The sequence below is a fragment of the Lycium barbarum genome, chromosome 3 (genome assembly GCF_019175385.1).
Source record: "Lycium barbarum isolate Lr01 chromosome 3, ASM1917538v2, whole genome shotgun sequence".
In the NCBI taxonomy this organism is placed as follows: Eukaryota; Viridiplantae; Streptophyta; class Magnoliopsida; order Solanales; family Solanaceae; genus Lycium; species Lycium barbarum.
In genome coordinates this window covers 6,497,250-6,569,338 of record NC_083339.1, presented here as the reverse complement: position 1 = coordinate 6,569,338, position 72,089 = coordinate 6,497,250, and the positions used below count along the sequence as shown (strand labels likewise).

General features: G+C 34.9%; 2 protein-coding genes, 1 long non-coding RNA gene and 1 pseudogene across 4 annotated transcripts; 2 read left to right on the top strand and 2 right to left on the bottom strand.

Annotated features, from left to right (window-relative positions):
- Window positions 1-20,810: 20,810 nt before the first annotated feature.
- On the bottom strand, window positions 20,811-24,994 carry LOC132630064 (uncharacterized). Its single transcript, XR_009578474.1, has 3 exons — window positions 22,689-24,994; window positions 21,296-21,360; window positions 20,811-21,168 (listed from the first exon to the last, which is right to left on the bottom strand). It is a non-coding gene; the product is annotated as an uncharacterized LOC132630064 (long non-coding RNA).
- A 2,315-nt stretch (window positions 24,995-27,309) lies between these two features.
- On the top strand, window positions 27,310-33,477 carry LOC132630063 (disease resistance protein RPV1-like). Of its 2 annotated transcripts, XM_060345585.1 has the most exons (6): window positions 27,310-28,027; window positions 29,202-30,306; window positions 30,800-31,078; window positions 31,193-32,053; window positions 32,427-32,714; window positions 32,786-33,015. In XM_060345585.1, the coding sequence occupies exons 1-6, from the start codon at window positions 27,552-27,554 to the stop codon at window positions 32,876-32,878; spliced, it is 3,102 nt and encodes a 1,033-aa protein (XP_060201568.1). In that variant the 5' UTR covers window positions 27,310-27,551; the 3' UTR covers window positions 32,879-33,015. The 2 variants fall into 2 exon arrangements, with proteins under 2 accessions (XP_060201568.1, XP_060201567.1); XM_060345584.1 differs by having other exon boundaries at window positions 27,313-28,027; window positions 32,427-33,477.
- Window positions 33,478-50,079: 16,602 nt separating this feature from the next.
- On the top strand, window positions 50,080-52,640 carry LOC132633686 (putative serine/threonine-protein kinase; annotated as a pseudogene).
- An 8,452-nt stretch (window positions 52,641-61,092) lies between these two features.
- Window positions 61,093-64,156, bottom strand: LOC132630062 (serine/threonine-protein kinase-like protein CCR1). The gene has a single exon (XM_060345582.1). The coding sequence runs from the start codon at window positions 63,652-63,654 to the stop codon at window positions 61,351-61,353; it is 2,304 nt and encodes a 767-aa protein (XP_060201565.1). The 5' UTR covers window positions 63,655-64,156; the 3' UTR covers window positions 61,093-61,350.
- Between the last annotated feature and the right edge of the window lie 7,933 nt (window positions 64,157-72,089).

Sequence of the window (72,089 nt, the reverse complement as noted above, 5' to 3'; positions counted from 1 at the left end):
AAAAGGAAAAGGTCACAAATTCTTCATTAAACACTAAGGGCTCATTTGGTTGGGGAACAAGTTATCCCTGGATTAGTTATTCCGAAATTGTTATTCCACCCTCTATGTGAGATAAAATAACACTACAGTACCGGGATAACTAATCCCGGGATTAGTCATCCCGTAATTTTATCCCAACCAAACGTGAAATAAGATGGTACTTAATTTTTATTCCAGGACTATTTTAGCTTATCCATCATACCAAACGACCCCTAAGAGCTTATGAAAATGTGTTACCAGCCAACCAAATCAAAGAAGCAGACCTCAAAAGAGCCACGCATTAATACTTAGTTCAGGACAAAAAAAAAAACTCCTTAAAGTTTGAACAAGGTAAAACTTCAACCAAACATGTAATGCGCTAGTTCAACGACCATATCAGAGTTGGACAGAACACATAACGAGCTAGAGATAAATTTAGTTAAACATACTATTGATACAACGGGTAAATGATCCTATCTCGACTCATAACAAAGTACTCAACCGACTATTAAAAGATGGAAAAGGAAATGACTTGTTTAGCTCGTACTGACCAATGAAAGAAAAAGGAGAAATCAGTGTATTACCGTTTGAATCTGAGAAGAAAACAAAAGCATTTAAAACTTTGCTCAAAATGAGCGTGCAATGTCTGGAGAGGAAAAAAAAAAAACGTGTTAGCTCAAGGAAAATGAGAAATGACTGGTATTTAGGAAGTGGGCCGGGTCGCTGTATTTTTTGGGCTGGATATTGGGCTGAAGAATGATTAAGGTGTGGTCAATTGAGTTCAAAATATAACCACTTTCTTGTTATAATTATAGCCAATTCTTTATTGAATGGCCAAATTAAAGACCAATTTGAATCGAATTATTAATCGACTAATCAATGAAGCTTCTTATCTTGACAAAGTAAGAATACCTATTTTGCAAAATACGGATTAATTTTAGCAAATAAATCGCAAATGATTTTAATTTGACAATTTGATATAAGTACTAAATTAAACACTTATTCTTTAACATAATTAATACTTAAATTTATACGTAAAATATATACGATATATATTAGGATATATTTTTGCCAAATGAAACGACAAAAATAACACCAAAACTAGTTAAGGAAATATTTTTGACTTTACGAATGCGTATTTCACTCTGTTTGTAATTCAAAAAGCTTGATCAGTTAATTTAAAATGTGAAGGGCCAAAATTGAGTGTCAACAGTTGTTTCCCGTGGTTCATTAATGTGTTGTTTCCTATGAAACCATGTTTGTTTCCATTGCTCTTAAAATTATGTTGTATGGTGTTGTAAACCCGTTGTATAACAATGAAAAAACCCAGATTTTATAACCACGGATTTGGTGGTTTTTGCGTGGTTACGTATTTTATTTCCCCATTATACCCCCACCCACCTCCATCACACCAAAACCCACTCCACCCCAACCCGCACCAACCCCTGCGCCTAGAAAAGGCTTACGACAAAGTCCCAAGAGAGATCCTATGGAGATGCTTGGAGGCTAAAGGTGTACCTGTGGCGTACATTAGGGTCATCAAGGACATGTATGAGGGAGCCAAAACCAGGGTAAGGACAGTAGGAGGAGACTCAGAGCACTTTCCAGTTGTGATGGGGTTGCATTAAGGATCAGCTCTTAGTCCGTTTTTATTTGCCTTGGTGATGGATGGATTGACGCGGCAAATTCAAGGTGAGGTGCCATGGTGTATGCTTTTCGCGGATGACATAGTCCTGATCGACGAGACTCGTAGCGGAGTTAACGCTAAGCTAGAGGATTGGAGACAAACTCTAGAGTCTAAAGGGTTTAAGCTGAGTAGGACCAAGACAGAGTACTTAGAGTGTAAGTTTAGTGAAGCACCTCAGGAGGCTAGCTTGGAAGTGAGGCTTGGTACCCAAGCCATCCAGAAGAAAAGTAGTTGTTGACACCCAATTTTGTCCCGCCTCTCCTCCGAAACACCTATTTATACTTCTGGCATGTTAAAAAAATAATAATAATAAAATAATAAATAAATAAATAAATAAATAAAATAAAATAAAAAATATGTTTTTATAATTATTAGTCTTTCATTAACACCCACGTTGTATTATTCCACTGCAGCTATTGTTATTATTATTATTATTATCATTATTATCGTTTTTATTATTATTATTAATTATTACTATTATCCTTAAAATATTATTATTACTAATTCTCATTGTTATTATTATTGTTATTTATTTATTATTATTATTATTATTATTATTATTATTATTATTAATTACTAATCATTATTATCATCGTTATTTTTTTATTATTAATTATTATCATTGTTTTATCAATAATTGTTATTTATTATTATTATTATCATCATTATTTCTCTTATTATTATCATCATTATTATATTATTATTACCCCTATTATTGTTATTATTATTAATTCATTATCATTTTGTTATTTACAATAATTGTTATTTATCGTTTATTATTAATTACTATCATCTTTATTAGCTTTATTAATTATTATCATTTTTTAATTATCAATATTTGTTGTTTACTATTATTATTTATTGTTTTTATCACCATTTATCATCAACGTTATCATTATTACCATTATCATTATTGTTATTAACAGTATCACTACCGCTATTTATTTGCTGTTATTATTTAGTATTATTGAAACTTGCATTTTCTCGACGTTTCTACCAACTTCCGCACACACATCGCATTTATTTCGCACATTTCTTATGATAGCGTTTTGTTATTAAATATTATAGCACGGTCACTTGCGACATCATATAATTTTTACCCGGGTCTTTTTATAATTAAGTATTTCCGTATTAGATGATATTCTGGCACCTTTAGTACACCGTTAATCAAAATGTGTCTCTTATTCAAATTTAGAAGCCAAACTATTTCTTGCACTCGGTCCGTATTTTGACTTACCGGACCCCAAATCAAAGTCCAATTAACTCCTAATATTTTTTGGACTAGACCATATTTTTTATCTCAATTTTAGACCAGTCCACGTTTAAATTCACTAGTCCATCTTTTAATACCCAGTCTAAAATTTGACCCGGTCCACAAATGGACCGGGTCCGATCCATTTTTTTCGTCCAAATAAGGGAAACCCTTTTTAGGGTTTCCCCTTCATCTCCTCATTTCCACCGCCGCACCCCCTCTTTCCCATTCCCTCTTCTTCTCCTCCTTTCCCTCTCCTCCGCCGCTCCCACTTCCCCTTTTTCCTCCTTCTTCTCCGCTCCCCACTCACCCTTGTCCCCCACTCTTCTCTCTCTCCCGCTCCTCATTCCCTTTTCCAAGCAAAAACCTATAAAAGGAGAGGGGGGAACGAAGGAGAGGGGGACGAACGGGAACGAAAAAAAAAACGGGGATTTTCTGGGGGATAGGAGGATTTTCTGATTCATAGGAGTACCCCAAGGAGGATTTTTGGATTGGAAAACCCCCCAAAGAAACTAAGTTCTCAGCCGCACAAACCCCCTTGAAAAATTTGAGTCTTTTAGTCTGAAAAAGTTCCATAGAAACAAAAAGCCTTCGTTTTTGTCGCTAAAATCCCCCAAGCAAAAATTTCAATTTTATCAATCTCTTTTATGTCTGTGAATTGAGTTTTGAAGTGTTTGAGTGTGTATCGAAGGCTTCGCACCCACTTCGCTGCACCCGAAGAAGGTCAGTGAATCTTCTCTTTTAATTATTTTGAATTTTAATTGTTTCTTTTCTGCTTATATGTGTTCTAGGATGTTATTTATGGTAGTTAATTGCTTGTTTAGCCCTTTTGCTTATGGGTGTTGATAATCATTCCTGCCTAGCATGCTCATTAGTTCTTAGTTCGAAGATGTTTGCTCATATTTGAATCCTGTTTAATCAGGTTTATGGGTATTAGCTTCCTGTGTAGTGCCTTTAAGTTAATCTTAGTTCGTTTATCGAAGGTTAAATCTCAATCATATAGAACTAGAATATAGTTTAAAACTATTTCAAATTGTTGTTTGTCCTGTTTTAAATTTGCCTTATGCCATAGAGAGTTTGCATAAGTCCAAGTTACATGCATAAGATCAGTATAAGTTGTTTTCATTCATTAGTATGCTTTGTGATATTACTTCAGTTAAGTGGTTTGAGATTAGTATAAACCTTGTTAGTTGGCTAAGGATTTAGTATGACATGACTTGAGGTGATTACAGGAAATCCTTGTATAGCTTAAGATTTGCATTGAGTTCTGCCGAATATAGATTGAATAAGCATGCTTTAGCTTTTCTTGGAATCTGCATGTACTATATGTTGGTAAAAAAAAAAAAATGAAATTTATAGCTAGTAAAATGCTCTGTTCTGAAACCAACTTGTGTTCCCATGCTTATGTGAATTAGATAAGTTAACCAGTGTTTCATTTCTTTATGTGATGGCTACCTAAGTGCAGTTTAGTAAGAAGTCAAACATATGCTGAAATCCTTGTGTGTTTGTATGTTGAAGTTGTGAGGCCAATGCAATCCAGTGTTAGTTATCAACCCATCAGGCCTTAAACATGCTGTGATTTAAATCAAACCTAGTTTTCAGGGAGACTGGGCATTAACCAAGCCCTTACATACTTTGGCCATCCACAACAACCTTTCTACCCTTGCCATTACGTTGAACCCTACCAAGCTCCACTATTCCCTTACCCTGTCTATAGTACTCGACCAAATTACTACCAACCCCGAGCACCTCAATATCAAAACTTACGTCCATACCAATTTGCCCAAATTTCCACCCACCGAAACCGACCACATACCACACATAGAGCCCGTCCAAACCCTGTCATAAAAAACACCCGTGATTACACTCAGTTCGCTGAACCTTTGTCTCAGCTATTTGAAAGACTGAAAGCGGCAGGCGTGGTACAACCTATTGAAGGGAAAATTCTCAATCCTATCCCAAAATGGTTTGATAGTTCCAAGCATTGCGCATATCATTCTGGAGTTCCGGGGCATGCCACTGAGGATTGCTATGGCTTCAAAAGCAAAATCGAAGCCTTGATTAAGGAAGGAACAATCCAGCTCACTGGAGCTCAACTCGATATGGATCGCCATCCCTTTTCCTACTCACGAAAACGCCAACGTGAACATGATAATTATCGAAAAGTTAAGAATCGGAAGGAGGCTGTTACGCCAATTGGAAAAGATGGAGAGAGGCGTGTCATCAACGTTCGTTGCGCCTATGGGGATGATCCGAAAACAAGTGCCAGTGAAGATGGCTGCAACAACTACTGAGACACCAACCATCCAGGGTACAGAACCAGGAGAGACTCTGAAGAACTGGACTTGTACTCCGTCCCTGATTCGCCGGGAGCCTTGGTGGCATGAACATGTAGTGAACTTGTTTTCTTTTATTGATGCTTGAACCGTACCCAAAATTTTGCTTGTTTTGCTTCACCTTGTGGAAGCTTGAATTGCAAAACTATGAAGGCATTTCGGATTTTCCTTAATAATTTATTTTCTACTTTACTTATCAAATCTGCCAACTCTACGATTGTGACATGAACGAATAGACAAATCCTGAAAGAGTAACAAAGAAACTAGGGGACAAGACAAGATTCCACTCGAGAAATTGAAATAGCCGATAGGTGACAACATAAGCCTAAAAACTGGCAATTCAAGAAGAAATCAAAGTACGCCATTAGGTTAGACAACCTGGTTTGCAACATTTCCTTTAGTTACGAACTACGCTTGACCTAATTCCTCGGTGGATACGTAGGCAGCCCACATAGGGACTCGGTCATACTAGGTTAGAATTTTTGCCATTCACATGCGTACGAACTACGTTCTGACCTGATTCCCGAGGTGGGATACGTAGGCAACCCACATAGGGTTCGGTTGCTTTATAACAAAAATCCAAAATATTTTATGCGTCACGAACTACGTTCGGACCTGATTCCTTGGTGGATACGTAGGCAACCTATACAAGGTTCGGTCACAACATATCATAGGTTTAGTATACCCTCCAGAATCAAAACTGGGGCATATTTTGGAAGATTAGACCAGAGAAAAGTTGGACATCGACGCTATTAAGGCTACTAGACAAGAATAGTACACACAAACGACCTTTCAAAGTTCTCGGAAGTGTCGCAATCGAAAGTTAGCAGGAATATCTTACAACTTGTATACATATATTTTCATATATATCTTTCCTTACATACATACACTTACGTATATATTTTTCGAATGGAAGGCTTTCTTTCAAATTATTTCACTACTGTTCATCTACCGAGGCTTTAAACGGAGGCCGCAAGATCCAAACAAACAGGATGAATGGGGCGCCAACAAAGTCAAGCTTCGAGTCAACACGAATCAACTTTCCCCCTCCCAAACTGAGAATTTTTCTTTGAATGCAGGAACTTAAAATCGCGAGATCAACAATCAAGTCTACCAATCAGGGCCATTGTGGCCTCGCCTCAAAAGCCATGCAACTTTACTTTCAGCCTTATCTTTTAATTTATTCTTATCAATATAATTCTATAACTTTATACACCTGTTTTTGAAGGTTGACGAGATTAAAGACAGATCAAATCAGGATTACGTGCCATCAATTCAGCCTGTCACGATACCGTCAGACTACAAATTCTAGAGCTTCTTGTGTCCTTCTTTTACGGGTTATCTGGCATTGAACATTGTTTTGGCTGCGAATCTGCATTAAGGACGAGATACAATGGCAAAAATATTTGAGCCATTCAACACCGGTGTGGGGTTGGTGCAAGCGCAAAATGAGGATGGCGAGAAGAATGTAGTACAAAGAAGCGTATTGGTCAATTTGGGAAATACCCTCAGCCTTCTTCCTAACGCAAGTTCAGCTTCCAGCTCTACCCAAAACATTTCCTTCACTATTTCTCCTCACCCAGCTCCTACAAACATACCGCCAAGATACTCTATTAAACCAGAAGCTTTGCAAGTCACATTGATACCTAATGTCCAAAAGTCTGCACTTGCAGCACCCTTCATAGAAAACCAGCAAAATCAGCTAGCGGTATACCCACACAAGAGATTGAGAAATGAAATGAATACAATCAATCAGAATAACTCGAATAGAGAGCTTCACAATTTAAGGAGAATTATCGAAGAAGAGATGCAGGCAAGAAATGTCCAAAGTTTAAGATATCAAAGTTTGTGCATGCTTCCGAATGTTGATTTGCCGCCAGGATTCAAAGTGCCAAAATTCAACACCTTTAATGGCAGAGGAAATCCTGTTACGCACTTGAAGGACTATTGTAGCAGATTAATGGGAATTGGACAAGATGAAGCCATAAGAATGAAATTGTTCATTCAGAGCCTATCAGGGTTGGCGTTAGATTGGTACACGGAACAAGACTTTCGCAAATGGTACACATGGGAGGACATGGCCCGCGACTTTGTAGAACATTTCAAATTTAACATCGGGGTTAGTCCAAATCTGTATGATATGCTTGAGATAGAAAAAATGCCACATGAGTCTTTTCAGGAATATGCCATCCGGTGGAGATTGGAAGCTTCAAAAATACACCCTCCGTTGCCCGAGAATGAGCTGATTTCAACTTTCATCCAAATGCAAAAGGGCATATATTATGAAAAGTTGTTATGTGCGCGGTTACGCGACTTTTCTGATTTAATTCAAGTTGGAAAGCAAGTAGAAGCGGGCATTCGAGCAGGAAAAAATTGTTGACACTTCATCAGTACAAGAAACTTTTCAAGCCGAGACATTCAACAACTTGCAAGGCAGAAATAGAGAGACCGACTCAACTGTCAGGTCTACACGTCAGCCGCAATCACGGCAGAACTATCAATGTTCGCATGATCATGTATACCTTCATCAACGAGGCTTTCAAAATCAAACCGATCAAGCACAGTCTAGCTTACGACAGTCAGAGCACGCAAAATTCCGCACTTTTACTCCTCTTGAAGAGTCATTGACCAGCATATTTGAGAAAATGAAAGCCAAGGGACTCCTGAAGCCAAAGAAAGGATGGATCCCTAAAAGCCTACCGCCAGATTTTGATTGGTCCAAGAGTTGTGCTTACCACTCTAATATTCCAGGTCATGACACAGAAAATTGCCCGGCTCTTAAGCATAAGATCCAGAACAGGATCGAAAAAGATAAGATAAGTGTGCAACAAAATAAATTGTGCGATAATGATGGCCCTTCAGTTGCAAATGCAATTATTGTTACCGGTGATCTGTCAAAATTGGCACCGAGACATTTGAAAAGGAAGTGTAGAACTAAGTAAGACGATTGAAAGGATCTACCGTCACTAGCATTCTCCACCCATCAGCTTTCCTTCTTGTAATTTTTGCTAAAGCTTGTTATGAACTACTTTCGACCTGATTCCTTCGGGATAAGTAGGCAGTCCATTCTCGGACACGGTCTTAATATAGTGAAAATTCCATCCTCCCCATAAAGCAACACTGGGGCAGCTTTGCAAATGGCCTATCATTATTCGACAAAAAACATGAATCGAAATCTCGAACAATATATCAGCGTCACCAGATTGTTGCAATGCCATCACCTCAAGAAATGCAGATTCAACGCCAAAGCTTTGGTGTTCAATGCAAGGCAACCATGTTATTTTACACTAACAAAATTTTCTTTGAGTAATGCAGGGACATATTTTAGCTATTCTTGAAGGACATCGCACAGTATCAAATCGGCAATTGCAAGATTCAGATACAACAAAGGGCAAAGTCAACTTGATACTAATTAATTTTGAAACTTACAAATTTCTTTGAGTGCAGGAACCTTTTAGTTGCAAATTTTGGCAGGGTAGAAAGTCCCCAAATCTTCGGCATTGCATCATGAATATTTGTTGCCGCAAATTACGCACTGCGTCGAGACACGTCTCACCGTATATGAATCAAGCATCGCAAAGGCTCTTCGCTCCGCACTAATTTTGGTAACCATAAATCAAGCAGGTCATTTCGGGCTCATTCCGCCTTTATGCGTTGTATGGGCTGTGCACCGCCCTTTGAATTTTTCGCATAAGGCTGAGCACAGCCCCCTTGAAATTCCTGCATAAAGCGTTTGCACTGCACTAGCATTGCTTTATTATTTGCAAATGCCCCGCATCGCACCGCACCCGCATTACATTATCACTTTCAAATGCCCTGCAAAGGCACAACACCATTGTTCGCAAAAGCACCGCATTTTAGGCCCGTCCGCCTTTAATAGGACATTATAGGTCCGTCCACCTTTAATTGGATATTTAGGCTTGTCCGCCTTTAATTGGACATTATAGGCTCGTCCGCCTTTAATTGGACATTATAGGCTAGTCCGCCTTTAATAGGACACTTTAGGCTCGTCCGCCTTTAATTGGACATTTAGGCTCGTCCGCCTTTAATTGGACATTTTAGGCTAGTCCGCCTTTAATAGGACGTTTAAGGCTGAGCACCGCCTTTTATATGTTGCATGGGATGTGCACCGCCCCTTTGAAATTTCTGCAAAGGCTAAGCGCCGCCTTCTATCTGTCGCATGGTCTTAGCACCGCCCTCTTGATGCTTTTGCATAAAGTCGAGCGCCGCTTTCCATCTCAATTTCATTCTGCTTTGTAACCTGAACTACGCTCGACCCGATTCCCTCAGTGGGATTCGTCGTCTGCGAAAAGCTCAATATCCTTCCGTGCCAGAAACTGGGACAAATTTTAAAGGCGTCATCGCAGCCCAACATCCTCCTGCGCCAAAACTGGGACAAATTTTTTAGGGCATCATCGCAAGCGATATCGAGAAAAATGAAGGAGTATATGGCCAACAGAGTCATCAGGCAAAAGGAAACTTTGGAAAAGGACGCTCTTCACAGTGCGTCACAGTCCCAGTTAGCCAAGACTCAGAAATAGGCGGAGTTTACAAGTCCAGACAAAGTTGGAAGCATAAAGCGTCGAGAACCAAATCTTCAGAGTCAACGCGAACCAAAGCGCTGCATATGCACTAAATACCCTATGAAAGCACTGCATCATTGCCCGCATTGCACCGCACTTGCATGGCTTTATTATTTTCAAATGCCCCCGTGTATGCGCAGCCGCATCGCATCGCACCTGCATTACATTATCACCTTCAAATGCCCTGCAAAGAAGCAACATCATTGTTCGCAAAAGCACCGACATTTTAGGCTCGTCCGCCTTTAATTGGACATTTTAGGCTCGTCCGCCTTTAATTGGACATTATAGGCTTGTCCGCCTTTAATAGGACATTTAAGGCTGTGCACCGCCTTTTATATGATGCATGGGTTGTGCACCACCTTTTGCATCGCTTTCATATATTGCCCGGGCCATGCACCGCCCTTTTAAATCTCTGCATAAGGCTGTGCACCGCCTTTCATATGATGCATGGGTTGTGCACCGCCCTTTGCATCGTTTCCATATATTGCCTGTGCCATGCACCGCCCTTTTAATTTTCTGCATAAAGCCATGCACCGCCCTTTTAAATTTCTGCATAAAGATGTGCACCGCATTTCATATGATGCATGGGTTGTGCACCGCCCTTTGCATCGCTTTCATATATTGCCTAGGCCATAAACCGCCCTTTCAAACTTCCGCATAAGACTGAGCACCACCTTTAAATTTTATGCATAAAGCCGTACACCGCCCTTTGCATCGCTTTCATATATTGCTTGGGCCATGCACCGCCCTTTTAATTTTCTGCATAAAGCCGAGCACCGCCCTTGCATCTCTTTCGTATATCACGTGAGCCATGCACCGCCTTTCTAAATCTCCGCATAAAGACATTGCACCGCACCTGCCTTGTTTTATTATTATTTTGTTGATGCCCTGCATATGCTCGCACCAGTATTGCACCGCGCTTGCATCGCTGTATTTCAATATTTATTCTTACTGACTATTTTTATCTAGTTTTTAGTTTCGCAGGAGCTTTTAGCGCAACGTGGAACTATTTCTTCGGCAGCGAACTGGGGCAATACGTCGGGAAGGACAAGCAAACTTCTCGACAAGGGTCAAAGATCTACCTCGAACACTCGGCTTCAAATTCAAATTTCCCGTTCACATTCCAGCACAATCAATTTTCAGGGTTCTATCACAATACCCAGTGTCATCATAATTCGACACTGGGACAATATGTTTTTGCGAAGATCGCATCAAATCGTGAGTCGCCAGTCATAGGTGTCATAGTCTTCCCAGAACTACACACGGCCTGATTCTCGTGCAACCCGAGATATGTAGGCGATTCAGAGACCAGAGTTCGGCCGTAATTTTCTTTACCCTTAGTCCTTCATAATCCTCTAGCCGAGACAAAATAGGCTACTAAGTCAACGTCTTTGCCCGAAAATTCTTTCATCATTATCAGGCAAAGAGGGACAAGTTGTTGATACCCAATTTTGTCCCGCCTCTCCTCCGAAACACCTAATTATACTTCTGGCATGTTAAAAAAAAAAAAAATAATAATAATAATAAAATAATAAATAAAATAAAATAAAAAATATGTTTTTATAATTATTAGTCTTTCATTAACACCCACGTTGTATTATTCCACTGCAGCTATTGTTATTATTATTATTATTATTATTATTATCGTTTTTATTATTATTATTAATTATTACTATTATCCTTAAAATATTATTATTACTAATTCTCATTATTATTATTATTGTTATTTATTATTATTATTATTATTATTATTATTATTATTATTAATTACTAATCATTATTATCATCGTTATTTTTTTATTATTAATTATTATCATTGTTTTATCAATAATTGTTATTTATTATTATTATTATCATCATTATTTCTCTTATTATTATCATCATTATTATATTATTATTACCCCTATTATTGTTATTATTATTAATTCATTATCATTTTGTTATTTGCAATAATTGTTATTTATCGTTTATTATTAATTACTATCATCTTTATTAGCTTTATTAATTATTATCATTTTTTAATTATCAATATTTGTTGTTTACTATTATTATTTATTGTTTTTATCACCATTTATCATCAACGTTATCATTATTACCATTATCATTATTGTTATTAACAGTATCACTACCGCTATTTATTTGCTGTTATTATTTAGTATTATTGAAACTTGCATTTTCTCGACGTTTCTACCAACTTCCGCACACACATCGCATTTATTTCGCACATTTCTTATGATAGCGTTTTGTTATTAAATATTATAGCACGGTCACTTGCGACATCATATAATTTTTACCCGGGTCTTTTTATAATTAAGTATTTCCGTATTAGATGATATTCTGGCACCTTTAGTACACCGTTAATCAAAATGTGTCTCTTATTCAAATTTAGAAGCCAAACTATTTCTTGCACTCGGTCCGTATTTTGACTTACCGGACCCCAAATCAAAGTCCAATTAACTCCTAATATTTTTTGGACTAGACCATATTTTTTATCTCAATTTTAGACCAGTCCACGTTTAAATTCACTAGTCCATCTTTTAATACCCAGTCTAAAATTTGACCCGGTCCACAAATGGACCGGGTCCGATCCATTTTTTTCGTCCAAATAAGGGAAACCCTTTTTAGGGTTTCCCCTTCATCTCCTCATTTCCACCGCCGCACCCCCTCTTTCCCATTCCATCTTCTTCTCCTCCTTTCCCTCTCCTCCGCCGCTCCCACTTCCCCTTTTTCCTCCTTCTTCTCCGCTCCCCACTCACCCTTGTCCCCCACTCTTCTCTCTCTCCCGCTCCTCATTCCCTTTTCCAAGCAAAAACCTATAAAAGGAGAGGGGGGAACGAAGGAGAGGGGGACGAACGGGAACGAAAAAAAAACGGGGATTTTCTGGGGGATAGGAGGATTTTCTGATTCATAGGAGTACCCCAAGGAGGATTTTTGGATTGGAAAACCCCCCAAAGAAACTAAGTTCTCAGCCGCACAAACCCCCTTGAAAAATTTGAGTCTTTTAGTCTGAAAAAGTTCCATAGAAACAAAAAGCCTTCGTTTTTGTCGCTAAAATCCCCCAAGCAAAAATTTCAATTTTATCAATCTCTTTTATGTCTGTGAATTGAGTTTTGAAGTGTTTGAGTGTGTATCGAAGGCTTCGCACCCACTTCGCTGCACCCGAAGAAGGTCAGTGAATCTTCTCTTTTAATTATTTTGAATTTTAATTGTTTCTTTTCTGCTTATATGTGTTCTAGGATGTTATTTATGGTAGTTAATTGCTTGTTTAGCCCTTTTGCTTATGGGTGTTGATAATCATTCCTGCCTAGCATGCTCATTAGTTCTTAGTTCGAAGATGTTTGCTCATATTTGAATCCTGTTTAATCATGTTTATGGGTATTAGCTTCCTGTGTAGTGCCTTTAAGTTAATCTTAGTTCGTTTATCGAAGGTTAAATCTCAATCATATAGAACTAGAATATAGTTTAAAACTATTTCAAATTGTTGTTTGTCCTGTTTTAAATTTGCCTTATGCCATAGAGAGTTTGCATAAGTCCAAGTTACATGCATAAGATCAGTATAAGTTGTTTTCATTCATTAGTATGCTTTGTGATATTACTTCAGTTAAGTGGTTTGAGATTAGTATAAACCTTGTTAGTTGGCTAAGGATTTAGTATGACATGACTTGAGGTGATTACAGGAAATCCTTGTATAGCTTAAGATTTGCATTGAGTTCTGCCGAATATAGATTGAATAAGCATGCTTTAGCTTTTCTTGGAATCTGCATGTACTATATGTTGGTTAAAAAAAAATGAAATTTATAGCTAGTAAAATGCTCTGTTCTGAAACCAACTTGTGTTCCCATGCTTATGTGAATTAGATAAGTTAACAGTGTTTCATTTCTTTATGTGATGGCTACCTAAGTGCAGTTTAGTAAGAAGTCAAACATATGCTGAAATCCTTGTGTGTTTGTATGTTGAAGTTGTGAGGCCAATGCAATCCAGTGTTAGTTATCAACCCATCAGGCCTTAAACATGCTGTGATTTAAATCAAACCTAGTTTTCAGGGAGACTGGGCATTGTGATAATGTTAAATAGTTTACCTTGAATCCTAACATGTCGTCTGATTTGACTTGTGTTCTCCTAGGAATGTATGTTCTTGGAGTGAGTTTTTCCCATTATTCCCTAAGGCCTAGTTAGATTTTCCTTTCTTTTGTACCTTCGGTTCAGTTCTGTACTACAAGAAAGTGTGGCAATTAGGTTAGTCTGGTTCAGTCTTCAATTAGAGTTTTGGTTGAGATATTTAGTCTTCCCTGTTTGGTTCATGAAAAAAAAAAACAATGGTCTTTACACATTCTGTTTGTTTGTCTAAAGAATAGAGAATAAAGCTGTGTTGATGTATCAGCATGAAACAAGTTTTTTTTTTTCTTTTCTTTTTTTGAATTTTATAATGAGCCTGTGTGCTCTTGTGAACTTTGCCTAATAATCCTAAGAGACTGAACAAGTGTGCAATATGAATGCCCATCGGTGAATAAGTATGCAATGTGATCTTATGAACTGGCTTGGTAATATGCTTAAGAGTTTTTTTTAAAGGTGATTAAAATGGATTTAAGACCATCTTAGAAATTTAAGGGTTGACATGTCCCTTGTATCCCCTGCCCACTGTTGTATGCTCACCTGTGGGACTATATGATTCATTGAGTTTGTTCACAATTTGTAAACCCTTGTTGCTGCCATGATAAGCCCATTGTTATGGTTGGCTGTTGTGTTTGCTGAACTTTAAAAGGATGAACAAATCTAATAGAGATAGGATTCGAATATTAAACTTGTTGAAAGGGAATTATCTGGTCACAGGATCATTTAGAATTTTGCCTTTCGAAAACATAACTGATTTCCTGTCCTTGCCCTTTTCTTTGATTCGTAGCATGTGCAAGTTTTGAATTCATCTATGCATTCTTGAAATCTTGTTGAAACCAGCTAAGACATGATGTTATTCTGTTATCACATGCTGTTCATATGGGCGTGTGCGAAAAACACACAAGTGTATCTTCCGCTTCCTTAAAGGCTTCTCATTATGATACCTGGTCATCCCTTCTTTTTAGTCCCTTTGATATATTCTTCCAAAACCAGGGTGTCTGAATGATATGCGTGACTGCAGTGTTGTTTGGTTGTAAGAATGACTTGGTTTCCTTGTCTTTGTTTCCAGTAAGCATATGCGTGTTCTCCTTATCTAAGTTAGCATTTGGTAGCTCGTTTGTCACGTCATTTGCAGTCAGTTTGGTAGTCTTGAATGTCGAAAAATGCTTTGTTCTGTTAGTTGAATTTTTCTTAGCCTGCCATGCTTATCCAGTATTGTGTGTTTCACAACCTTAAATGGTTAAGAAATCTTGTGTCAATGTGAAAGGCAAAAGTAAATTGTGGCCTGAAGTAGAAGTGTAATAACTTAAAAGGATATGATAGTGTTGAGTTAGGTTGCTCTACATTTCCAGTTTTAAATCAGGACATGACAAATAATAAAATGCCTTATTTGAATTCTCCAAGTGGCTGGATGTTACGAATATGTTTAGTCTGGATCATATGCATTTTCATGTGAGTAAACATGTATTAGTGAATCTCGGATATAGTTTGTTATTCGTTTGGGCGTTGTATCAATTTTGTGCGCTGTTGCAAGTATATTTCAGTTGGTTATGTATATTTACATATATTACTGGTATACCTTTATTTAAAACAGCTATGAATATGTATACATGAGATATATTTCAATATACACAGTATATATACAACTTACTGATTTGTTTTGAGTTTATATTCTACATGTTTAACCTTATCTATTGGTTAGATACTAATTCTTTTTCCTTTCATTTTTTTTTATGCATGACCATCGCATACGAGTCCTTCCTTTTCCGCATTCGGTGTTGGGCTAAAGCCCAACATTGTCTCCTCCCGAGTCAGCCCACCTGCAGCAAAACATTTAATTCTGGGCCAAGGCCCATAACAGCAGCGACAACAGCAGCGTCCCAAATGGGCCAAATCCCATTCGAACTCCTTTACATTTCCGTCATTTTATTATCTTTGTGTATGTGATTGTTTGACTAACACTTCATCTTAATTTAGATTTCTTAGCTAGAATGAACCTTAGCGGAATTAGTGGGCTCGTTTAATATGATGGGTAGTTAATTTAAAGTATCTATGATATTTATTTTATTAGAACAATTGATTTTCAATAGCATATTTGGAGTAAAAGGAATCGTGTCTTGCTATCTTAGAATATTGTTTTAAGAAACGTCACTAATACGCAAATATAAACTCTAGTATATTTTATAGATAATTTTCAAGTTTGAATCAATCATGCATTTTTTTAATTAAGCATATTTAAATAAAGATAATAAAAGGGATAAAGAAAACTCGTTAGCTATCTTGTATTTCATTTATACCTCTAACACGCAAGGCCAATTAATACATCGTCGTTTAATTTTGTTTCAAATATTTATTAAAACACTATACAAGTCTGTTTTTTTTTTCTTTTTCTTCTACTTATATATTTTATGCAAATCTTATTTTAAATAGCCTTTTTTTTTAAAAGCCTTACCAATTTTTATAAGTTTTATTAAAAATGACATTTAAAATCTTCTTTTATGCAAATTATTATATTCTCTCTAAATCTTATCTTAAGCAACATTCTTATATTTTTCGTAAAAAATCTTAGCAACATTTCATAGCTCTTTTCCTCAAAATCTCAGGCATCTTATTTAGCATTAATTCATTAACCTAAGTTTGGTCGGATAACCGTAGTTAACGGATTCTAAAGGATGCCTAACCCCTTTCCTTTAGGATAATATAGAACCCTTACCTAGAATCACATTGGTTAAGCAGACTATTAACAGAGGTTTAGTTTTAACTTCACCTTAGTTAACGTTTAGGTGTCCTAATTCACCGTTAAATTAATTAGGTGGCGACTCCTTAACATAACACAAACAAAAAACAGGAATCTCCAATACGTCATACTTCTAATTTTAACCTCCGGGTAAAAATGGGGTGTGACAGTAGTTTCAAGTATCTTGGGTCTATTATGCAAGGCAGCGAGGAGATTGACGATGATGTCACACATCGTATTGGGGCAGGGTGGATGAAATGGAGACTCTCTTCCGGAGTGCTATGTGACAAGAAGGTGCCACCACAACTTAAGGGCAAGTTCTACAAAGTGGTGGTTAGACCGACTATGTTGTATGAGGCGGAGTGTTGGCCAGTTAAGATTTCTCACGTTCAAAAGATGAAAGTTGCTGAGATGAGAATGTTGAGATGGATGTGTGGCCACACCAGGAGTGACAGGATTAGGAATGAGGATATTCGGGACAAGGTGGGAGTGGCCTCGGTGGAAGACAAGATGCGGGAAGCGAGATTGAGATGGTTTGGGCAAGTGAAGAGGAGAGACACAGATGCCCCAGTGCGGAGGTGTGATAGGTTGGCCATGGATGGTTTCAGACGAGGTAGGGGTAGGCCAAAGAAGTATTGGGGAGAGGTAATTAGACACGACATGGCGCAGTTACAGCTTACAGAGGACATGACCTTAGATAGGGGGGTTTGGAGGACCCACATTAGGGTAGAAGGCTAGTAGATAGTCTCATTATCCTATCTTATTAGTAGTCGCATTATCGTAGTATAATTTCCTGTGCTCTGATTTATGCTATTATCTGTTATTTCCTGTGCTTTGATTATTCTATGTTATCTGTGCCGCTTGCGTTACTTCATTTCCATATCGCTTTGAATCTCTTAACCTTATCTGACCTCTTTTTATGTTTTTTTATTGAGCCGAGGGTCTTTCGGAAACAGCCGTCCTACCCTGGTAGGAGTAAGGTCTGCGTACACTCTACCCTCCCCAGACCCCACGTTGTGGGATTTCACTGGGTTGTTGTTGTATCTTAGTTTTATATATATATATATATAAACTAGTTTGTAATTAAGGGTTAAGGGTATTTTAGTAAAATTACATGTTACTATACAGTACCATACAGTCAAACCAAACAATAAAAATGTTGTTAAACCACAATAAACGACACACTCTATCCAAACGTTGTACTACCTCTGTCCCAATTTATGTGATACACTTTCTTTTTTAGTCTGTCCCAAAAAGAATGATACATTTCCTTATTTGGAAACAATTTAACTTTAAACTTTACGTTTTACGCTTTACGAGATGATCTATAACCACACAAATATCATTGACTTATTTTAGACCACAAGATTCAAAAGTCTTCTTTATTTCTTAAATACCGTGCCCAGTCAAACTATATCACATAAATTGGGACTGAGGGAGTATTTATTAATATAGTACAATACTTAAGGAAAATACAATCCAATCTAGAACACATAGTTCTCCCAAGATCCGTATATTTGTTTCACTAGTCGACAGTATAATCACATGTATAAAACACGAACTATACTATAAAGTTCACAATCTAAGTCGTACCTGTTATAAAACATTGTTCCAATATTCGATGAAGATCGCTTTCGTTCTTCTTAGGAATCTAGTTCTTCACAGAGAAGAAGGAGTTTTTCTGTTTTTGGAATGAAGTAAGGAAACGTTTTGTTTACCAGAATTGAGAAATTCTTCCTGCAGGACTCCTTTTATGTTTCCTGAATAGGTACAATTATTCAGAAACTTTTTTCCAACAGTTGTGTCCTTTCCTTTTAACTTAAATTAAATATCTAACAAATATATACTTATTATTTATATAGATCTGGGTTGACCCACATGGGTGACCAAAATCTAGTTCCTTCAAATACAACACAATACCATACCATACCATACCATACCGTACATTGATGAACCAGCCCCAAACAGAGGCTAAGGGGTCATTTGGTACACTGAATAGTTTATCCCGGGATTATAATCCCCCTGGGACTAATTTATACCATCTAGGAGATGACATAAAATAATCCCAAGGTTAATGAGATAAGGTGGGATATTCCATCCTTAAGGTTGAGCTTCATTTTATACCCTATTTGATAGAAGGTATAAATTTATCCTCGTACAAAATTAATCCCACCTTATACCGTGTACCAAACGACTCGTAAGGGTTAAGGCCTAAGAGGACAAAAATGTGAGGTCCAGAAGCCTTGAAGTGGCTCAGAAAGATCGAAAAGTTTTACTATGTGCCTCACATGCTAAGTCATACTTACGTGAGGCACTTCTTTACTTGACTAATGGACAATTTGGCTCCCACTCTCAAAGACTTCCTCTCCTCTCCCAAACTACTCTTTATCTTCTTCCTCTCCTCTCCCAAACTACTATTTATCTTCTTCCTACCATTCTCAATTAATATGCTCCTATTCTCTTCTACTACACTTTGCAGTTCATATGACCTACGAACTGGAACAACAATTTAAAGGCTATCTTCAACACAGTTTCATCCTCCTCTCCTTTTCCAATACCCCGACCTCCCCACCCCCCCCCAAAAAAAATCCTCCACCAGTGCCCGAATGCACTAGAAAAAAGCAAAAACAACTGATTGATATTTCCTTCAATATTGGTGAATAAAATTTGGTGGAGAGTGTCCTGTTACATCTAGAAAAGAAAGGCGGAAATTCATTGTCATTATCATTTTCAATTCTTATAACTAAAATGTTTTCATAAAAGTATAAAACTTTTAGTGCGTGAGAACACAACCAACCCATGGATTCATACTTATGGCAAGTACAAATGATAGAATTGTCAAGAGAATTGAACTGGACAGTTTCAATTTGCTCACTTTCACCTTTTAGAATTATATATTCAGTAGTAACCCCATTAGTTGCAACATTGATCACTTTTTGTTTGTCCCTTGCAAGAACTCATATTGAAAATCTTGTTTAAATTCTTCTTGTGTAAACACTAGTAGCATGCTTTAACATCCCACAATCCTCTATGGCAAGTTTAGGGTCCCCTCGAGATTTGTAATCCTCAGTTGCTTCAATATCACACATTTCAGTTGTTCGTTGCTCATAATGCTTTACAAACTCGGTTATACTCATTGTCTTGCATGACATTTCTGTGAAGACCCTATTTGTGCTCTCGCTTCTTTGAGTTGATTTAATGTCTGCTGAAAAAGTAGAACGACTAAATGCAGGACACCACTTTTCCCTCAAATCATATAACTTTTGATTTTGAAGCCAAGTATTACTCGCACAATCCCAATCACTTATCATTTTTTGCCATACTAACTCAAATTCTGATTCCAAAGTGCACCTCCATAAGAGTTTATCAAAACAGTTCTGAAATCCTGATTTAAAGTAAAGTTGTGGTATGTTCTTTTGAGCATTCCTGTCAATGTGCCATTCACATAATCGATGACACGTATCAGGAAAAACCTTTTTAATGGCAAAAGCTATGGCTTGAGCTTGATCGGTGAAAATTGTTTTTGGGGCTATTCCTCCCATTGCCTTCAAAAATGTTTGAAATAGCCAAATAAAAGAACCAATAGTTTCATCGCACAAGAATGCACATCCAAAGAAAACATTTTTCCAGTGGTTATTCACACCAACAAATGGAGCACAGATCATGTCATATCTATTAGTGCGATAAGTAGTGTCAAAAATCATCACATCCCCAAAACACTCATAGTGCAATCTAGATATACTATCTCTCCAAAAGAAATTGAACAACCTGCCATCATCATCAACTTTAAAAGAGTAGAAGAAGTTAGAGTCCTCTGATTGTAAATGCATGAGGTGATTTATCAAGTTTGAGCATCCCCACTACTAATCATGTTTCTCTTATGTGCTTGTATGAAGTTATGTGCATCTTGTTCAATAAATCCTGCATTTTTGATACCACCCGCTTCATTCTGAAGAAGTCGAACAACTTTTTTTGTACGAATTCCAACATCAACCATAGAACCAAGAATGTTTTTAGTAGCACTTGTAAGCTTGCAACCAGATTGTATGAAATGTCTCAAATTATCTTGTATCATGGGATGGTTATGCACATCACTGAACTCACATACTTCCCATATCTCATTTGAAATTTTGAATTTTATACGAGCCAAACAACCACATCTGTATTGTAATCTTTGTCGCTTCGTTTCTTGAAAAGGGGAGAGGTTATCAGATTTTCCTTCACAAGAACAAAGAATAAACACCTTGTGATCTCCTTATTTCTGTTATAAGTCTTTGCTCCTTTTCGGATACCAAAACCTTTTGCCACGGCATATGAATTATAGGCATTGTATGCTTCCTTTTCAGAATGAAATTTCATACCAATCTTAAAGACAAAGTTCTTGTTAATGTTATAAACACTATGTGCTCTTGTGGAATATTCTTGATCGTTAACATTGGAATCTACAACAATAATATTTAGATTATAAGTATCGAAACTCAAGTAATAGGTAAAATATTAATAAAAACTAGTTAATATAGGACCTCCGTAGTTGAATTAAGATAATCTCATATAAGTGAAATATACTACCTTCTTGGGCAGGAGGCCCTTTGTCAACATGTGCATCCTCCATTTTTTTTTATTTGACCCACAATCTGCATAAGAAAAAATTATACATTAAAGACTACCTATTGCCAAAAGTTACTAGTATATAAAAATATCAATATACACTTTTTGTGATGTTATAAAGACTCTACTTAAAATATATTTGAATATGTGATTCTTCCGTAGTTTTGAATGTCATTTTTTTTGGATCATTATTTGGAGAAAATTTACTTTACTTGATTTAGATGTGATCCGCAAAGATCCAAATAAAAGGAGGGAAAGTGGTGTTATACCCCATTTAAACGGGTTAACGTAGGAGTACAACATATTGGTGATTCCTGTTTTGTTTATTTTAAGGAGTCGCTATCTAATTAATTTTAAAGGCGAATTATGACACCTAATTATTAACTAAGGTAAAATTAAACTAAACCTCCATTAATGGTCTGCTTAATTAGCGTGATTCTAGGTAAGAGTTCTAGATTATCCTAAAGGGAAGGGATTAGACATCCTTTAGAATCCGTTAACTACAATTAACCGATCAAACTTAGGTTAATTAATTAAGGCTAAAGATGCAAAATATGGCATTTAAATTTTAATAAAATGGTTTGTAAATGTTGCTAAGGTTTTAAAGGAAAATATAATAAGGCTGTTTAAAATAATACTTATAAATGTTGTTAAGGCTTTAAATAGAAATATAATAATGCTATTTAAAAATAGGATTTTGGTATAAGAACATAATAATTTGTATAAAAGAAGACTTTAAATGCTCTTTAAAATAAGATTTATAAATGTTGTTAAGGCTTTCAATGAAAATATAATAATATCATTTAAAATAAGATTTGCAGGAAATATAATAACTTGCATATAAGAAAATGCAGGCTTGTGCAACATTTTTGTAAATATTTGAAATAACTCTAATGGCGAGGCATTAATTTTAACAAACTAAAAATATGTTGAATAGCCAAATAAGATAGATAAATGGCTAATGCAAAAAATAACTTTACAAACAAACCTTCCTTGATTGATTTAGGCACTTAGCAAAAATGAAGGCTTCGAAAACATTGAAAACTGATTTTCTTCCAAAATATGCATTAAAATACTTCTATGGTTATATAGAAATAATGTCCCTTTTAAAAAAAAATATATACTAAGAACACTTCGTAAGATGAATTAAAAAAAGAAGACATTTTATTATCTCAAATTACCATCCGTTTTTCCTTTTTTTTTTTTTATAGATATACTATAACATTTCGCGAAATGAACTAAATAAAAAAGACAGATTTCCATTATTATGTAACTAACGTCCCAATTAACCCCCACTAAATTAATTATTCTAAAGTAGTTAAATAATCGTCTACAAACATAATTAAATAAACACCTATACGATATGCTAAAAACGCAGCAGCCTCTCTCAATCATTTTTTAGCCAAATTTTGTGGACTAGGAACACGGAATGGAGCAATGGGATCGTTTGATCTCGCGGTGGAATCGAGTCGCATTTGAGACTCCTCGCAATCCCGGATGTCATGCAAAAGAAAAGAAAAAGAAAAGAATTAGAAAAATGATATAATTTTATAGTGTGCAAGAAAGAGAAACTTAAAGAAGTAAGGAAGCAAACCTGAACCAGTAGGCCCAAAAATAAAATGGCAGTTTCAGTTTTCAGGACTGGACAAGCTATATGTTCTACGGTTATAACATGTCACAGATTATGAGCCCAACCGAAAGCTAAGGTACGTATGTTTGAAATTTAACCACATGAATTCCAACTCTGCATTAAAGAAATACGGTTTAATAACCATACGCTATCAAATTTCAGAAACCCAATATAAAGACATTGTCTTTCACCATGGGGTTAATAAGTTGGCAAAAGGTTACGACTTATTAGGATCTCAACAGCCATTCTACTGGAGAATTATACAGCCAATTATAATGCATCCGGCAGCCAAAGCCAGAGAAGTCTAGGCCAAAACTTTACAAAATGGCCGAACACTTAATAGCCAAATTTTAACACTATATTGCTTGAAACGAATTTGTCGTAACACATGATTTATAAAATAGGGCAGCGATTAAACATATGATCTAACAAAAGCAATGTACATACAATGATGATTTAAATCGATGCTCAACTAAGGTCACACCGGATATTTATTTTTCATAATGCTTAAATATAAAAGAAATTAAAATGAAAATAACAGTACATCCATGGCATACATGAGGAATCCAAATAGGGGACAGCAAGACTAGGCAACACAGTGAATCTAACTCTACCATCTCATCTTTCTATTTCAGCAATTCGCATACTTGAAATACTAACCACTGAAGCAAATTCTACACTTAGCAAGGGCTATGGACTTCGGAAATCCAGAACAAATCAGACTTGTATTGGTGCGACATGCCACACGAACATAAAATTCATACATAATCCAAGGATTCCAAACAGAGGCAGGAACACTACTGAACTGGTGAATTCATGATCTTTTCATACCAGTCATTCAATAACTTCTCACACACAAATGTAATCAGCAGTTAAACTTGACAATTGCTAACGTTTAACAAATTAAATAAATTGATGTGATACCTATCAATAAGTTATGAATCAAACCATTTGAGATTACATTTTTAAAAGATGAATAGACCTTTCATGCAATCAAGATCAACAATCACTTAAAGAGGACTGAACTGGAAATATGCTTTTAGGAACTTAAGGGATTTGGGAGTGGGATTGCCAATTAGAATACTTTCCACATTGCTCATTTCAGTATCTTAAGCAGTACACATATCAAAACCATTTGGGAATTTCAACAGAGAACTAAATTACTCACATGGACATTTCAGCCTACATGAATCTTGCTTTAGCTACAGGGTTCAACATGCAACGAATTTTAAACTTCCCAAAGCCAAACACCACTTTGAAATACTATTTCTGTTGGATAACATACTAGCTTATATATGCTTGAAATGAGTTTATGCTACCAAATACCACACAGCCATTTACAACATCCTACAGAGATCTGGTAAGCTATCAAACATGCTACATAAGTATTTTAACATTTCTGACCAAACAAGATATCCTAGCTAGCGTAATATAATCATACTAATCGTTTACACAAGTAGACAAATTTCTAATGGAGAGTATCCTCAGGCAAGAGTAGAAACAAACATGCTCTTTTATACTTTACATGAACTCACACACATTAACATATGTAATTGTATAAACCGAACTAACTCAACAACTAAACCATTACACAAACTGATTAAGTCCAGATTAATACCAACATATAAACAGACTTATCCATTGAGCTAAACCAACCTAACTAATCGGCATGTTTTAAACTAAACACTAATTAAAGAAACATAGATAAAGCAGAAAGTAAAAAAGAGGAAGGGAGAATTACCTTCTTCGGGTGCAGCGAAGTGGGGTTCGAGCCTCCGATATACCCTCGAACACTTCAAATCTCCGAGTTTGCATAGACTCAGATGCGAAACAGTAACAGGAGCAAAAATGAGAATCAAACAAATGATTCGACGCTTCCGATATCAAGAAAGTAGTGAATTAATATTTTTAGGGGAAAATTGAGGCGGTTCCAAAGAATCTTTTTTTGAGAATTTCGGCGGCTCCCCTCCCACTCCCTAATGACTTACAAAAGCCGACTATTTATTGGAAAAACATTTAGGGTTTTGCTGGGTCCGAATTTTGGGCGGGATTTTCGTCTAGGGTTTTAAAAAATGAGTCAAAATAGATCCGTTCAAGAACTGAATATCGAAAGTATTTTTTGGGCAGATCGTAATGTGTTTTGACTTGGGTATTTAATGAAAATGGCTCGACCCTCTGGTCTTTGAAGATTAACATCTGTCTCGAAGAAAGAATGGGAAAGCCCTTTCCCTGTCAACAGCAGAACAACGCAGGTGAGCAGAAGGAAGGACGAGTTTTGTGCGAAAATAGGCTAGACAGACTGTTCAAATGGCGAGGAAGAGAGAGGGAAGGGAGGAGAGAGAGAGGAGAGAGAGAGGGCGTGCGGCGGATGGGATGATAAAAACCCTAATGGTTCATTTGTTTTAACGATTCGGGTCGGGTAGGACGATGGGTAGTGGACCGGGTATTGGGTTAAAATAATGGGCTGGACGGATTAAAATGGGCTGGTCGTTAACGGGGTAATGGGCCGGTTGCTGAATAAAAATGTGGGCTGATTTCATATAAATTAGGTTTTAACCCAAGTAATTTGGGATTGATTATGGACTTCTAAATTTAAATAAAAGACCCATTTTAATTAACTATATGCTAACGTGTGTTAAAATATTATCTGATATAAAAGTATGTATTTATTAGTAATCAGATAAAAATAAAATTATATGACGTCGTAATAGCCGTGCAATAATATTTTGAAAGTTAACAGTAAATAAATGCTATTATTTAGTTGTGCGGAAATAAATGCGATGCGTGTGCATAATACGGTAAAAATGCTGAAACGGTTATAATGCAAATTATGATAATACTGGTAATAATAATAATAATAATAACAACAACAACAACAACAACAACAACAATAATAATAATAATGATAAGGATAAGTAACAAAATAATAACAGCTAGTGACTGCAATAGAATAATGAAACGCCGGTATTAATAAAAGCTAATAATTATAGTAAAATATTAACAATTATTTTTTAAAATTGCCAAAAATATTAAAAGCGTAAATAGATATTTTGGAGGAGAAACATGACAAAATTGAGTGTCAACAAGTGTACCTTGTTCCCTCTATTTCTATTGTACGTACATTATGCCGTGTTTTCTTGTCTTTTGGTTCCGTTTGTCATTTGTAAAAGTAGAGAATGGGCCCACAAATAGCACCAATAATGTTTCATGACCACAAGAAAAATAGAAAAAAATAGCACTAAGGAGTAAGGATTAAAGGGGTAACAGAAATGGAACCCAATTGCTATTATTTTTTAATAAAAAATTACCCTTACATGCCAAGTAATATTTTTGCCTCACCCACCATAATAAAAAATTACCCTCACATGCCAAGCAATATTTTTGCCTCACCCACCATAAAACTTTTCAGAAAGATCAGGTCTAACATTGAAATCTACAACAATAATATTTAGATTATAAGTATCAAAACTCAAGGAATAGGTAAAATATTAATAAAAACTAGTTAATATAGGACCTCCTTACTTGAATTAAGATAATCTCATATAAGTGAAATATACTACCTTCTTGGGCAGGAAGCCCTTTGTCAACATGTGCATCCTCCATTTTTTTTAATTTGACCCACAATCTGCATAAGAAAAAATTATACATTAAAGACTACCTATTGCCAAAAGTTACTAGTATATGAAAATATCAATATACACTTTTTGTGATGTTATAAGGACTCTACTTAAAATATATTTGAATATGTGATTCTTCAGTAATTTTGAATGTCATTTTTTTGGATCATTATTTGGAGTTGATCTTATTTCTATTTTATAATAAGTAATGTTTATATGTACCAAAATAAGGTTAAGCTCTTCATTTTCTTATTTGAAAATTTGGCAACAGAATGTGAGTGTACAAATACAATTTATTTGAAGAGAAAAAAAGAGAAGAAATAAGTTCATAGATGTATACATTTAGAAGAGAATTTCTTGTAACTTTACTTGACTTTTGGGTATCTCTTTGAGAGTGCACTGCTCAACAATGATGTATTTTTTTTAAATGAAATTTACTTTACTTGATTTAAATGTGATCCGCAGATATCCAAATAAAAGGAGGGAAAGTGGTACCTTGTTCCCTCCATTTCTATTGTACGTACATTATGCCGTGTTTTCTTGTCGTTTGGCGTCGTTTGTCATTTGTAAAATGGTGTCGTTTGTCATTTGTAAAAGTAGAGAAAGGCCCACAAATAGCACCAATAATGTTTCATGACCTCAAGAAAAGAAAAACAAAATAGCACTAGGGATAAGGATTAAAGGAGTAATAGAAATGGAACCTAAACGCTATTATTTTTTAATAAAAAATTACCCTCACATGCGAGCCATATTTTTGCCTAACCCACCATAAAACTTTTCAGAAAGATCAGTTCTAAGTGGCTCAAAGGTACATAGGAAGGCATGTGGAAGGTCTCTGTGCTACTATATAATGCCATGTCGTGGAACCCTTTACTCACTACTCACCAGAGACTAACACTGTCTTCTATTTGGTCTAGTAATAATATCTGTGTGTAAGGCTGCTCATAGTATTATTGCCTTATCCTCCATTATGCCTCCACCATCAGCTTCATCTCATAAGTATCATGTTTTTTTGAGTTTTAGAGGGGAAGATACGCGTAAAACTTTTGTAGACCACCTCTATGAAGATTTGGTGCAAGTTGGGATTAGTACATTTAGAGACGATGAGGAGCTCAGAAGAGGCACAGAAATTAGACCTGAACTGCTTCAAGCTATTGAAGATTCCATGATCTCCATTGTTGTGTTTTCAAAAAATTATGCCTCGTCTAGCTGGTGTCTTGACGAGCTTTTGAAGATCCTCGAGTGTAGAGAGCAGCATGGTCAACTAGTTACTCCTGTTTTCTACAACGTTAATCCTTCTGAGGTACGTAGACAAGCTGGTACATTTGGTAAAGCGTTTGCGGAGCACAAAAAACGTTTTGGGAAGAAGAAGGTGGAAAGTTGGAAATCTACTGTCACAAAAGCTGCGAATTTATCGGGATGGGATTTGCCAAATATCGAGAACGGGTACTCTAACTTGCTCAAACTGTTTTTTTTTTTTTTTTTTGGATAATGTTAGTATATCATAACCAGAGGCGGATCCAAGATTTAGATTCTGTAGTTTCAATCTTAAGAATTTTAGTATTGAACTCATTATATTTTAAAAGTTATGAGATCATATCTACTATATATACAATTTTAATAATTTTTTACATATAAATTTATACTCCGTATCGACCACTTAATAGGCTAGATCCACCCTGAGTTCATAACACAAAATTTATAGTGTAGCGGGAGCTTTGCTCCTTGTAATTAGTTCAGTTTTTGTGTCCAGCACATTAAGATTACAATCCGAAATATATCTAACAAAAATAGTTTCTAGAATGTCTGGTTAATCTGTAAACTTCGGAAGAACTACCAAATTCTGAGTCTATTTAGAAAATTTTTGTCGGCACCCTCCTTCGCCAGTAGACGAACAACTTGATTTTGCTCCCTATATATGTGGTTGATTGCTGGATTTTCCAGTTAACTACATCAAAGACGTGCATTCATAGATTAATGCACAATAAGTTTGGTGTCCATTTTGTAGCATATTAATTATCTAAGAGTAATCACTACTAGAAAAAAGAAGTTTTTCCCACTGACATTTAGTGGAAAATTGTGCTATGAAACATGATTTTTCCACCTCATTCCCACTGAACCATCTCATTGGGAAAACGAATGGTGGGAAACAGGTTCCCATTAAAATGGTGAGAAACTTCCTAATTTTTCCGTGTGAAAATACTGCGTTTTCCCACTGACATTCAGTGAGAAATAGCCACTGAATATTTTTCAGTGGAAAATCAGTGGGAAAATAGAGATTTTTTAGTAGTGACTTAGACACTATTAAGTTGGGAGTAAGGTTATGTTGCACAACAATCTTTAACCCCCTGCACAACGCACACTGGTTATGCTGTTTCCGATTACTTGCTCAAACTTGACTTTTAACTTTTCTATACTGATAGTTTACAAGAAATTTTTTACACTATTCAGTAACCTAAAGTAAAACAACAGATAGCCTATAATAAGTAGAATAAGTGACTTACAAAAAAGTGTCGGACAATCTAGTAGATATACAGTATAAGATAAATTTCTATCTAATATACCTTCCTCTCATCTTGGTTAGATTTTAGACTAATTCGTCTTGGGTTTGACTTTTCAGGCATGAAGCAAAATTCAACAAGAAATTAGTAGGAGAGGTCTTAGAATTAGTAAATCCCACATGCATGCACCTCCCAGAACTCGTCATTGGGCCTAATTCTCATGCTGCGGGAGTGGTTTCTCTATGCGACTTCTACTCATCAGCTGGTGTCTGCATGTTTGGGATCTATGGGATGGCTGGCATTGGCAAAACAACCGTTGCAAAAGCTGTGTATAATCGATTCCACAGGAGGTATGAAGGTTTCTCCTTTGTGGCTCACGTAAGAGAGCGCTCGGAGAATAACATGCTTCACAGCTTACAGGAACAACTTCTTTCAGAGGTTCTAAGAAAAGAGAACTTTGAAGTCCATTATAATGTTGATAAGGGAAAATGCCTAATCAAAGAAAGATTTGGTCAGAAGAAGGTCCTCATTGTTCTTGATGATGTCGATGACATGAGCCAGATAAAAGCATTGGCGGAAAAGCGAAGCTGGTTCGGTTCGGGGAGCACAATAATTATTACAACCAGAAGCGAGCATTTGCTAGATGATGTTGGAGTAGACTATAAGTACAAGGTAACAAGGTTGGATGATTTCTCTTCCAGGCGACTCTTTTGCTTTCATGCTTTCAAGGATTCTACTGTACCCAAAAATTTGGATCATGAGTTGGTGAACGACATAGCACGTCTTGGTGGAGGGGTTCCTTTGGCACTCGAAGTTCTGGGCTCTCTTTTGCATAAAAAGGATGATCAAATATGGAGAAGTACCTTTGAAAGCTTGAAAAATCTTGTTCATCATAATAGCATTCACAAAGCACTCAAAATAAGCTACGACTCACTTGATGAGAACTCTAAGGAGATTTTCCTTGACATTGCGTGCTTTTTTATTGGAGTCCAAGAAGATTATGCTAGTCTTGTATTGACCGGCTGTGGTCGCTCTTTCAGCTTTGGAAAAGGAATTTTGACTGGAAGATGTTTACTCAAAATTGAACAGAATTATTTGTGGATGCACGATTTAGTTCGAGATATGGCCAAAGAAATTGTTCGTCAAGAGTCACTTAAAGAACCTCATATGCGCTCTAGATTGTGGTTTCATGAAGATGTTCGTTATGTGCTAGAAAAGAACAAGGTAACAAAAATACCACTCTCCCCTTTCACTCTCTCTTGCATTTGTTTGTCGGCTTGGAGCATAGAACATGTGCTGTGCATATATTGATATTCTTACACTAGAGTATGTTGTTGTTGTTTTATATATTGATATTCTTACACTGAGTATGTTGTTGTTGTTGTTTTATATATTGATATTCTCTCCATTTCAACTTATATAGTGGTGTTTGACTGTGCAAGAGAAACTTAAGAAACAATGACTTTTGAGGTTTGTGGTCTTAAACATTTCATAATAGTTCTGTGGCTATGAAATCATTCTAATAAGGGTAAAATGAAAAATTTAAAGTTAAAAGAGTGTCATTCTTATTTGGAACAAACAAAAGAGTATCACATAAAATGAAACAAATGGATTAGTGCATTATTTTTTAAGCATTTTGAATAGTAAAATAAATATACAAACAAATCACTGAATATATAGAAGAGTACCCACATATCCTGCACTGTAATGATGACAGGGTAGTGATCAGATAGAAGGCATCAGCGTCATCCATCCCAAAGTCAAAGATATAATTGTGGACACAGAGGCCTTTTCAAGAATGGATAGGCTGAAAATACTTCAAGCAAAAGGAATGAATCTTACTGGAAGCTTCAAAAATGTGTTCGAGGATCTGAGATGGCTTAGCTGGCAGAATTTCCCTTTGAAATGTTTACCGACTGATAGTCACCTAAGCAAGCTTGTGGCTCTGGACATGCAATATAGCAACATCACGGAAGCCTGGCAATCCAACATCAAGGTTTACTTGCTAAAAAACTTGTTCTTTCTAAGTTTTTCAAGGTTAAGATATAATATGATTATAGATTAAGCTAACTCTAGATACTTATGAACGTTTGTTGTTTCTATGAATCAGTCCCTGGAAAGCTTGAAACATCTAAATCTCAGTCATTGTCAACGACTAAAGCGAACTCCCGACTTTTCTAGTGCGATAAGTCTTGAGACACTATTGTTTACAGGTTGCTCCGAGTTGGTTGAGGTCGATTCATCAATAGGAAAATTGGTGAAACTTGTTCACTTAAATCTGAAAGACTGCATCAGCCTCATCTATCTACCAAGCAGCATTTGCAAGCTAAAATCACTTCAATATTTAAATATGAATGGTTGCTCAGGTCTACAGCAACTTCCTGCTGATTTGGGACTTTTGGCAAACCTAAGAAGCTTATCACTAGAAGGATGCCACAGACGTTTAAAGGCTCAATCTTGGTGGACTTCTATATTATCTTCTGTACCATGGGCAGGAAGTAGTTCATCATGTCCAGTGAGGTTGTTGCCACACTCGATTTCCAATTTATGTCACTTGACGGAGCTCAATCTGAAAGATTGTAGGCTTTCAGAAGCAGATATTCCAACCAATCTTGGGAGTTTAACCTCATTGAAATCCCTGGATTTAGGAGGAAATGATTTTTACAGTCTCCCATCATCCCTCTTTAGCGACCTATCTAAGCTACGTAGTCTTGTCCTGGATAATTGCAAGAATCTTCAAATGCTCTCACTACTTCCTCCTAATCTGCTAAATCTCCATGCAAATGATTGCTCATCCATTGAAAGCCTAGACATGTCAAACTACAAGATATTGCCCAAGCTCTATGTATCTAATTGCGACAGATTGTCCGAGATTAAGGGCATGGAAACTATCCAAAATGTTGAATATGTTTGCATGGAGAGCAGTAGTAAGGTGGCAAGCCGTTTCTGCAGTGAAAGTTTCTTCCAGCTGGTAAGTTCCTCTATATATTCCTCTCTTCACTTTTGTACTACTCGCTCCATCCCAAAATACTTGTCATGTTTCGACTTGTTGAGAGTCAAACTACATGAACTTTGACCAAATCTTCAAGATATGCTTTTTTACTATATTGACATGAGAAGTATCTCAACTTACAGTACTCTTTTCGTATAATTTTTTTAATATCTAAAATTTAATTTTAAAATTTTGAATTAATCTAATCAAATTTAGCTCCGAATATTAGTGAAATTGACTCCCGAAAAGATAAATATGACAACTATTTTGGGATAGTGGGAGTACTCCATTAGTTGGAATTAGGACATTTTAAGCTTTATTTTATGAACGCGTTCTCTGTGTATTACCGCAGACTGGAGAATGTGATGAAGATCTTCCTTCTGCGAGCAGCTACTTCATTGCAGGTAGCAAGGTTCCAGAATGGTTCAGCAAGCAAGTCGATGGATCTAAGATTACCATAACTATGCCATCAAACATAGAACATAAATTCCAGGGAATGATCCTTTGGTGTGTCTACAGTTGTAGATACAGGGGAAGTTTTGAATATGGTCCTGTCTTAGAGATCAGTGATGAAACAAATGGGATTACATGGGTCCTCTGCTTCCCAACTATTACTGTGAACCATAACAAACGTTCCTGGGTAAGCTTTGTGCCAAGACATTACTTTCGTCCTGCTTTGAAAGGCGCGGAAACAATAACATTTTCTTTCAGTATCAGAGAGCAAGGATTCACAGGGTTACAAGTGATAAAATGTGGCGTTCATCCAGTCTGTGCTGCTGCAGGAAGAGAATTGCCAAAAATTGAGGCTCGAGATCCTCGGAGTAATTTTGAGGAAAGGAGGGTCATACCCTTGTGGAGACCATCATCCGTTGTTGAGGTAGGCCAAGTTATGACATATATTCTTAATAATGGTACTGATGGCAAGCATATCCAGAAAGTCATATTCGATGGGCTTCGTGTAATTTCAAAAGATGGTGATGGACTTACTTGTTCCTTTCATGACATCATTGGCACACCTTACCATGTAGATCAAGAAAACTTCCGTCAGATTTTGCAGGAAGCTTATGACCAAAGTCGAGTGCAGAACACTACTGATTGGAGGGATTTATTTTGCAGTGTAGTAGTCGACCAAAAGAACAGGTTAAGTTTGGAAGATGGCTGTTGGAACACTTACAATAATAAAGTTGTAATTATTTGATCATTTTCGCAATTTGTACATCCTTATGTATATTTTACCCTCCCCATACTCCATTTATGGGGTTACACTGGATATATTGTTGTTGTTTTCGCGATTTGTAAGGCATCTAAGTGATTATATCTACATTTCAATTTGCCAAGTGCAACCCTATGTATGTTGAATAATGAACCTTGTATTGGAAGAAGAAAAATATTTTGATTTGGCATGAGTTAGTTCATGAATTAGAAACTTATTGTATTACTCTTAGAATGCATCTATTTTTTTGTTCTTGAGCTAGGGAAGTCAGAAAGTTTAGAATTAAATTATGAAACATGTACAAGTCTAGGTACATGTTAGAAGAATTCTTATAGATACTTAGGCATTATAGTCATTTTATGAAGCAAGTAAAGTGAAGTAAAGAAGAAGCATTTTCTCCACTAGTTTTCAAAGAGAATCTAAGAGTTTGAGAATACTGCCCCCAAAATTTATAACATTTTGTATTAGAGCCGAATTTCTTGAGGGACTTGCGAGAACTGGGAATTGTTGGAGGAGAAGAAATCTTCTTGAAACAACAACAACAACAACAACAACCCAGTGAAATCCCACATCGTGGGGTCTGGGGAGGGTAGAGTGTACGCAGACCTTACTCCTACCAAGGTAGGACGGCTGTTTTCGAAAGACCCTCGGCTCAATAAAAGCATAAAAAGAAGTCAGATAAGGTTAAGCGATTCGAATAAGAGATTAGAGATTCAAAGCGATATGGAAATGAAATAATGCAAGCGACACAGGAAATAACAGATAATAGCAGAAATCGGAAGCAGATAACATAGGATAATCAAAGCACAGGAAATAACAGATAATAGCAGAAATCGGAGCACAGAAAAGAAGAAATCTTCTTGAAAGAGAATTAAAAATCATGTCTTCATGTATTTAGAGGAGAGAACTACCACATGTGGGTTGTGAAAATGAGAGTTTTTCTCTAGGTTGCAGATTTCTAGGAGGTAATCGAGTCAGAAAGAATCCTACTTGAGTTGCCTGAGGATCCAACCGTTGCTCAGCTTCAGAATTTCAAAGCTGAGAACAAGAAAAGAGCTAAGTCTATCTAACACATATACATGTTTCTGTATTAGAAGAAAATTTTGTGAAGACTATGTCTTGCTGGGAGAATTGAAAATGGAGGAGATTGAGAGTGTGAAACAATACTCAGAAAAGTTGATGAAACTTGTGAATCAAATTTGAATCTTGGGAGAGGATCTTTCAGAAGAAAAGATTGTCGAGAAAGTCCTTGAAAGTCAGCCTGAAAATTTTGAATCGAAAATTACTTCTCTTGAGGATTCTAGAGATATTGCAAAGCTGACCTTTGCAGAACTAATTAGTGCGCTTGAAGCACAAGAACAATGAAGTACGATGAGACGTAATGAAAATGGTCTTGAGCTAACTTTGCAAGCCAAAGTTGTGATCACCTCAAGCTCTTCAAGGAGTGGCACGAAATTTAATGTAAAAGACAAAGGCTACAAGAAGAACTAGGTAGTTCAACTTTTTTGCAGTACTGCAAGAGAAATAACCACAATGAAATTGATTGCTGGTACAAGGAAAAGATTACACCAGTGTTATCAAAAGTGAAAGCGCAAAAAACCTCCAAGGTCAGCTGGGGCTTTAAGCTCAAAGCGCAAATAAAGTGTGGGCTTTAACGAAAAGAGACGCAATGGCGCAACAACACAAATATATATATGTTTAGTCCAAGACTAATAATAATAAGCATGAATAACAAATATATGGACAGAGAATTTGTAAAAACATTACGATAAAGTGAAATATCAATTATCTAGTGTCACCTCTTCAAGAGAGGCTCATTGGCAAGGAAAAGTATGTCTTAGTGCCTTGATGATGAGATTGAAGTGCACATAAAGCGAGGTGAAGCGGTCAATACGCTTTGAGCCTTGCTTCAGAGCTTAAAGGGCGCCTTTGACAACACTGGATTACACCACCTTTGAAATGAAGATATTGCAAAAAGAATGATGACATGGAGAAGTTTTGCTTGAAGAAGCAGAGGCAACAAGCATAGCAACCTCATCAAGAACAAGTAGACCTTGTCGCAAATGAAGAAGAAAAGGAGATAATTTTGTTGTCGCACTCCATGAGGACGATGTTAAATCCACATTTGAGATACTTATGTCATGTTTGCTAGAAGTTCTAGAAACTTCACGATGCCGCTGTAAGAGTCGTATATGAAATTTTAGGATTTTAGATATTTGATGTAGTCTTTTTGCCGGGCGCATTATGTATGTGTTTGGGTTGAAGACCCATCCTTAAAGTTTATTTATGTATGGATATACTATGAATGTCGAATTTTGGAAAATGCCATTATGAATCTCTAGGTGGATGGTGGATGATAGGTGTTAACGTAAATGGCTTCGCTCAGTGCAAGTTAAGGCATCAGGTGCCAGATCGAACCCTCCTGTTTTGGGCCGTGAGACAATGTAGGAGGGCTTTGCTCATATAGTGATTGTTGATGTGCTTCCTTTCGGTTTGTTAAAAAGGAAAGTTATATATAAAAGTTGCACAACCTTATTTTAGAATTTCTTCCCATACTATTGTGACTTGGGCTTGTGTTGATCTTTTTAATGACGAAAAACAGAACCTAAGAGGTTTTGTGGAGAAACACACATAGAATCAGTCTTATCAGTCTTACCACTGATACCTGGACTTCTTTGCAAAGACTAATTAATTATATGTCTCACTACCCAGTGGATCGACAAGGATTGAACTTTTTGTTCTTTTACTAACCATAGAGGTGAGCATATGACAAACAATATCAGTGAGTTGTTTACTCGAGTGGGGTTTAGATAAGATTTTCACTATCACGTTAATACTGTTAGTTCAAATTATGTGACAGTAAAGAAAATGTCTAAGCAATCAACTAAATTGGAACGAATTTGATGAATGACATTGTTTCTCATCCAGACAAATCAGTTATTAGCTGCATTTATATTATAGTACGTAAGCTATCATTAACATATACAATATAAAAACTTTACCAGCAAATCACATTTCGTAGTTGGCAAAGAGCAAAAAACTCACAATGAAGGTGTCGTTGAATGAGGCTAAAAATGTGCGCAACACCAGACACTAATTCACCTCCCTCGCGATTCATCCAAGAGCAAGATTCATTGGGTTCCATGACCTTTCTCCTACCTGAGTATCTACCAAAATAACCATGAGGTGAGGCTTAATAATATACTTCACGTAACGAAGAAAAACAACAAAATTGCAGCGGTAATTATGTTCAGAGCCAATCCTACAGTAGGGATGCTATAATCTCAAACTATAAAAAGGAACGAGCCTTACCGTATTCTACTACTCAAATGGTCAATTTGCAATGTGTTATTCTTCGTACTTACATTACATTATGTTAAAACGATTAGGGTCATTATTCGTTAATTAACTTGACTACAACACTAAAGGAAAGGAATCAAAGAAGATCCATTTGGCTAGGAGAATTATCCACTTTTTTCTAGTACAATTTTTAATTTTATTTAAAAATCAGTGTTTGGCCATGAAAATTTCAAATCCAACTTGAAGTTAAAATTCCAAATTTGAAAAAAAACTTATAACCTATTTTCCAACTACATCTTCATAATTCCAAATGATGGACATAATAAGCATTTTAATATTATATTAAAGTGCCATATTCATTCTCTTTTCAGTGACCATAAAGATGCAGACCATTTTCACACGTTTTGGTGCCATAACATGGCAATTAATTTTGTTCTTCCCACTATCTCATTATTCATTTGAGTAGTGGATGAATGTGGTCTTATTTTTCCTTGTAACCTCCTACTCTTTATTCACCCATATTCTCCACATTCTCACAAATTTAATATCCCAAATCCACTCTTTCATCCAATTCAATTCTAAGGATGAATCCTTCAATTATAAATAGTTAGTCATCTAAACATTATGGGGGTGGAAAAATATATTGGAGAGTTCTTGATAAAGTGAGGAAAAGAAAAGAGAGTTTATTTAGTAGAAGGAAGGTGTTCTCTTTTGTGGAGCTTAGGACTCAACATCTTGTCCATAGTTTATTGAGTTATACGACGTGGTCGGGCTGTTGTATCTTGGAGGGGACAAGTCAGGAAGATTACTGCTGGACCGGTAAAGATTTGCTGCAGTGGCTTGAATCTCCTTAAAGAGTTCGCGCCTCAACCTGAAGATACTTTTATTTCTTTATTTTATTTTTCAATTGTAATTGTATTTTCAGCAACAATTTTAAGGAGATTCAAATGACTACAATTGAAAATTTTGCGGATGTCAAAGTGGGAGATCTTAACAAGCCATTTCGGTTCAACGGTTCTTATTTCAAGAGATGGAAGGGTAGAGTACTTTTCTACTTGAGTCTTCTTAATGTATTTTATGTGTTAATTGAGAAGAATCCAAATAAAGCAGAGAACTCTTCCATGGATGACTTAGGCACGGAAACTCCAAAAGAGAAGTAAGTCCTCATCTACATTGAATTGTTCATCCACGAGGGAACAGATGCAGTTAAAGTTTTTCAGCTATCATCTTGCAAACAAGAGCGTTTACATGAATTTGTTACAGTATGTGCAATGAATTTTTAGATTTGAGTGTATTGCAGTGTTTTAGGGATTTTAAGAACCAAATTTTGACAAACAAGAGGTTTAATTTAGGATAAAAGAAGAAATTTTTAGTTGGAAGTTTGAATTCGTTACTTATTTCAATTGGCGCCTCTTGAGAAAATGACATAAATCGGAACACTTTTGATCTCTGTCTACTTTAACACAAACATCATAGGTATATATATGTACGTGTACGTACACACACACACGAATATTTATCATATACAAGGATGAAAAGAAGGAAAAAAGGAATAATTCCTTGGTGGCTCTATAGTTATTTTCCAGTCTAGTAATTGAAAAACAAGCATTATGGAGTTTCAGTTTCATAGATAGTTTCATGTATGAATTTGGAACTTCATCTCTGTGAGCTTGCTTACATTGTCGGTCTCAATCCAAATAAAGGAGAAGAGTTGTGGTAGGTTGACTGCCAACTTAAAACTTCTAAGTTCATGATAAATCCTCACAATATAAACAGATATGAGCTTAAATGAATAATAAAGATTCATATTAAAAACCCTATTGCTTGGGACTTAGGCATAATTATTGTCGAGATTATAGAAAAATGGTTACTTGTGAATTTTATCCTTGTTCAATGTACATTGACATAAAATATGGGTCGGATCAGGTCTTAGGCCCTTTTGTGTTTTTGGGCTTCCTCCCATTGCGATAAAAAGTTGGATCCGGTTGTCTAATCAAATATGGAACAGCTTATATGTAAATTAAATTGGGCCTCTATTCTCTTCTCTAGTACATCTACGATTTGAAGCACTACCATAGCAATTTTTTACGCGGATTGCCCTCATATATTATTTGTGGGTCAAAGTACCCTTATTCATTGGTCTACGAAATCAGAGATTCTGAGTTCAATCTCCAGCAAAGTAAAAAAGACAAGACAAATAATTTCGCCAGATCATGTTTTATAGAAACTATGTTGTTATATAGAAACTATGCCTTGTCAGGCATAAGTTCTGTAGAAATGAAGTTATAGAACTTCTGCAGGACAAGGCATAGTGTCTATGAATTTTGCCTTGTAAAAATAGGTCATAGATCTGATTTTTTTTTTTTTTTTTTGTTTTTTGTTTTTGTTTTTTTTTTTTTTTTGTCAGGAATATTTTTGAACATTTTTTTATTACTTAAAGTACCGAAAGACAAAAATTAAAGACCTGCTATTTGAAGGGAAAAAATTAAAGCCCAGCCCACCCCTACCATAGAAGAAAAAATCTAATAACTCTTACCATAGAAGAAAAAATCTAATAACTCATTCAAACAAAAGGATGCAGGTAATTAAAAAATTTGGAGCTCTAAGAAAAGACTATTATAAAAACGAGACTTTTGAATTTAATTTTAAAAAATTAACATTTTAGCAAGATGTAAAGATGTGATGAGAGGAAAAAAAGGACAAGTGCAATAGTATATAATACTTTTCTACTATATTAGAAGAGTGGGTTTGGTCGTCAACCACCCACTCTTCTATTATAGTTATTAAATTAAAATAATTAAAAAAAATAATAAGGCGGGTCCACGTGAAGAATTAGGAGACAATTAAAAAAAATGGGGTTCATGTGAAGAATTAGGAGACAATTGAATAAAAAAATGAGGTAGGGTCCACGTGAAGATGTAGGAGACAATTGCAGAAAATAAAAGAACATTTAAATAATGATAATAAGTTCAGAAAATGGTAAAGGTACACTTAAAGAAAATTTAAAGAAGAGAAATTCAGGAAAAAAGAAATAATGATTTAAATTGAACACAAAAACCGCTAAAGAAGTCATAAAAGCAAAAAATTTAAAACTTATACCTTTGGGTAAGGATAAAAATGTACTAATTATAGACGCATACGTCTCACACAAATAATGAGGAATAACATTAAGAAGACGAAATATAAACAGTCAAGAAACGTATACACATATTTTCTTAATATGATGAAGTTGGTCTATACTTAAAAATTCAATACTACAACAGATGCTAACACATGAAAGCGTTTTTCAGTGTTGTTGAGTAGAAAAAGATGATGACATGAAATTCGGTAGGAGAAGGTGTATTTCAAATCCTTCAACAGGAGAACCAAACCAGGAAAGTCATATATGGGAGAAGCAGACTAAGTAAAATAATTTATTAATATATTCAATTAATTGAGTTATAATACTTTCTATAATAAAAATTTCATATTATATTACTAAAAAGTACTCTCTCTGTTCTAATTTACATGACATAGTTTGACTAGGCACGAAGTTTAAAAAAGAAAAGAAAGATTTTTGAAACTTATGGTCTAAAACAAGTCATAGATATTTATGTGGATTTAAATCATTTCATTAAAGGTAAAAAGAGAAGTTTCAAGTTAAATAATTTCTAAACATAAAAATATATCATTAAATATATCATTCTTTTTTAGATAGACCAAAAAGAAAAGTATAGTACTATTTTTTGTGTTGGGCCCGTACTAGCACGGGCTTTCATTATCTAGTTTCTATTATATATAAGTGGCTAAGAGGGACCAACACCGTAATACCTACTTGTACCCAAAGCTTTACAAATTGTACACGCAATGAATGCTTGTACCAGAAGCTATAAACTTGTATACTTTAACCAACTGCTTTTTTATCCTACGTGGACATATGCCATAGTGCTTAATATTTATTCCCTTCTCATATATAGACGTATGCACTTCAATTTTAATTCTCCGACACATTTATTTCCTCCATGCACTTTTACTTGTTCACTTTTAACTTTGCACGTTCTTGCTAAATATTTATTCCCTTCTCATATAACTTGGCCACATTACTTAACTTTTCACATTCTTTAGGAATTAATAAATGAAGTACTCCCTTCGTCTTATATTACTTGGCCACATTACTATACTTGACTTTTTACGTTCTTTAAGAATTAATAAATGAAGTACTCCCTTCGTCCCATATTACTTAGTTGTACACTTTAACCAACTACTTTTTTATCTCACGTGGACATATGTTATATTAGTGAATATTTATTCTCTTCTAATGTATACACGTATGCACTTCAATTTTAATTTTCCGAAATATTTATTTCCTCCATGCACTTTTACTTGTTCACTTTTGACTTTTCACGTTCTTTAAGAATTAATAAATGAAGTACTCCCTCCGTCACATATTACTTGGCCACATTACTAAAAATTTCTAATATATATAAGTGTCTAAGAGGGGCGAACACAGCAACAACAAATAAGAGGAAAAGAAAAAAAAATATGGAGACTCACTACGGAAAATCGCAGTATCCTTTGCGAAATATATAAACCATAAAGACTAACTAAATTGAGTAACTAAATTAATCATGTTGGGCCCCGTGCATCGCACGGGCATAGTTTGTTAGTATTGTATAAAAGCAGCGCTCTTACTCATTCTGTTTTATTTAAGGTAATATAATTTGATTTGGCATGAAAAAGTAAATAGTTAGTAGTATAGCTTTCATAATCATATTGATACTTTCATATATAATTACTATAATAAAATGGCATGTTGCCACCTGCGATTTAATTAGTTCGATACAAGAAAGTCGAAATCACAGTTCAAAAATTAGAAATGGTCAAAGAATTAATTAGAATAATAATTTGATAAGTACAACAATTTGTCAGTCTTTAATAGTACGTATAAAAATTAAGAAAGAATCTACACATGAAGTTAAACAAAGTTATATATATAATCTTTCTGTTTATTTTGCTCATTACATAATCGGGAAGGAAAAATCAACCTCTGTTGCGTGGAAGGAACTTATAATAATGTGGCTTATTATTGATATGAAATTGTTAATTGTCTATGGCCTTACTTTTAACTTCACATTCAATTTTGACTTTTCTCGGTAATAATTAAATATCATTACTTGTTTTAAAACTCAATATGCATGTCATATGATCAGTTTCATCACGTTCAGATCCTCTTTCTTTCGTTATATTTTGCCGGCCGTTCCCATGTACCAATAATAAAATAAAATAAAATAAAATAAACTTTTTTTGTAACTTTGTTCAGTGCAAAAACTTGACGTGTTTAAAAGCAACGTCTTGTTTAATTAAGAACATGACTCCGCCAACCTCTCCCCTATTTTAGTTCCTATCCTAAATGTTAAAAGAGGGAAAGTCAATTCCATTTTGTGTGTGTGTGTGTTTTTTAGGTTTAGAAATTTACATTTATGGATCAAAAGACCTTTTTGGTAAAAAAAAAATTGTTTCCGACCGGATATCTGATATTTGCATTGCAGCCCGGCTAAGTAGGATTCATGCCAGGAAATCCTATATTGGGGGTAAAGCTCTCTCTAACAAAGACGTCTCTTACCCGATATTTGGTGTCCGTATTGGAGCCGGACTAAATTCAGATTCGTGCAGGAAGATCCTACATTGGGGGGTAAAGTGCCCCTAAACAAAGGTGACTCCCACCCGATATCTCGTACCCACATTGGAGCCCGGCTAAATTAGTTACATCGGGAAGTCTCATATTGAGGGTAAACCATTTCCTAACAAAGACAACTTCATACCCAAAGCTCAAAACCCAAGACATATGATTAAGGATGAAGGAGTACCCTTATTGCTTTGGTGATACCATCAGATGTTAATAGTTCTTAGTAAGATCCTCTGTAATATGTCGTAAATTGGGGTGTTATATTCTCTTTAACTCAACTTATTTCTTATTAATTATCTAACCTTTATTTTATTTAAATATAATATTCTCAATATTTATCAATAAATAACGCACATAGGCATTATCGTTCTAGGAGCAAATATCCTTAAATTAGGTAGATTCGAGATTAGTTTAAGATCCAGCGGGTTTAGATTATATGTAATCTATTTCGCAGCGGGTTTAGCATTTGGTCCACCAGTAGGAATTTGTATAAATCAATATAATATAAAAATATGCACAGACAAGATGACGTGACACCTCTATATGGCTAGCATTCATATTTATTTATTTATTCTCTACTTTTTATTTTATTTTCTACTACTTTTTATGTATCTTTGTAACAACATTAAATGACTCAATAATTAAGTAATGACCAGCCCTTCTTAGTGGATAACAGCAATTTTCATTTTTCAATTAAGGGACAGCCGTGCCTATTCAAATTAGAAGATCAAAAGCCTTAGCAGTTTCCTTTTTTTTTTTTCTTTTTTTTTTATCCTCTTTCGTTGTGAATTAAATGGTTAAAATGGGTACTTTTTTATTCTTATAATTCTGGCTTTAAATAAAAATGAGCAATATGTAATTAAAACATTACTTGAATAGGTTGAGTGACTTTCTGAGTGAAATACTCATAGTTGAGTGACTTTCTGGTTAGAAAACAAAATTGAGTGACTTTCTGAGTGAAATACCCATAGTTGAGTGACTTTTTGATTAGAAAACAAAGTTGAGTGACTTTCTGAGTGAAACACTCATAATTGAGTGATCATATGAGATATTATCTCGTGTATTCTACTGTTTGTTGAATGCCACAAGTCTCCCTTTTCCCCATTCTAAGTCTCAAGACTCAATTCTTTTACTGAAAAAATCTTGCAATAACAAAATCATAGATGTAGAATCTACATTCATGGAAAATCTAAGACCAAATCAAAGTCTTTTCGTACATATAAAATTCCCCCTTGTTCTAGTTTTTTTCTTTCCTTTCTCTCAAGTCAAATCCAATACACTTATAAAGACATGCACGCAATAACTATCACCGAGTATGGTGGAATGATGGAAGATTTTCATTCTTAATTAAAGGTCATGTATTTGAGTTCCGAGAAAAGGAGAACTTCTTCGTGAGGAGCGCTTTACCACCTTAGTGAGTCTACCCGACATCGGGGGCAGATCTAAAGGCCTGGTTACGAGTTCACATGAATCCAATATTTTTTAATCCAAATCTTGTATATATACGAAGAAATCTAGTTAGTAAATATCCATGTGAGCTCAGCTGATATTATAGTATTAACTCGAGATAGTTGTAAAAATTCACAAACTTCAAATACTAAATCGGCCTCTACCCCTCACGAATTCCAATTAATTAGTTGAGCCGCTGAATTTCCCATATTGAACTATTAAAAAAAATATGCACGTACGCTGCAATTTCTCAAGCTTGGACTGGTCGTTATAAAAGAGGGCTGCGAAACTAGATCTTACTAATTAAGATGGTCAGCCATGGTGACCTAGCTTTCATTTTCACTGTTTTGGAATTCTAAATTCCATCTTTCTTCCTTTTTAGCACAAAATTCCAAATTTATGCAGAGCGTTAGGGGTTCGTCATAAATAAGAAAATTACACTATATATAAAAGATTATACTTTTTTTTTTGTGTGTGTGCGTGTGTATAGGGGAGGTGAAACTTTCTTGATGAAATTCCCCATTGTTCAAACGCGAACTTAAATAAGATACAATCAAATTTCTCTTTAACAATCGTCGTTTGTTCGGATATTTTTTTACTGTTCTGGCGAAATACTTATTATAGAGAACATATAATATAATATAACATGAAAAATATGTTAAAAAAAAAAACTTGCCCATTATAATGAGATCATATAAAAAATGGTTGTTATAGAGTGGCCAGTTTGATTATTTGTGAACATATACTAACAAGAGAAGCTTAAAAATGTCCAATCATGTGTTTATCAAAGATTAATTCTGATACTACTGAATATAAATTAAAATAACACAAGTATTCAGTTCAAAACCTTAAACAATGCGGTCATTCAAAATCTTTTTTAATCACTATGAATGTCAAAATTTAATCTTTGTCAGGTAGGAATAGGATTCTGCTAGATTTGCTTGCGTAATTAACTTTTTATCCCCCCCCCCCCCCCCCCCCCCAATTATCTCTTATTTTTCTATTCTAATTGACCTTTTTAAAAATAGTAATAATAATAATATTTCCGCCAGGGAATTATAGGGTATAGCGGGGAAGGTACCAATTATTACATCCACAATATATACGGACACACGAAATTAAATCAATCATCTACCTAATTAATAAAAGTTTTTTATTAGGTCAACTGTTTATATTAATTGTTCAAGAAAATAACAGGTTAGGGGCAATACTTGATTGATAATATTATAATTAAGTGGATAATTAGAAACTTCTAATTATAAGTTTAGAAGGACATAAAAAAAGAGTATTCGCGTTAGCTCTGAAGAATGTACAAGTTGCTAGCTTACTGAAGCTTACTGAAACTTCAAAGCTTCTTATTTTCACACATTCTTGAAATTTATCTTAAAAAATTCTATTGTAAATATACAAGTTGATAGTTATTTCATTTCTCAAACGGAAAAGGGTTAAATATACCCCTGTACTATTAAAAAAGTGTTAAATATACCCTTCTCGTTATACTTTGGGTCTAAATATACCCTTCTCGTTATACTTTGGGTCCAATTATACCCCTCTGTTATACTTTGAGTTTAAATATACCCCTTCTCCGTTAAAATTGTCCAAGATGGACATAAGATTTGACGAGGCGCTGACAACTCGATGAGATGGACATCACATGGCATGCCATCTCACCACCTCAACCCATTTACTCCTCTCTTTCCCTTATTTTTCCATCATTACCATCTCCTCCCCCTTCACAACCTTTGCCATCATTAGCACCACCACAATAGATCTCAACTCCCAATAGATCTTTCACTTGCTCATATGTTACAAAAGCAATAGCTATTGAAGGGACAACCTGAACAAATAATGAACTACAGTTAGGAATGATCCTGAAATATATCATAAAAGGGAATTGATCATTGTAATTCAGTTAAACCAATTATCAGCCCTTAAAAAGTTCACCGCATCTAGGTAAAAAGAAGATACTTAATAGTTTCATGCTTTACAAGAAGCACAACAATACTGCCAACAGTAGTCGAGAGTATTAGAGCTTGTGAAGTGAACTTTTGACTGTGTACAGACCAACTATTTCACAACTCAAATGGAGATTTGACAAATTTTGATACTGCAGAAATCTCCTCCAAAAATACCATTAAAAATTACGTTGGCTGGTCCAATTAGTCACAAGTAGAAACACAGGTTTTATTTACCTTGACTATGGAGATGGTGGTGTGATGGAAGAAGAAGGGGAAGAGAGAGGTAAACGGGTTAGGGTGGTGAGGTGGCATGTCATGTGATGTTCAATTCACCGAGTTGTCAGTGTCACGTCAGATCTTATGTTCATCTTGGACAATTTTAACGGAGGAGGGGTACATTTAAACCCAAAATATAACAGAGGGGTATATTTAGACCCAAAGTATAATGGAAAAGGTATATTTGGACTCAAAGTATAACGAGAAGTATATTTAACCCTTTTCTAATAGTACGGGGGTATATTTGACCCTTTTCCGTTTCTCAAATCATCAAAGAATGTGGTGAGATGGGACTATGGGTGAAATCTTATCAATCTAAATTAGGGGTGTACAAAGTAAACCGACAAACCGCACCAAACCGATAAACCGAGTCAAACCGAGAAAAAAATCTGATTAGTGGTTTGGTTTAATTTGGTTTGGTGTTTAAAAAACAAACCCGACCATAATTGGTTTGGTTTGGTTTTAACTAAAAAAAGTCAAATCGAACCAAACCAACCCGACATTACATATATTTAATTTTTAAAATATTTTATACATAAAAATATTTATTTGTAATGTAATTTATACATATTTCTTAATTTTTTTTATTTATTATCATATTATTCAAGCTTGAACTTAGAATTTTGAATGTCAATAAGTTTTATATCCTATGAATGTTAGTAATTCAAATAAAGTCCAAACTAAACCAACTCAACACTAATGCTAACAAAAAAAATTCAATTTACCACTACGAATGACAATAATGTTGGATATCTATTCTTTAGTTTTGAATTGATTTAGAGAGTGAAAATATATAACTTAAGTTTTTTTCTTTGTCATGTAATTAATATTTATTACCCGTACTTGTTTTAGCATGACTTAGTATTTTTAGATTATGGTCATTTTCTTTATGGCTTATTAATTAGCAATATTTATTTTAACCGATTTTATTATCTTTTGTTGAATATTTTAATACAATGTCATCACTCTTCTCACATTTGTGTTATTTTCTTAAGAAACACCTTAATTATATAGTTGTATCTTACTAGGACTAAAGAATTATTTGAAGTAAAAGTTATATATTTTGTATCAAGACTATTCCAAAAAAAAAAACCCGAAAAAGCCTGAAGTTGAAAACCCGAAATTTATTGGTTTGGTTTGGTGTACAAATTTAAAAACCCGACGCAATTGGTTTGATTTGGTGTTTAAAAAATCCAAACCAACCTGGTCCATATACACTCCTAATCTAAATAAAGATCTTGAGTTTTGAAAATAGAAAAACTACGGATAGCAGAGAGTTTCCCCTTTCATTCTACGTACCAAATCAATCATCCCAATAAAATTTTCTTTTGTAACTTCTTACTACCCAATCAATATTTTCATCAAATTAAAGCAAACGTTCGTATAGTGTAGTAATTACAAAAAACATTTAAGCTAATCCATGTAAGGATCTTTAACATGCTTATAATCTAAAATTATAAATAATGTAAGATAAACATTAAAAATTATACTAAGATCGTAAAACTATATGATTTTCACATGTATATATAAATTAAAAAATTATTTTCTTTCACTCCCATCCTGATGATAGAACAATATTACAGATTTGACCAGTTTTCTGAATATTCATTTATATCTAACTTCGGCTCAAAGTGAGTAGTTACTTAAACGTCATATAAAAAATTAGTCACCTCTCAAGTTTTAACCAATGCAATAATACACCCTTATATTTATTAAACTTAACTTTAATAGGCCAACTTAGAATTAGATTTAGTCCCGCAATAACCTATTACATGGACCACATGTTACTAGCCAAAACTTTTAGTATAATTAACATTTTAGCACTCTGTCATTAATAAAAATGTGCATATTTCAACAAAACTTCCAGTAAAATCCGTTCAAAATTAAAGATTTCTGACAAGAGTCATACTACAAAGTACAAAAACGTGTATTTTCTTCCGAATTCTCATCATTCTAATTTCATACATAAAAGATTTCTGATTACTCAATTAATATTTTGAGGTAATTTCTTGTAAATTGTAGATCTTAAAGGGGATAAGAAGTGCTCTCAAGTCTCAAATTTCCAATTTATTTGATACTTCTTCTAATACGGATTAATTTGATAAAATTTTAAGAGTTAAATGCGGTCACAAAAATTGAAATAGAGACCGTAAAGATTAAAAATGAATGAGTCTAAACATAATGTGTGGCCATATGGGTCCGAGGTTTCAGTTGTCCAATGTTAATGTAGATTTTTAATTGTCTCCTTGATTCTTTCATTAATAAAAACTTCTTTATCGTTATAATTAATTAACTACGTTCTGATAAGCATGAATACTTGAAAAGTCTTATTCACACAGTAATAAACAATTTCGTTTTTTGTCTGTTTGGCCACATGTTTACAAACGATAGTTGAGGTGACGTCTTATCTCCTGTCAAAACGAATAAGATGTAATGTTTTTATTGGTTGTGCTAATAAAAAAATCATGTTATATAAGTTGAAAAAAAGAAAAAAGTTAAACATAAGATATATAAATACCTTATGTATTAATCATTTTGCAACAAATCATATAAACATAGTCCAAATCGAACAGTAAATAATATTATATATTTTGCCATTAAATTGGATTAGTACCATACTTTTACTAAATGTTTATCGAACTTCATTAATAAAACAACGATGTTAGTCCATCTTTGCAGCAACTGATGTTTATCGTTAGTAGAAGGAAAATATTATTTTAGCTCGAATGAATGTTAAACATACTGAGAAAGATTATTAAAAGTCTAATTTTTTTAATTGGCTAAGAATATGGTGGAGAGAGTTCGAAAGAACCTAGCACTAGTACTACTATATAGAAAGAAAAGTACCATTTCAGTGAATGTTAGGGATGAAAAATACAATAAAAATGCCCAAAATTTACTACTCTAGTTATTATCAGCTCTAACATTGTACTCCCTCCGTCTATTTTATCGGTTCATATTTGATTTGACACACCCTTAAGAAGTACATTCTTCGTCTCAATATATGTGATATAATTTGACAAAACATGAAATTTTTTTCTTTTAAAAAAGACTTTTAAAACTTGTTTAAAATAAGTCATAAATATTTGTATGGTTGTACAGGGCCATCTCAATAAGACTGGGGTCTAAAACCAAACTTTAGAGAGAGACCCTAATTTTGTTTTTTTAAGGGAAAGATCGTCATATATATTTTTATTTAAAGTCTACTTTTCTATTTTTTTTATATGCGATGTCATTAATTACTGTTTTATAATCGTCAATAACAATGCAAAGTTGTTAACAATTTTTCAAATCAATTTATTCGAAAAAAAAAATCAACTGACAATATAGCTAATCAATCACGCGACTAAAAGTTTCTTCTCTTTTTTTCTTTTATAAATGCTATGCACTCCTTTTGTCTCAATTTATGTGACCCAATTGGAATTTCAAGAGTTCAACTTCTTTATTTTTATCGTGAATTCAGATATATAATCTTTAAAAAATTTTAAACAATTTACATAACTACATAAAAGCACCATAAGTTACAATAATTTTTTAAGCAAATTAGCATAAAACTTAATAAAAATGGGGCTCTGAAAATTTGGGGGCTCAAAGTCATTGCCTTAGTGGCTTTGGCTTTGGACCGACCCTGTGGTTGTAAAGCATTTCATTAAAAGTAAAAGAAGGAGTTTTAAGTTAAATTATTTCTAACAATAGAAATGTAACTTTTTTGGAATATACTAAAATTGAAAGTGTATCACATAAATTGAGACATATGAGTAATTACTAATAAAATAGTAGTTTACCATATCACCCTTTGAATATAATAAGTTTAATGTTTTAGGAAATATATTGGAAAATGGTTATAACTAATAACAAGGGTAAATTATAGAAGTGATAAATTATGTTTTGATTTTTCAAAGCACAAATTTTTGAATATTTATTTTTAACACATAGACGAGTAAAAGCGAGTAGAAATGTTCTTTTATAGAATATTCTATACAATCCAAACCCTATCATTTGCTGAATTAGTTGAAATATTCTTATAACATTTGTAATAAATATATAAAAAACAAAAATGTTAGTTGGAGTAGGCCACGAAAAAAACCATGTTTTTTAAGAAAAGAATCATATACTACTGTAGTATTCAAAAGTCTTGTCAAGAGTCAAAATATATGGGCATTAGCTTCAAGTATATAAACAATTTTAAATCCTTCAATGAAATCTCCGTTTTGCCTTTCCTCCACTCCTAAATTCTTCTTGCGTTTCTCATTCTTTCCCACTAAATATTGTAAAAAAAAATTACTCCTTATAAGCCAATTTCAAGATTAATAATTTCATTTTCAAGAATGATGAAATTTTCTTTTCCATTTCTTAAGTGTTTTAGCTCATCAACAAATACTTTGGAAGACAACCAAATCCCATATGGTAAATTTCTTAATTAACCCTTTTGCTCTAACTTAAAAATATTATCTTTTTTTTTTTTTAATCTATTACTAGAAGGGTATTTCTTAAGAATATTAATTCTCTAAACAGGTGGACAAATTTCTCAGAATTTTACAGTGTACAATTACCATGACTTGAAAGCTGCAACTCATGGATTTAGAGCTCTAAATAAAATTGGAGAAGGAGGTTTTGGTTCTGTTTACAAGGTAAAATTCCAGTTGACTTTCAAGAAAATAGAAAAAAGGGATGTGGGGTGTTGGTTTTTTTATTTTTTATTTTTTTAACTGTGAATTAATTATATTTTTTATGTTTATTTGGGCTTTTCTTGAAAAGGGTATGCTTAAAGATGGAATTTTTGTGGCTGTAAAAGTGCTATCAGTTGAATTGGAATCAATGAGAGGTGAAAGAGAATTTGTATCAGAAATAGCAGCATTGTCTGATATCAAACATGAAAACCTTGTCAACTTAAGAGGATGTTGTGTTGATGGAACACATAGACTTCGGAGAGTTCTATGTTAGTTTGAGGTTGTTTCTGGTTGATTGTTTTGACTAGTAGGTGGGGAGCAAAACAGAAGCAAATTTACATGGACACTCAGGAAAGAAATTTCTTTAGGAATAGCAAAGGGACTTTCATATCTCCATGAAGAAGTGAGTCCACACGTGGTGCATAGAGATATTAAAGCCAGCAACATACTCCTTGATGAGAATTTTAAACCAAAAATTTCAGATTTCGGTTTGGCTAGGTTGTTTTCGGAGAACATGTCCCACATTAGTACCCGAGTAGCTGGAACATTGTAAGTTATTACATTAGTAGATGTTCTTTCTGGAAATTTTGAAGATTCATGTTTGTGAACACCTAGTCATTGTTGCTGATCATGTTGTGAATTTTCTTGAACTCATCTTATGCCTAAAGAGGCTATCTTTCTCCAGAATACGCCGTCAGTGGACATTTAACGCGCAAATCAGACGTTTATAGCTTTGGAGTCGTGTTACTAGAAATAGTCAGCGGTTCGCCAGTAGTTGCATTTGACATTACTCGAGGAGAGCATTTCCTAGTTAACAAGGTAATTGCTTTTGACTTATGTTGCTCTGACTCTCCAAAATAATCATCGAGTGTGTGTCAGATCCTCCAAAAGCTACGCATTTTTTAAGGATCCGACATGTATACGATAACATTTTTTGAGGGTCCAAGCAACATAACTTTTGACTAATGTGAATCCTGCTTTTAGTTTCAAACCAAGCAGACATAAATGCAGTTGCTCGGACTCTTCAAAAGTATCAATGGGTGTGTGTTAAGTCCTCCAAAAGTAGTGCATTTTTGGAGAAAGTAACACGGGTACAACAACATTTTTGGAGAGTCCGAGCAACATATTATTGCTTATCTAAAATTTGTCTTTATTTGATGAAACTATGTACTATTATTATTATTATTATTATCGGTGATTGACTTGTTAATATCTAAAACTAAACAAGTGGGAACCATGATTTGACTCTTTAAAGTTAATGCTAGTATTAGTTTGTTGGCTTGATATGACATAAGAGGGTCAACTTGTTCTTGGTGTTTTATTGTGCCCTTCAGGCATGGGAAATGTACAATGCTGACCAACTGTTGGAGCTAGTGGACCCTGTTTTGGATAGAGAAATTTCGAACGACGAAGCTGTCCGATTCTTGAAAGTTGGCCTCCTCTGCGTGCAAGAGAACGCCAGCGTCCGCCCCAAAATGTCGATGGTCATCAAGATGTTGAGTCGTGATGGCACGACCGTGGTAGAGGAAAGGAAGATTACTCAGCCTGGGATTGTTGCTGATCTAATGGATGTTAAGATAGGAGGAAAACACTCTACTCAAAGCTTTTTTTCTAAAGCTTCCACAAGCATGAGCCCAGGAAGCCCCTTTCAAATAGTTAACAGGAGAAAAAGTAATAGCTAGAAATTAGTTAAGGTACACACAAGCTGGTCTGAGCACCACGGTTAACAAAAAAATAAATAAATTAGAATTTACTTGTACAAAGAGTATATTGTGAACACACAGAGACACAATTGCAGTAAGTTTGCTCTCTTTTTTTGGTTGTTGGAGCAATTGTATATCAAAGTGAGCAGATTGGTGTTCATTGTTATTTCCTTTACTTTTTTTTTTTTTTTTGGAATATTTGGTTCCATTTGATGTAAAATCTAGGTCTTTTATTGTTTTCTCTTTTTATTTTTTTTGGAATATTTGATTCCATTTGATGTAAAAGCTACCTTTAATGATATTGTTTTATTTTTGAAACCTTTTTCTTTTCAGTTTCTCCATGATTGAGTAGGTATTCAGGAGCATTTTCTAGTAACTATTGTTCATTCTGGATTTCATATCATTAGAAGGGATCAACAGCTAATATCAAATAGGAGTAGTATATAAAATGACAAAATCATAAGGCATTATTAGAATGGCATCTATTAGTCCAGACTCAGTCATCTTATACTCCCTCTGCTCCATTTTAAGTGTCTTAGTTTGACTGCATGGAGTTTAAAAAACAAAGAGAGACTTTTAAATTTTGTGGTCTTAAATTAAAAATTGCGTGTGTCCTTTAAATCTTGTGGTCTAAAATTTACTAAAACTTACCAAATATAGAAAGACATACTTTTTTTGGGACAGACAGAAAAAGAAAGTAAGACACTTAAATTGAGACGGGGAGAGTAGTAAAAATATATCTTCACTCGGTATTTTACACCAAATCATACTGATTTATCATGATTAATTCATTGAAAATAAAAGAAAAGGAAAACTCATATAAAGTATTGTAAGGCAATATTCTTTGTCAAGTGAACTATTAAAAACAAAGAAAAAAGATGCGAGGGGAGACAAATGACATTGCTGATTGTGAAGGAGACATTAATCTATTAACCACTAGTTAATTATTGATATGGTTGACAAATGATACATTAATGCTATAATATGAATTTTAACATGAAAAAGACATCTCGAAATTAAAAAGTCGTAAGAACGCTTATACATTAGGGGCTTGTGGCTGCTAACGCAGAATCCATCCGGTGGAGTAGCAGAATTTTTCGTGAGGAGTACTCCCGTTTAAAGAAGTGAAGAAAGACCAAATCAGTGTAACCATATCTTATTTGAATATTTTTTAGATCATATTAATATAACGTTCACAAGCAACATAGCTTATATCCGCTAGGAGAAGAAATTTCATGTCCTTAAATGCATGATTTAAGTATCAAAGCCTCTTCATGATTATGTCTTTCATTTGCTTGAAAATCAGCACACTTGTTTTAAATGTATCAATGATAGCTTTGTTAGAACCAAACCAATGCTAAATCATTCATCTTTAGAGCTAAAATAGATTATTACAACCGTAACAAAACATGAATGTAACAACATTTCTTTTATACTAATACAGTCAAACCTCTGTATAACAATCATCCTATACATTTAACTAAAAAAGCTATGTTTTTTGTGGAACCAATTTTTAATGTTATGTCACATGTTCTGTATAACACCATTTCACAATAGCGACCAAAAAATCGGAACAAACTACTCTGTTATAGAGAGGTTTGATTGTATTTTAATTTTTATCTGCATGTTATACAAAAAGTAAAATTTGACGATGAAGCAGTGTCCTGTGACACCGTTTTCCTAATGTGCATCTGCCTCTGGGTCAGTTCTTTCGCTGTAAAAACTTAGTTGTACCGGATGTTTATAAAAATCCAATAATGTGGACAAGATTTCTGCTTGCATTTGAGACAATTTAAGAGGTGGAAATGAAAGGACTACACAACTGAAAAACAGGTCATTTTGTTCTCTTTCATTATTGCAAGAGGCCCCCAATTTCAAAGAATATGACAAACAAACTATACTTTTTCTATTTGTGTTTGTTATGCATGTCTTTAGATTCTTTTGGTACAAAAGTAATTAAGGACATAAAACTAGCGAGGGTTGTGGCAAATAGATAGGATGACTCCATCAGTTTCTCTTTTGGTAGGCCTTAAACAATACGAATCTGAATTAATTGGGATTCCAAAACAAGTAACAAAATATCGGCGGTGAAATTTTAAAAAAGAAATTACATAGAGTGTGAGTGCAACTTTAACTAATTTGGGGACATAATTGCAATTGAAGGGTTAGAGATGTAAGTGACCCAACTAATGGGTAAGCATAATGATCATGATAGCACAGAAACTAGAAGTAGCCTCAAATTTTTGGGACAAAACTAAGTTAAAAAAATCTAGGGACAGAAAAAGTTTGTTTATTTTATCACCTATTATATTATCCTGCACCTTTTAGTTCATAGACAAATAGACAATAATGAAGGTCTCTTTGTCCAATAATACTTATTGATCATTTTCAACCAAGCCCACTTTCAACCAAAGGAAATTGAAAAAATGTAATATTTTCTTTAAGAGGGAGGACTCAAAGTGGAAAATGTAGTGGCATCCAAATAAAGAAATACAAGTGCTACAACCCCTAATTCCAAATTTTTAATAATCAACCAATCAATTGGTCCTATGAGAGTGTTTTTATAATATAACCAATGCGTTTTTGTTAAAACAAAAGTTCACACCCCACTCGAGTTTTCATTTAATTTAGATCTTAATTTTGTTCTGCCAAACAAGGAACACTATTAACTACGCCAAGTAAACCACATTTTAAAAGTTTTTTTATGAAGGTACATTACACTTACTATGAAGGTACAATTACACTTACCTGTTGAATCTTTGAAACATTTTATCATAAACATTTGGAAAATTTGACTTTTATTGGAGGTAGGGTCTTGACTTCTTGATGCCAAAAGAGGAGTCACCAAAATCAGATAACCAGTCTAGAATAAAGGATTTGTCCTTAGTGTAAAAGGGAAATTTGGTCAATTGACCAAGTATCAACAAAATTAAACCATCCACGAGACCATGACTGCTTAAAAAAGGACTTGTATTTGGACTTGGCCCCATTGGCTCCACACGTAATCATATGCTGCATAAGCGAATGCAGGATTTAAAATTTAACAGTTCTTGTAATGATCTTTAAGTTAATATTACAATAGCAATTGAATTCACAGTAAAAAATTTATAAATATTGAGTGAATTTCTATATATATATCTATCTATCTATCTATCTATCTATATATATATATATATATATGGGGGGTTTTGGGCAGAAAATACTGAGTTCATGTGAACACGTAAATCCTCCCACTTCAAAAAATAAAATCGAATTAGCTACAAATTTTGTCGCTAATCTGTTGTGAAATCGCTCGTGGCTGACATAAATTTTGATTATTTATCGGTAATCCGTTGCGTAACGACGAATTTTACTGTTTAACTAGTAATTTATTAGCCGCTAAGTCCAAATCTTCTAGTAGCGCCATGATAGGTTGAATAATTCTAACATAGTACCCAGATGTTAACCCAGCCAGGACTTTCAAGGAAAGAAGACAAAATCCACTATTGACCATGATTTCATGTTTTCTCCAAGTTTTCTTTGCTAAGAAATAGTCATGCCAGCCCATACCTCTTTAGAACAATTCAGTTCAAGTTCTAGTACTCTTTTCCAGCTAAAATGAGTGAAGGAAGAAAAAGTCTTCCAATAGCCACTATAAGCTTAGACCAAATTGTTCACTTTTGCAAACATAAGGAATATTTTATATTCAATACTATAGATAAGTCAAAAATACTCCTACACCCATGCCCCCGCCAATAGACTGAATTGAAAATAATAGAAACTAAATATCAACTTGAGACAAGAAGTACAGCCTTAAAACCATCATAATCCTAGGCCTAAACCTACTTACAAGTTGAATAGTGACAATAGACTAACAACACTTGCTCAACATCCGGCACGTGCGACTAGGGAAGAGAAGCGGACCCAAGATTTAAATTTGATGGATTCAACATCTAGATTATTTACTACTGAAATCATTACACAATTAAAATTACCGGATATGTATAATATTTTCCACGTATGTGTGTGTGCATATACATATATACACATATGACACATACATACTCCGTGTTGAAAATGTTGGTTTAGTTGAGTCCGTTGATGGTATGTTATGACGCTCATGATAGAGGGTGGGTCAAAGAGAGGACTAACATGTTTTTGGGCTAGTAAGCTTCTTGAGAAAGGGTGCATATCAGTACCTTAGACAAATTTCACATAGGAAATGGAGAAAATAGTGAAGTGGTATATAGACACATCACAAGTTCACATGAAACGCACTCTTTAATTAGACTCAGTAACGACGTAACCCGATTGGCAAATCTGTGAGGTCTGTTGGACCAAAGCAAACAATACGTGCTATGGGTTGGGCTGTGATATACGCTTTGTCCAGCACAGCTGGGAAGAGTTGTTACTTCTGAAGATCACACAACAACAGTCTTAATCACGAACTAGATAAGATCAAGAAGATTATTCAAGTTTGAAAAAGAACATTCCTTTGAAAAAAATCAAAACAACTCTAGAGATGCTTGACTTTGAAGCCCTACATACATGCATGGCTCCTAGCACGCCATATGAAAAGGCCATCAATTATAGGTGGAACAATGCAAATGGCATACAAGGAGCCAGGCATGTATCTATCATGAAAACAATGCAAACTTACCTTTCTGGAATTCCAAACTGTTAAGACTGAATCAAACAACTTGACCTAATTTTCTGTATGGTCAAGATTCTGCACCACAAAATTTTAATAGTCTAACTGACTACAGCAACAGAATTTATAGGGAACAAAGAAAGGGAGCAGTGGTAAATGGTCATAACTAAAAGATAAAAGAGGCAAAGTTTAAATCAATTGAGTTTGAACTGGCGCCCATATTTTCTCTCTTTTCCAACCGACTTTTTTTATACCTGGAAAAATACAATCTTTTGAATTGGCAGTTTAGTACAAAACGCCACAGCTGAAGAAACCACTTATTCAAAAAAAAGAACTCCCGGTTTTATTACTTTCCTTTCCCCCCTTCATGTTGAAACCCTGATCATTTACGACTTCTTTGGATGGTCGTTACATATCGTTTCATTACTTACGTATTGTATATTGTCGTATTGTTTTCATGAATATATCATTTGGATATTGTATCATTTCTCGTTGTTTCATAACGCCACATACCAACAATTTGAAAAATAAGCTTACAATATTACAAAGAAAAAATTAGGATACGAGGTAGAGTTATTATGAAAAAAGGCAGGGTAAAGAGTAAAATAGAATTATTTAATAATAAGGGCAACATGACGGAGAAAAATAAGATAACGACACAATCACACCAAATGAGTCAATACATGAAATAACACTTTTATTCGTTATAACAATGGATTTGACTATACGATACAATAAAATTTAATTGATAATCAAAATAAGCATTGTATTTAAAGTAACAATCCAATCCAATATACGTAACAATCATCCAAACAAGCTGCTTGTGGGGTTTCTGTTCTTAAGAAGCTGTTAAAAGCAGTTATTGACAGTCAAAAGCTAAAGGACCATATGTTTGTTTCTTTTGCCTTCCATATTTTGGTTTTAGCAATTTGTCTTTATCACATTCTTTTCTTTTCCAGCATTATAAAGCAAGTCCCTTTTACATTCTTTTCTGTAACTGATTTGGTTTGGAAGTATTGGAATGAGAGGCAAGTTGGATAATAGTATCTCAGAATTTAAGTGCAAAGCATAACTTTTTCTTTCCTTCACTTCCCTTTTGTCAATACCTTCATCTCAACCTTTCGGCCTTAAAAAAGGGAAAGAAACGTCGTCTAATATGACTTAAATAGCTCTCCAATTTTGTCCGAAAACATAAGGAGAAACGAGGAAAAGCATCCTAGTTATTGTGTACTTTTTGTAGTTTAGCCACATAAACTGGTTTCTTGATATTGCTTTTTAACAGCTTCAACAGGGTTAGCACAACTAACTTCAATTATGCACAAGAAAAGCTTCTTCATTTTTCTTTCCCCAGCCAACAAGTCCATTCATCTAACTTCTAATTAAATATGCTATATATGATACTAAATGTTTAACTATTTGCAGAGAATATATGCTTTAGTTTTTATGATGGAATATTAAGAATAAAGGAGAAAAAAAATATGCTTTAGTTTTTATACAGAGACACTTACACATGCACACAACTAGAGAGGCTAAAATGAATATTCAGAATTTTATTGGATGAGTAGGAAAAGCAATGATTCATCTAGGACAAGGATATATTTTTTATTGAAACTAGTTCCATAAAGCTATTAATATTGAATATTCTTTTTGAAAAGACCATTGTATAACTGTAGCTTTATGGAATTACTTCCAATCAAAGAAGTGTTGTGATCCTAGTTGAATGAACCTTTGCTTTTCCTACTCATCCAATACAAACAAACCGACCAGTACAATTAAAGATGCACATAAAAACAATTTCTGGTTCTATTTCTTTCTGAACTTTCTTTGTCTTGTAGGTCATAGTTCTCATTAACAGATCCAGATCAAATCAAAATCTGTCCACAAGTAACCTTGAAGAAGACTATTACGGGTCGTTTGGTAGCCAGTTAGGAGCTCAGTTAATATATGTATTCAATCCGGCATAAGTAATACCATGATTCTTTTGCTATGTATAAAATTCAACACACCTAATTCGGTGTTTGATTAGGAATTTAGGAACCTGCATAACTAATAAATTATAAGTTATGCGGGAATCTATGTATTATTTTATGTAGGATAGAAGATGGAATAACTAATATATAAACAACCAAATCCTGCAGAACTAATCCCTTCCCTCATAAATAATCTTTGCATTACTAGTATCTGCATAACTCTAACCAGCAACCAAATGACTTATGCAGGTACTAGTAATGCAAAGAATAGTTATGCAGGTACTAGTAATGTAGAGATTAGTTATGCAGGTACTAGTGATGCAGAGATTAGTTATGTAGGTATTAGTAATGGAGGGATTAGTGACGCAGTGTTTAGTTATATAGAGTTCAATCATTCATATATTAGTTATGCCGTCTTTTACCCTGCATAGAATAAAGGCAATATAGATCTCCTCATAACTTATACATCTATTAGTCATGCGAAAAAAGAAAAACATGAACCAAACATCTTATTAGCAATGCTACATTTTATGTGGAAAAGAGAAAAAATCTACCAAACATTGTATAACTTATGTTAAATTCTATTTTTTTTGACAATAATTTATGTTACATTCTATGTGGAGATTATTCTTTCCCATTATTATTAACCAAACAATGTATAAAGTTATGCTAGTTTAATTACATGGATAACTCCTCTAACTGATAACCAGACGACTCCTTACGTAAGTAGTTTCTAAAATATAATCCTTAACATTAATCGGCTACAATGTCAGCAAAGCTCGATAGGGGAAAAGAGGCAGCTTTCTGATAATTTTAGCTCGAGGACAAGCTGGAAAGAGAAACTAGGAGTAAACAAGTTAGACTTTTCATGTTGCTCAGACTCTTCTAAAATGCTTACATGTACGAGTTGAATCCTCCAAAATAGTGCATTTTTGGAGGATCTGACATGGGTGCGGCAACATTTTTGGAGAGTCCGAACAATATACCCCTCAACATCTGCTCATATTCTTTCAGTTTGTAACATGTAACTTTGCTAATAGTCTTTTACCATCTCAGTAAGGCAATAACAACAGTCCTGGGCAGGGACTAAATTTGAGAGCACAATATACTCTGCTATATACCATATTTCTTGGAGATACAACCTGGTAAAATACAGTTGTATCTTGAAGCTATGCCATAATATGAAGATCTTTCTACCAAATCTATGAAATGCAATGACACAACGTTCAGTTTTGAGCAAATTCTACGGTTAAAGCCCCTGGAAGATAACATCTCTATACATTAGCCAGCCAAAAGTATCATTCTTCGAGCCTTTGTTAAATTGCTAATTACATTTGATTCTGCACTTAAAACAGGATCCACAGAAAAAGTCCCCTAAAATGGACAAATATTCAGTCAATGGTACATTGTAACATGGGAGAGGTCACAAAGGATTCAACGAGTGGCAAAGGAATTAATCGACCAGCTTTTTGTGCTGAGCCGGTTACCGCAGAGGATTTGCGAACACCTCAGTTTACACTTTACATCAGTCTGTCATCTCAAATCTCACAAACTAGGGCATTAGAACACAGTCAACGACAACAGAGGCGGATGAAGCCTATAATCAACTGGTTCAACTGAACCAAGTAACTTTTTTTATACGAAATACTATGTTGTTTGGACTCTTCAAAAAGGCTGACTGGTGCTTACCAATCCTCCAAAAGAAGTTCATTTTTGGAGGATCCGACACGGGCGCGGCAACATTTTTGGAGAGTCCGAGCAACATAGCATTGATATATATATTTACGTGAAAACCCATTAAAATTTCAACAAATATGGAGTATTTCTGAACCGAATTTTAAAACTAATGAGTTCAGTGCTAAGGTCCCTAGATGTTGAACCCATCAAAGTTTGCATTTTGGATTTGCCTGTAAAAGATCATCTCATATCTTCACTTGGCACTAAAAGCAGCAACATCCAACTGAGAATCATTTTTGAAATAAAAGAAAATTTTGCAAAATCAGTATTCTCAAGTGAATTATTATTGTCTATGGTGTAAATTGCATGGTCATAGGGAATAGGAATTTAAGTGACCAGATTTCACAGTTTTATCCGCCAACTAACAGAGCAGGTACACCATGCCAAATTTTACTGTATCATCCCATCTACTCAGTGAACAAAGAAGACTATCATTATCCAGAAATGTGGAAAACGCCTTACATGACATTGTAATAAAGATAATTTGGAGCATCACAACATCTTTTATTGCTATAAGAAAAAAAGTTAAAAAACTTATTGTTGAAAGTTGTCCAAGAATGTGGCAAACAAAAAATATAAGCACAAAAATTTACAAGCAGCTCGTAGAAATGTACAATTGCAGAAGAGCGTTCGTTACTCACCAATATGCTATCCTCTGATTTTGTTTCAATCCACCAAAAATAATGTAAGACTCCGAAAAGAAGGCTATGAGATCATTACATCCTTCACTAGCTGCTCTAACTGAAGTGCCACCTGTGACATATCAGGTCGCTCAGCAGGATTTTCCCGCAATGCCTGTTCTGCAATTTCAGCAAGTTTAAGCAGAGGTTCAACATTTCTCGGAAGAGCAACGTAACGATCTATGATCACAGCTGCTTTCCCTTGTCGGATCAGAGGTAGGGCCCAGTCAACAATATTCGGAGGCGTACAATCACGATCATAAGCTTTTCTCCCACTAAGAATTTCCAGCAGCACGATCCCGAAGTTATAGACATCTGTTTGCACGTCTCCATTAAGATCCTTCTCCATCAGTCCAAAATCTGCAATTCGAGCTCCCCAATCAGCATCCAAGAGAATGTTCGAACTCTTCACATCACGGTGAACAATAGGCGGAGAAACTTCCTTGTGAAGATACTCGAGCCCTTTAGTAGCTTGCATTGCGATTTTCAACCTAAGGTTCCAGCTCATTGGAGAAAGACCGCCATGTAGGTGATCATTTAGGGTTCCATGGGGCATTAATTCATAAACAAGAATCCTTTCCCCCATTTCCGCACAATAACCTAACAAATTAACGATATTGCTATGTCGAACACTGCAGAGGATCTCTAGCTCCATTTCAAATTCCCGACTATTGGTGTGTATAATCGTAGCAGCATTGGCTCTCTTTACCGCTACTTGCCTCCCATCCGGAAGCACAGCTTTATAAACAAATCCGTAACTTCCCCTACCTAGCTCGTTGAACTCCTTGAACCCATTAGTGGCGTCTTTCAGCTCAGAAAGCCGGAAAACTTGAGCTTCTCCAGGACACGGTGCCACGGACACGGTTGGATGAGGGTCCGTATTTGGATCAGTTTCCTTTTCGGGCTTGCGAATACATGAGGCGAATTGGTTCTTTCCGCCTTCTTTAGTACTTTTGCTGGATATCATGCGGATTAACAAACATAACCCCGCTAAACATAACAAGAACCCTAAAGCGGAAGACCCAATTATGATGAGTAGTTGACGTAATTGACTCTGATGCTGATGCTGCTTCATTTCCGCCGATATTTGGAGCTTGCAAACATCGGAACAAGAACTATTCTGGCAGAGAGAGCAAGGAGTACAAACCCTATCTGCATTTTCCGTACAAGAACTAGAAGGAAAAAATCCTTCAGAACAATTCACCCCACAAGGTGAACAAATCTTTAGATCTTTCCTAACACACAAATTTATCAAATCAGGCTCGCTCAATAGACTCGCGTTGAACGAGAATTTTCCTTCACCACATGAATTAGGAGTACACAATCCCGGACTACAAAGCTGCAAAGGCGGATCATAATCTACTTGTGATGAAACATTCGTGTACCAACAATCAAGAACCAAATCACCTTCTCTAATACCACAAGTAATAAAATCAGACGAAGCGATCGCCAAGAACCCCGATCCTTTTGGGATCAAAGATGAATTATAATTTCCCCAACACATAATCCCATGATTATCTTGTCTTATCCCACAAAAATGCTCAACACCAGCTGCTAACGACACGAATGGTACCCCTACCGGAGGGATACCAAACGATGAATTCGCCCCCCAACATTTCACCTCACTACTCTCTTCTAAAACCCCACAAACTGAATCAATACCAGCTGTTAAAGCATGAATATTTTCAGATAAACCCGAAATTCCAAGATTACTAGAACTTGGACCCCAACAAAGTATCCCTCCATCTTTAACACCCCCACAAGTAAATCCATCACCAGAAACAATCTTTTTAAAAACTGCTGAATTACTATACTGATTATAAAACAATGAACTTTCCCTTGACATTAAGGTACCATTATTACCATTCGTTTTTCGTATAATATCCCAACAATCAACACTACCCCAATCATTTTCCGAATAATAAGGTCCTCTAATAGCACAAACATGATCTTTACCAGCAGCTATATGAGAATAAGCATATTCTTTATACACAACAGGAACAAGATCAGACCTTGATCCATTTGAATCCCAACAAAATGCTTGTGAAGTGTTTGATAAAATGCCACAAAGAAAACCATCACCACCAGATAAAGCTGCCATTGGTGGAACATCAGTAGGGTAATTTGGTAAATTATTTGAAGGATTATTATTAGTTTTATTACCCCAACAAATTACATCTTGTTTCCCACTAGCATCAATAGCACAAAAGAAACCATTTTTACCAAAAGCAGCTGAAATAGGTCCCATTGAACCAAAACCATATACAGATTTGATGAAAATAAATGAAAAAAGATGATAAAATGAAAGTTTGATGAAAAGGGTGTTCATAATTATGAAAATCTTGAAGTTTAGTTGAATGAAACATAGAAGAATAAAGTCATGGAGTAATGGAAGTATTATTTGGGCATGTAAACCGTCTGAAAAAAAGAGCAGTAGCTAACACAAATAAATAAGACAATCGAAGTATAAAAAAAAACAGATAGTAGCACAAATTAAAGGACAAGAAACTAAAGCGTAAAACTACGACTACTAATACAAAAGGATAAGCGGGACTAGTTGATGAAAAGGGTGTTCATAATTATGAAAATCTTGAAGTTTAGTTGAATGAAACATAGAAGTATAAAGTCATGAAGTATTATTTGGGCATTGATCAAGATTGGAGTTTTTTTTTTTTTTTTTTTTGTGGGAGATTTGAGATGTATGTAGTTGTTAAGTTGGAGCTGATGAATATGATGATGATGATGAAACAACGTGGGTGTCGCCATTTTTACAGTTTTGTTGTTGGACCGTTATTGATAGAGTAGTACTCTTATTTTAAGTTTATAGTTACTGTTCGGCTCTCACTGTTAAAAGTACTATAAGTAACTGTTTGGCAGCAGACTAGATTTGTGCGTATGAGCCCTTGGATTGACTTAGAGCCCGTTTGGATTGGCTTATAAGTTGCTTATGAGTTGTTTTCAGCTTTTTTGAGTGTTTGGCTGGCCAACTTAAAGTCATTTTGTGCTTAAAATAAACTCAAAAAAAATAATTGAGCTCATTTGACTTAGTTTATCTAAAGCAGCTTATAAGCTGTTTGACTTAGCTTATCTAAAGCAGCTTATAAGCTGAAAATAACTTATAAGCCAAAAAAAATAAGTTAGACTACCCCAACTTATTTTTTTAGCTTATAAGTTGTTTGCAACTTATAGGCATAAGCCCATCCAAACAGGCTCTAAGTTAAAAAGTGTTTTAAATAAGCTAAAACCAAGATGGTCAAACCAAGATGTTGTTCAATCCCAATTTTTGGTCAAATAATTATAAGTTGGTCAAACCAGCTTAAAAGCTATTTTAAGTTATTTAAGTATTTGGCAAAAATAAAAATAAAACAACTTAAATTAAGTTAAAAAGTGTTTTAAATAAGCTAAAACCAAGATGTTGTTCAATCCCAATTTTTTTTTTGGGCTTAAAAGCCATTTTAGTTTGACCAATAACTTTACTCTTTTATCCCTTATATTTTCTGTTAATTCGAATACTACTCATACTTCTAAAAACCCTTTAGCCACTTTTATCCAAACACGTAACTGTTTATTTATAAAATAATTTTCAGCACTTAAAAAGTACTTTAAGCACTTACGCTTAAAAGTCACTTTTTTTAGCTAATCCAAACGGGCTCTAAGAGGATGTTTGGATTGACTTATTTTAAGTCTATATTGGTTTTTAAACTCTTTTTTATTTTTTGTGGCGTTTGTGAAAGATAAAAAGTATTTTTAAGTACTTACTTTTATGCAAACAAAGTACAAAAATAAATCAAAAGTTAAAAGTTGGGTATTGTTGAATTATAGTTTTTAGCTTATAAGCTACTTTTAAAAAGTCAATCAAAACACCCTCTAAATCTTTCTTATCATCGACGGTCATGGTGAAGTGGTAAGTATGCCTCCAATTTTTTTTTTTACCCCTCCCTCAAGAGCTCCTCTTTTTAATCCCTTGGTGATTCGGACACATAACCTTCAAATTGGGGTGAAAGGTGTTTGTCATTTGAGTTCTCTTGTTATATGCCTCCATCTTAATTAGAGGATTGGGCTTCGAGCTTTGAGAATGAGCGGGGCCTATCTCCCACAATTGAATTTTTTTACTCGAATTTGGATAAGACGTACTCATTCGACCTCCATATTTAACTAGGAGTCTCATAATTGAGCTTTGAAAATAAAGTCATTCTTATGAAATATCTGGACGCGAATTTGGATTAATCGGGTTCCAAAGCGAATGTCAGATGAGAGGTACGAAATGGGAAAAAAAAAAGATCTTTCTTTAACCATTTAATAGTCAAACTTACCGTTCTGATTAACTCCAAATTGAGTTTCATAGGACCTACATTGACCAAGATTCAAAAGTAAATGACACATTAATTTGGATTCGCGTTCGCACAGGCATACTAATGAAATATAGAACCTCCATTGTTTAAATTCGAAGTCTTTAATAAAGAAGAAAGAAATCGCATCTACTTCACCACACTTTCTTTATAATTGTGTCTCAGTTAATTATCGAACAGTCTACTACGGTTCACAAGCATCACATTGATCGAATTAATGTAAGAAAAATATAGATATATAAAAATATGAAAAAGATAATCCATGGTTCACAATTTGTTATGCTCTTTTAGCTTTTCGAGAATCAATTACAAGTTACTTAGAAAAGTTAAACCGTTTTAGTTCATTTTTACAATAAGAATTTAAAAATTCAGAACTAACACGATAGTAGTGTCTAATTTTGTAAAAACATATTTGGAGTGATACCTAACTCCTTTAGTGTTTTTTTTTAATCAAACAAATGAAATGTTTTTGCATCTCAACCTTTCCTTACACTTCTCCAACTTACTCTTTTCACCCAAAAAGAAACATTGTATTTGGGAAGAATTTTTTTGAAGTTATTTGAAAAATTATTTCATAACTCACTGTGCTTTGAAACTGACTTATAAAATTGTGTTATCAGTCTGTCTCATGGTGGAATGCATAATGTAAATTTTATAATGCCTCTTTGATAAACATAAATTTTACAAGTTGGCAATTGAATTATTTTTCCTTGAGGAAATGATGGTGTCATTTTCTGTTTCTTCCTCATTCTTTTTGGAAGGATAAGCCTAATATTTGTGCACTACTAATATTTTTTGTTTCCTTCTACTAAAGTAGATATCCAGAATCATACATTTTAGAAATGCCATTGGCCTAATTACTGAAAAGGCAATATTGATGTCACATCTTGCGAATAAAAATATTTTTGCTTTTTATTGGCAAATGTATTTATGTATTTTTTTCTTGAAATCTTTCCATTTGACCATATCTATAGGTTAAGGATTCCACCACCTTTTTTCCTGTCTTTTCCTGTCTAGTGTTAATTTATAAATAGTGACAAATATTAATTGACATGTATATTATCCATATCATATCGTTTGTTAACTTTTTCTTAAATGAATGTCCTGAATATTGTCGCATATTTTTAAAAATAATTATGACTGCTTTATTTCAAGATGACATTTCAAAAAAATAATATATTATTTGCCATTATGTATAATTTATATTTTCCTTAATTGATTACTTGTTCAAGGATGATATTTAAAACGCACGTCAACTTTCAACGATTTCAAATTAGAAGAAAAATAAATGTGACAAATAATATGAAATGGAGAGAATAACCTAAAAATATGAAGATCACTGTTAACACTAATACTTCCTCCATCTCAAAAATAATAGTTAAGCATGGAGTAAGAAGATTAAAGCATGTTATTTTCAGTGAGAATCTAGATATCAATTCTTTACTTTCTTAGTAACAAAAAATTACATATTTAAGAATTATATAAAAAGCACTACGTATAAAAACCTTTTGCACAGAAATATCTTTAAATCGTTTGGATTAAATTGTATAGTTGTACAGGCTAGCTAGAGTGAGGGAGAGAAAGGCTCGGGACCTGGATCAAGTGAAGTGTATCAAAGACGAGGGAGGGGAAGTTTTGGTGGAGGATGCCCTTATTAGACGCAGATGGCAGTCCTACTTTCATAAACTCCTGAACGAAGAGGGGGATCGGAATATCGTTTTAGGCGAATTGGAGCCCTCTGAGAGGCGTCGTGATTTTGGATACTGCAGGCGGGTCAAGGTTGAAGAGGTCGAGGGGGTTATGCGAAGATGAGCAGGGGGAGAGCAACTGGGCCAGATGAAATACCGGTAGAATTTTGGAAGAATGCGGGTAGGGGAGGCTTGGAGTGGCTTATGCGGTTGTTGAATGTTATTTTTAAGATGGCGGAGATGCCTGAAGAGTGGAGATGGAGCACCATGATCCCGTTGTATAAAAACAAGGGGGATATTCAGAACTGCAACAACTATAGGGGTATCAAGCTGTTGAGTTATATGATGAAAGTTTGGGAGAGAGTGGTGGAACCGAGGATGAGGAAATTAGTTTCTATTTTGGAGAACCAGTTCGGATTCATGCCGGAGTGTTCGACTACAGAAGCCATTCGCCTTATGAGGAGGTTGGTGGAGCAGTATAAGGATAAGAAGACTGACTTGCACATGGTATTTGTCGACCTTGAGAAGGCTTATGACAATGTCCCAAGAGAGGTGCTGTGGAGATGTCTGGAAGCTAGAGGTGTTCCTGTAGCATTCATTAGAGCGATTAAGGACATGTATGATGGAGCCAAGACCCGGGTGAGGATGGTTGGAGGTGACTTGGAACATTTTCCAGTCATGATGGGCCTGCACCAGGGGTCCGCACTTAGCCCGTTTCTGTTTGCTGTGGCAATGGACGCTCTGACAAGCCACATTCAAGGAGAGGTACCGTGGTGCATGTTGTTTGCAGATGACATTGTGCTTATTGACGAGTCGCGGAGCGGTGTTAACGCGAGACTAGACGTTTGGCGACAGACTCTGGAGTCGAAGGGTTTCAAGTTGAGCAGGACTAAGACAGAGTGCTTAGAGTGCAAGTTCAGTGATGGGAGTCAAGTAGAGGACGAGGACGTGCAGCTGGATACTCAGATCATCCCGAAGAAAGAAAGTTTCAAGTACCTGGGGTCGATCATCCAAGGGACTGGCGAGATTGACGACGATGTCACACATCGTATTGGAGCGGGATGGATGAAATGGAAGCTCGCATCGGGAGTGTTGTGCGATAAGAAGGTGCCGCCTATTCTAAAGGGAAAGTTCTACAAAGCGGTGGTTAGACCGGCTATGTTGTATGGGACGGAATGCTGGCCAGTTAAGAAAGCACATGTCCAAAAGATGAAGGTAGCTGAGATGCGGATGCTGAGATGGATGTGCGGGCATAACAGAAGAGATAGGATTCGGAATGAAGTGATTCGGGATAAGGTCGGTGTGGCTTTTGTGGTGGATAAGATGCGGGAAGGGAGGTTGAGGTGGTTCGGCCATGTGCAGCGGAGATGCGCTGATGCGCCAGTGAGGAGGTGTGAGAGGATGGCAGTGGTGGGCCTGAAGAGAGGGAGGGGTAGGCCAAAGAAGGCCTGGGGAGAGGTGATTCGGCAGGACATGGCGTTACTCTAGCTTACCGAGGACATAACTGGTGATAGAAGGGGGTGGAGGTCGAGTATCAGGGTAGAGGGCTAGTGGGGGGCCGCGAGGTTTCCTTTCTCGTATTAGGAGTATTTTATCCTGCTTCTATGTGTTGGTCTTGCCAATCTTTGTTGTTTTATCATGACTTCGTTGTTCTTACTATTTCTCATTTTCGCTTTGTTTTGATTTGCTTGTCCGTATCTGTCTCTTTTCCCTTGTTTTCCTTGTTTTCTTTTGAGCCGAGGGTCTTTTGGAAACAGCCTCCCTACCTTCCAAGGTGGGGGTAAGGTCTGCGTACGCTTTACCCTCTTCAGGCCCCACATTGTGAGATTCAAATGGATATGTTGTTGTTGTTGTTGTTTGGATTAAATTGTATAAAATAATGATAGTCTTAGTCTGTAAAATGAGATCAAGGAAGTAGGCTATGAGCAGATTTATCCAACGCAACTTCGAATTAATTGATTAAGTCAATTTCAAATATTAAATGGTTAAATTGAAAAAAGTACAACTACGTGAGACAATCATTATGGAAATAATGAAGAATGATTTCTGCAAAAAAGTCTACTCATTGATGAGAGATGGAAGAATGATTTATAATGCAAGCTTTTAGTAATTAATAGTATAGTAAGATATAAATGAGGAATAATCACAAAAATATTTAAAGTAATTATGGATAAAGAAAAGGGGCCCAAATGCCTCATGTACCAACTAAACATATATACAACATACATACAGAACTATAATTCGCTGTACGTTTTATCTCAAATTATGTGGACCAAGAAATATAATACTCCACCAAAAAACAGTTCATCAAATTTGCATGAAACATATCAAATCAAAAATCTTATTATGTTCTTATTTGACCAAAATTGTTGAGATCTTTGATTGGCCATGTACATGCCCCCTGTCACGGGCCGACTCCCGCTTAGCCCTCCTGAGGCGCGCAGGGGTTACGGGCGCCAAGGCACAACGAAGGCTGCCCGTAACACCCCTTTTATCACCTTTCTATGTCATTTGAAAGGGGAATTTAGCATTACTTCACTTGTCTTTTCATCTTTATTCTCACATTTTTAGGTTATTTCACTACTAAAAAAAATACGCTTTTCTCAGAGAACAATATCAAGAAACACAGTTAATAGTGTATTGTGTTAAAATAACCAATAAAGTCTATTAAAAAATCAATTAATTTTTTTTAATGAAAACCGATGAAAAAAAGATACAATTTTTATTGCACAAAATTCAAAACATTAATATAAAGATAGTTCAATTATTTCTCAGATAATGAAAATAGTCAAACTTTTTTCTTAAAATTGCACCTAGCTAGCTTCTACATAAGCAAAGTTATATGTGGTTTTTTTCCATCGAAACCGTCTATTACTTCGTTCTATTACTTCATTAAGCACATAATATATTCAAAGGAGTGTATATATCATTTACAACTCAATTGGGTGTTCCCAAGAAACATGCATCTTGAACTAAAGCAACAGAAAACTTTAGCTAATTTTTGAGCTCTGAAGTTAAAATTTTAAAAAATATATATAGATTATGTGACCAAGAGTCGCAGACATATTCTAATAAATATCTTCCCAAGCAACATCCACATTACATGTGGCCTTTGTTCTTTTCTTCAACTTATCCTCTACACCTTTTGCATCACATAAATCAAGTTATATATGTTCACCTACGTAAATCGCCGTGAAATGAATCCCTCATTTTTTAACTGAAGTATTCATTCCACTAACCATTAGCCTTTTTTCTTTGTAAATTAGGACTTATTTAGTTCTTTTAGAAGTATTCCTTTTCCTTTTTTTAAAAGAGATTACTGAGATACAAATTAAAGGAAATGAAGTATAGCTAGAATTAAATTGGGGCGGTTTGTGGTCAATTCCATCACCATTAGGATATAAATTGATGTGAAGTAGAACAGATATATGCATATCTACATATTATGCATAAACCTTTTTCGTGTTAAGAAACGTTATCCATCCTTATTACCATCCAAAAGTAATGTGAACTAAAACTAATACTGTATATGGTATTAATATATTTTAACCTGTTATAACAATTAACATGTCTTATTTTTAAAGTTATTAATCCAATTTTTACACGGACAGTTACATACTATTATTTTCAAGTGACATGACAATAAAAAAAGATCTCCACAATTATTAAAAAAAAGTAAAGCAACATCAACTTGCTAGTAGTTTTTGCATTAATGCCTCCAAATCAATAAGAGTCCTTGAAATTCTCAACTTGTAATGCGGCTATATCACGTGGTTGCTTGGTCAGCCGCTTTGGCATATTCATTTTCCCCACAAATAACTATTGAATTACGTGCGGTGGCGGATTCAAAATTTTCATTCAAGGTATTTAGAAAAAAGAAGAAGTTAAATATACACTGTAATTTTTTGCTGAGGGTGTTTAAAAATTAATATATGCACATAAACACAGAAAATTTACCCTATCTATACACTGTAATTTTTTATCGAAGATGTTCGAATGAACACCCTGACCCCAAGTAGATCCGCCCCTGATTACATGACTATGGTCAACCCCTAACTTTAACATCACAAACCAAACACTCTCTCATATATATATAGTACTTATATATATGTATTGTCCACCTCAGTCAAACATATATAAAAATAATGGGGTCAGTCCAAAACTATAGACAAATTGAATCTTCATCGGCCTCCTTTTGCAATCTGTGTGCATGTGCCTCTTACTATTTGTCTAATTTTAGTGTGTGTGTGTGTGGGGGGGGGGGGGGGGGCTCTTAGTAACCAATAGGAAAGTTCAATGTATGTTCTGTGCTCTTAGGTAGATCCCTTGTCCACCTGGGGCTTTATGAAAAAATATTTATTTGCATAGCGTGTTAACACTAAATTTATCAAGTTATTTATCTGCTATATTTATCATTTGATTACCATCAAATAATATGTATTCTTGTTTTAATTTATAACTTCTAAAGTTAAATTGTTTTTCATTAATTGAGTCTAGATACCAGGTGTAGGAAAATACTTACTCAAGTCCTTAGATCTTGCTTACCATTAATTAGTGTTAAGTTCTACATTAATTGAAGCAATGACTTGTGAACTTTCAAGATTGGATTAGACTCAATAATTGTATCTCCATATGGTATTAGGGCCGGACCATCGACCCTACTATTGTTGTTGTGTGTCTTAGAGTTGGACCCCTTAATCTAATCTCTAGTTGAGTCTTGTGCGTTT

Bases quoted from the DNA above. Each gene is read 5' to 3' on its own strand.
- LOC132630063 (XM_060345584.1), top strand. From the start codon at position 27,552: ATGCCTCCACCATCAGCTTCATCTCATAAGTATCATGTTTTTTTGAGT. The intron at 31,079-31,192 runs GTTTACTTGCTA...TCTATGAATCAG, and splicing joins CCTGGCAATCCAACATCAAG to TCCCTGGAAAGCTTGAAACA. The intron at 32,054-32,426 runs GTAAGTTCCTCT...GTATTACCGCAG, and splicing joins GTGAAAGTTTCTTCCAGCTG to ACTGGAGAATGTGATGAAGA.
- LOC132630062 (XM_060345582.1), bottom strand. From the start codon at position 63,654: ATGAACACCCTTTTCATCAAACTTTCATTTTATCATCTTTTTTCATTT.